Source organism: Ornithorhynchus anatinus, chromosome 17, assembly GCF_004115215.2.
Source record: "Ornithorhynchus anatinus isolate Pmale09 chromosome 17, mOrnAna1.pri.v4, whole genome shotgun sequence".
NCBI lineage: Eukaryota > Metazoa > Chordata > Mammalia > Monotremata > Ornithorhynchidae > Ornithorhynchus > Ornithorhynchus anatinus.
The window spans coordinates 36,286,731-36,357,008 of NC_041744.1; the positions used below are offsets into that span (position 1 = coordinate 36,286,731).

General features: G+C 52.9%; 2 protein-coding genes across 3 annotated transcripts; one reads left to right on the forward strand and one right to left on the reverse strand.

Annotated features, from left to right (window-relative positions):
- Nucleotides 1-18,616: 18,616 nt before the first annotated feature.
- Nucleotides 18,617-33,932, forward strand: HHLA2 (HERV-H LTR-associating 2). The gene is made up of 8 exons (XM_039914440.1): nt 18,617-18,656; nt 19,745-20,068; nt 21,467-21,724; nt 23,127-24,059; nt 25,843-25,941; nt 28,011-28,087; nt 32,166-32,285; nt 33,924-33,932. Exons 1-8 carry the CDS (start codon nt 18,617-18,619, stop codon nt 33,930-33,932), a joined length of 1,860 nt encoding a protein of 619 aa, XP_039770374.1.
- Nucleotides 33,933-39,711: 5,779 nt separating this feature from the next.
- On the reverse strand, nt 39,712-67,466 carry CIP2A (cellular inhibitor of PP2A). 2 transcript variants are annotated; one of them, XR_005660982.1, is made up of 22 exons: nt 67,333-67,466; nt 63,970-64,117; nt 62,817-62,929; nt 61,847-61,941; nt 60,864-60,960; nt 59,322-59,444; nt 58,716-58,861; nt 58,048-58,123; nt 57,142-57,360; nt 56,254-56,416; nt 54,914-55,055; nt 52,974-53,073; nt 50,459-50,577; nt 48,718-48,913; nt 47,430-47,504; nt 47,192-47,302; nt 45,662-45,858; nt 43,520-43,633; nt 42,897-42,979; nt 41,576-41,715; nt 40,002-41,139; nt 39,712-39,793 (listed from the first exon to the last, which is right to left on the reverse strand). XR_005660982.1 is itself a non-coding variant. In XM_029082586.2 (21 exons), exons 1-21 carry the CDS (start codon nt 67,432-67,434, stop codon nt 40,969-40,971), a joined length of 2,730 nt encoding a protein of 909 aa, XP_028938419.1. In that variant the 5' UTR covers nt 67,435-67,466; the 3' UTR covers nt 39,712-40,968. The 2 variants fall into 2 exon arrangements, 1 of the variants encoding a protein (XP_028938419.1); XM_029082586.2 differs by having other exon boundaries at nt 39,712-41,139.
- Between the last annotated feature and the right edge of the window lie 2,812 nt (nt 67,467-70,278).

The window sequence follows — 70,278 nt, forward strand, 5'->3', positions numbered from 1 at the left end:
AGAGTAAGCGCTTAACAAATACCAACATTATTATTATGTGCAGAGCAAAGTACTAAGCGCTTGGGAGAGTACAATGCGTCAGAATCAGCAGACAAGTTCCCTGCACTTAACGACAAATTCAATAATATTAATTATATTAATGAATCCAATTGATTGATTTCCCCCTCAGCACGGTCATTCATTCACCCAGCGGTATTTACCGAGCACCCAATATAGTGTCCTGAGCACTACTGGGGAAGAATCCTGTTTTTGACCGAGTCCCTGACCCGTTTGCTCACAGTCGGAGTGGCGGTGGAAAGCAAATGAGAGTTTGAGAACATAGAGAAAAAAATCACAGGACAATCACCGGGAGGGCTACAAACCGCAGTTATTTCTCCAGGTCAGAGGGGTTGAAGGAGCTGTTATAATAATAATAATGTTGGTATTTGTTAAGCGCTTACTCTGTGCAGAGCACTGTTCTAAGCGCTGGGGTAGATACCGGGGAATCAGGTCGTCCCACGTGAGGCTCACAGTTAATCCCCATTTTACAGATGAGGGAACTGAGGCGCAGAGAAGTGAAGTGACTCGCCCACAGTCACACGGCTGACAAGCGGCAGAGGCGGGCTTCGAACTCATGACCTCTGACTCCCAAGCCCGGGCTCTTTCCACTGAGCCGCGCCGCTTCCCTTATCCGACAGACAATGACCGTCCCCCTGCTTTCCAAGCTTAATCGACGGCACATCCCTTCCCGGAGGCCTTCCCTGACAAAGCCCTCCTTTCCTCTTCTCCCACTCCCTTCGACGTCACCCTGATCTGCTCCCTGTATCCGTCCCCCGTCCCAGCTCCACAGCATTATGTCCAGACCTGTGATCTGTTTACTGATATTCATGTCTGTCTCCCCTCTAGACTGTAAACTCACTGAGGGCAGGGAATTATTGCTATATTGTCCTCTCCCAAACGCTTAGTACCGTGCTTTGCACGTAGTAAGGGCTCGATAAAGACAACTGACTGAGTGACTCCTCTCCCTTCCCAGGAAGCGCTGTCTGGAGTCCAAGAGTCACAGGAAATTCAGACCTCTCCCAAGTGCAAACATTTGTGGAGGAAAAATCCTATTCCCATTCTTCCGTCTCTCCCAGTCCCGTTCTAGACCATAAGTTCATTGCGTGCAGGGAGTGTGGCTACCGACTCTGGCTAATTATCGTCGTATTTGTTAAGCGCTTACTATGCGCCAGGTACTGTTCATTCTTTCGTTCATTCATTCAATTGTAGTTATTGAGTGAGGCCCAGAGAAGCGAAGTGACTCATCCAAGGTCACACAGCAGATAAGGGGCGCAGCTGGAATTAGAACCCAAATCCTCTGACTCCCAGGCCCTTGTTCTTGCCACTAGGCCGTGCCGCCATGCTGTTTTATTGTACTCTGTCGAGGGCTGATTCCCGTGCTCTCGATAGGTACCACTGATCGATCGATCGATCGACTGATAGGCTGCTGGAAAACCTCGGGCATGAGGTGACGGGAGGGGAGTGTGCATCCCTGGCAGTGAGGCACAACCAGGTCTGACGGCACGAGAGGACTGAGGTCACGGTTGGCTTCTGCTGCTTTTTGCCCCCTTCAGCTGGAGAAGCAGTGTGGCCTAGTGGGTAGGTCCCGGGCCCGGAAGTCGGAAGGACCTGGGTCCTAATCCCGGCTCCGCCACGTGTCTGCTGTGTGACCTTAGGCAAGTCGCTTCGCTTCTCTGGGTCTCAGTCCCCTCATCTGGAAAATGGGGATAAAGAGTGGGACAGGAACGGTGTCCGACCTGATTAACTTGTATCTACCCCAGTGTTCAGAACAGTGCTTGGCACATAGTAGGCTCAATTTGGTTAGAGGCCTTCCCTGACTAAGCCCTCCTTTCCTCTTCTCCCACTTCCTTCTGCGTCATCCTGTCTTGCACCCTTTATTCACCGCCTGCCCCAGCCCTCCGGCACCTACGTAGCGTATCTGTAATTTATTTATTCATATTAATGTCTGCCTCCCCCTCTAGACCGTGAGCTCGTTGTGGACAGGGAATGTGTCTGTTTATTGCTATCCTGTAGTCTCCCAAGTGCTTAGTACAGTGCTCTGCACACAGTAAGCACTCAATAAATACGTTTGAATGAATGAATGAGAATGTGTCTACCAATTCTGTGGCATTCTATTCATTCAATAGTATTTACTGAGCGCTTACTATGTGCAGAGCACTGTACTAAGCGCTTGGAATGTACAATTCTACTCTGCTGAGGGTTTACTCCAGTGCTCTGCACGTGGTCGGCACTCCATAAATCCCACCGGTTGATTGGCTGATAGGCCACTGGGAAGCCCTGGCACGAGGCGACGGAAGGGAGGTTTGCAACCCTGGCAGTGAGGCACGGTGGTCCGATGGCATGAGAGGATTGAGGAAGCAGCCTGGCCTCACGGTTAGAGCGTAGGCCTGGGCATCAGAAGGACCTGGGTTCTAATCCCGGGCCCGCCACTTGCCTGCTAGGTGACCTTGGGCAAATCACTTCACTTCTCCGGGCCTCAGTTCCCACCTCTTTAAAATGGGAATTTAGACTTTAAGCGCCATGTGGGACAGGGACTTTGTCCAAGCTGATTAACATGTAGCTACCCCGGCGCTTAGAACGGTGCCGGGGACTTAAGAGCTTAACGAGAACCATTATTATTATTATATTTTTATTATCCAAGGGCCAGAAACGGGAGGGGGAAGGGGAAGGATGCTGGGATTGGCTGGGAGACAACAGAGAGCCGGAGAGAAGAAAATGGAGGTAGGCCAAGTGTCTTCCTGGATGCCGCTGGCCTGCTTTTCGGCTGGGTGGCCTTTTCCGCCCTCTTCACTGTGTCCCGTGCCTCTCTCCTGCTGCTCTCCCACTGTGAAGACCACTACTCTGACAACCCACTGCTGTCCCCATCTTTAAAGCCTTTCTAAAATTCCACCTCCTCCAGGAATCCTTCCCTGACTCCTCTCCCACCTCCCCACCCTCCGGTCCCTCCCTTGTGCATAACCTACGCGTTCGAGTCCTCTCCGACGGTGCTTATGTTTACATCCTTATGCTCTGCTGCTGCCTCTCACCTGTAATTTATTTTATGTCTCTCTCCTATAGAGGCCTGTAAGCTCTTGGAGGGCAGGGATCGTATTTACCGACTCTCTGGCACTATCCCAAGAACTTAGTTCAGCTCTCCCAAGAATGTATTTCAGAATTAAATTGTCTTTGTTGCCGAATTGTACTTTCCAAGAGCTTAGCACAGTGCTCTGCACACAGAAAGCCCTCAGTAACTACGATTGATTGCAAAATAATTGATGCACAGCAGCTGGGAGGGAAAAAAACCAGGTTTCTTGACAGGGCCGTATCCCGTAGAGGTCTCTGCCTTGAAAGGAAGTAGGGGCTATTAGGGTTTCAAGGTGACTCCACTTCCTGGCAGCGAGACTTTATCTTTATGATAGGATGTATCTGGGAGAAGAATTTGTGACTGGCAACCCCTCCCACAACTGGCTCCAGAAAGATTATTTCCTCAGATCCTGTTCCATTTATTAGCCACACTGCCCAGCGCTCTTTTCGTTTCTCCCTCCTAGTGTCACGATATTCCTCAAATCCCCGCTCCAGGGCAGACACCCCATTTCTCATCCCTGCTCACCAGGCTATGTCCGCTTCTACCTTTTTTTAAACAGTATCTGTTAAGCGCTTATTATGTGCTAGGCACTGTACTGAGCACTGGGGTAGATGCAAGTTAATCAGGTCGGACACATTCTACGTCCCACATGGGGCTCACGGACTTAATCCACATCAAGCAGATGAGATAAACGAGGCTTTGGGCAAGGCACTTCCCTTCTCTGGGCCTCGGTTACCTTTTGGACCGCCAGCCCGCTGTTGGGTAGAGATTGTCCCCATTTCTTGCCGAACTGTACTTTCCAAGCGCTTAGTGCTCTGCACACAGTAAGCGCTCAATAAATGCGACTGAATGAATCTGTAAAATGGGGATTAAGACCGTGAGCCACTTATCTTTTATCTATCCCAGTGCTTAGTACAGTGTCTGGCAGATATCAATCAATTTCTTTATTTTGGGAGCATTTACTCTGTGCAGAGCACACTGTAATAAACACTTGGGAGAGGGTGGGATAACAAGTTGGTTGACAGGTTATCCGCCCATGTCGAGCTCACGGTCTAGAGGGGGAGACAGACACTAATAGAAATTAATTACGGATCTATTCGTAAATGCACAGGGCAGAAGGAAGGGTGAAAATCCAAATTCAGGGTGACACAGAAGGGAGTGGAAGAAGAGGAAATGAGGACTTGGGCGGGGAAGGCCTTAATAAACACTTAACAAATATCATAAAGAAATAAAAAAATGATTTTAATGTGTTTCCTGCCTACGGGAAGCTGACAGTCTACTAGGAGAGACAGACCTAAAAATATTTACAAGTGAAATAATCAAAATAAATAATCAGACGGAAAAATGATCCTGATAAACAAAAGTGCCGAGCGCGGGCGTAAGTAAATACGCAGATACTGGAAACAGTCAGTGAGCTTTTAAGGTTTGGGGTGTTGAAGGTTTGGACAGTTTGTTTCCCTTGAGCACAGCGTGCCCCTTTTTTTTTTACGGAACTTGTTAAGCGCTGACTAGATGTCACTGATGTGAGTCTTAATTTAGTTGGATTCTGACTAATTGCCTGTCCTAATGCTGGGAAGCGATTCCTTCTGCCCTCGTGTCTTCTTGGACGAAAGCTTCCAGCGCCCATCTTCCCTAGGATCGTCTGGCGAGGAAGGGAAGGAAAGAGACGGGTTTTAGAGCTGCTGATCGGCCGAACCGGAGATCTCTGACGGTCGAGACGTTCCGGTGGTCGACCGCGGAGTCTCGCGCTTGGCACGGATAGGGGAGGGACCAGATCGTCAACGCTGTCAAAGTCAGTACTTACGGAACACCTCCCAGACTGTGCCGGATATTTAAGGGAGTATAAGAAAGGTCAAAGACACGGTCTTCACCCTCAAGGATCTTGCTCTTCAGGAAAGGAGCGTGCACAGGGCAGGACCCGCGGATGCCCGGGATGTGCGAAAGAAGTCGAAGCAGAACAGAGAGTTTCAGTGGAAAGAACCCGGGACGCAGGGTTAAAGAATCTGGATTCTAGTTCCTGCTTGCCTGCTGTATGGACTTGGGCAAGACACTTGATTCCTTTGTGCCTCAGTTTCCTCATCTGTAAAATGGGGTTTCCCTCCCCTTAGGACTGAGCCCTGTGTGGGATAGGGACTGTGTCTGGCCTGATTAGCTCGTATCTACACCAGTGCTTGGCACACAGTAAGTGCCTACCAAATGCCACAATTATTATTATTATTACTAGTGTCATTAGTAGTAGTAGGCTGCCGACAAAAGAGTCTGAACCCGTGGACAGAGAGCAGGGTTCTGAAAAGCTGCCATTTTCTTTCCCTAAACCCATTCTCAGCCTGCTAGGGGCACAAACCACCCCGCCACAAACCGCCCTGCTGTGTTCTTTCAAACTGTAGGGAAAGAGGCACCGTTGCCGTCTCAGGCGAGCACCTGTGTTTCCGTCGGCTCGTTGACTTACGAGTGGTGGAGGAAGACACAGGACTTTGGAAACTCATAATTAGCTCGTAATCACTTCAGTGGGGAATACAACCCGTCAGAGCTCAACAAATACCAACAGCGAGGAATTCAACCCGAAGCGAGGCGACTCCGCTTGGGCGTACGACGAGAAATCTCGTGATTCGCTATTTTGGTGTCTTTGCGGCCTTTAGGCAGTGTGGCTCAGTGCAAGGAGCACAGGACCCGGGCAGGTCCACTTCTCCGGGCCTCGATTTTCCTCAGCTGTAAAAATGGGGATTCGATCCCCGTTCGCCCTCCCTCTTAGATTGGGAGCCCCATGCCGGATAGGGACCGTGTCTGATCTGATTGTTTCTACCGCAGTGCTTGGCACAGAGTAAGACTTTCAAAAATGCCACGATGATTAATAAGAATATCTTTAGCAATCGGTCACTTGGATGGAATCTTGGTTCCCCGAAGGAGGGGGCTGAACAGGGGCAGAGTCAGAAAAGGTCAATGGTCCCTGGAACCCCACTCCATCCCCCATTGCACCGTTGGAAGCTGCCCTGCTGGCTGGGATTCAGGAGCTTTGCTTGGGAATTCTCCTCTCCCACAGCCCTCCCTGTCTGGAATGAGCAGGAAAAAGTCAGCTAAGCCCCTTCTCCTTCCCTTCCCTCAAATCCCGAGCGGGAGGCTGCGGAGTTGTAACGCTCACCGCTCATTTATCCCGTTCCTTCCTTGACCGGGAACTCGGCTTGGGCCGAGGCTGTAGGGAAGGCTCTGGCCAATTCCACCAATCAATCAGTGGTATCTTTTGAGCGCCTGACTGTGCGCAGAGCACTGTACTAAGTGCTTGGGAGGGTGCAATCCAGTAGACTCGACTCGTGCCCTCAAGGAAGCGGAGTGGAAGTGGACTGAGCCCGGGGCTGAGAGGTAGAATATCTTGGTTCTAATCCTGGCCTTCACAATTGCTTACTTTGTGACCTTGGGCAAGTCACTTCACCGTGCCTCAGTTCCTCAACTGTAAATTGAGGATTAAAAACCTGTTCCCCCTCCTACTTAGACTGTGAGCCCCGAGCCCGGGCTTGGGAGTCAGAGGTCGTGGGTTCGAATCCCAGCTCTGCCCCCTGTCAGCTGTGTGACTGTGGGCAAGTCACTTCACTTCTCTGGGCCTCAGTTCCCTCATCTGTAAAATGGGGATTAAGACTGTGAGCCTCAGGTGGGACACCCTGATTACCCTGTATCTACCCCAGCCCTTAGAACAGTGCTCTGCACGGAGTAAGCGCTTAACAAATACCAACATTGTTAATTCACTTGTACCTACCCCAGTGCTTTAGAACAGTGTTTCGCGTATAACAAGTGCTTAAAAATATCATAAGAAGGGTTACGGTCGAACGGGAGAGACGGACGCTAAAACGAATTACGGATAGAGGAGGCCGCGGAGTATACGGATATAAGCGAATCTAAGTGCTATAAGGCTGAGGACGTGAGTGCTTGAAGGGTATGACCCGAGGTGACACGAAAGAGGACATAAGGGGTTAGTCCGGGAAGGCTTCTTGGAAGAGACTCGATTTCAGAAGGGCTTGGAAAATGGGGAGAGTGGTGAAAATGGGGAGATCTGTCCGATGTGGAGGGAATTCCAGGGAGGGAGGAGGACGGGAGCCACGGAATGACGGCAAGAGAGAGACGAGATCGAGGTCCGGTAAATAGAGGTGCGAGAGGAGTGAGGTGGGCGGGCTGGGTTGTAGTGGGAGAGGAACAAGGTGGGTAGAAGGACTCCATTTCCTCAGGGCTCCCGGGCCAGCCAAGAAGTGTGTTTGGAGTAGCTATTCTGCAGTCAGTCTCTCATTTCCTCCTCCACATATCTCACCCGCTCGATACCTGTTCTCCCTCCAACTTAGACAGTCAGCCCCGTACGGGACAAATTCTGGGGTCCGACCTGATTATCTTGTACCTACCCCAGTGCTTGGCACGGAGTAAGTGTTTAACCAACACCATAAATAAATTAAATGATTTAGAATGAGAGGGGGTTGGATGGGGGCTGGGGGAAAATCGGTTAGGTCAGGAGCAGGTGGATGAGGGAGAGTTCGGGGAGAACCCTGAGGGGTGGAATACCTAAGTCATGGGGGAAGTGGGAAAGAGGAGAAAAGAATGCGGATGGCAGAAGAGAAACTCCCCACGAGGTTCACAGGGTCGGGTGGACTCTGCTGTGTGACCTCGGGCAAGTCGCTTCACTTCTCTGTCCCTGAGTTTTACCTCATCTGGAAAATGGGGACTAAGACTGTGAGCCCCCTGCGGAACAAGGACTGAGTCCAACCTGATCTGCTTTTATTAATAATAACGGTATCTGTTAAGCACTTACTCTGCGCCGGGCACCGTACTAAGCGCTGGGGTGGATACAAGCAAATCGAGTAGGCCACGGTCCCTGTCCCACGTGGGGCTCAGGTTCTCAATCCCCATTTTACGGATGAGGTAACTGGGCCACAGAGAAGGAGACGGGTGGCAGAGCTGGGATTAGAACCCAAGACCTGACTCCCCGGCCCGACTCCGTCCGCTATGCCACGCTGCTCCTTTTATCTACCCCGGCGCCTACTACGGTGCCTGGCACGTACTGAGTGCTTGACAAATCCCCTAAAAAAAAGAGGCTGCCTAGAGGAAAGCATCTCAGTTACAAAATCTTCCCAGTCCCCGAACCGACCCATAGCTCTCTCTTCGATTGTTCCCCCCCAGTGCTGATGGTACTGGTTAAGCGCTTATTATAGTCTCCTGTGTCACATCCAAGAGACGGAAAAGAAGTCCCTGTCGGACAGCTCATCTGCTCCACCGTGGAGCCCGCGAGCGTCTTCGATCACGCTTGAAAATTAATTGGGGTTTATTAGCATAAATTTATTTTGAATTAAAAGCCTTTTATTTGAAAATAATCACGGAACTCGGGGTTTAATTGGTATTTGGCCGCTTTAAATACTGTTTACAAGTCAGCGACGGGTGTTGCTGCGTAGTATCATTCACGCACATTTTGAAAGGGCAGGACAGACGCGAGCTCGCTTTAGAAGAAAAGATTTTGGGCATTCTTTGAGTTCTTTCAGAAAGCACCTCAGCTGTCAGCTGGCTCTCGGTGGCAGTTAAAAGAGAGGATAATGAACGTAAATGGTGGTGGGTATTTTGTGATTTTTAAAAGAGGGCTTCCCCTCCCCCCAACCCCCCCAGCAAGTTTGCCCGTTCCTTGCATTTTATTTCTCTTGAGTTTTAAAATCCTCCGAGTCTACTGAACCAGTTCTAACTTGAAAGTCTGATCTTTCTCTGGTTGGCGCACGTGATTCTTCTGCTTCGAATAAGCTCTTGTGCGTAAGCTCGTTGTGGACAGGGAACGTGTCTGTTTATTGTTGCCCCGTACCCTCCCAAGCGCTTAGTACAGTGCTCTGCACATGGTAAGCGCTATGCAATTGCCTAATGAATGAGGAAAAAGAACCTATCCTGATTGATGTAGATTTTAAGGCTCTCAAGGGAAGGGAAAGGGTCCGCTAATTCTGTTGTAATGTAATAATAATAATAATAATAATAATGTTGGTATTTGTTAAGCCCTTACTATGTGCAGAGCACTGTTCTAAGCGCCGGTGTAGACACAAGGTAATCAGGTTGCCCCACGTGAGGCTCCCACTCTTCATCCCCATTTTACAGGTGAGGTCACTGAGGCACAGAGAAGTCAAGTGACTTGCCCACAGTCACACAGCTGCCAAGTGGCAGAGCCGGGATTATTCATTCATTCATTCAGTAGTATTTATTGAGCGCTTACTATGTGCAGAGCACCGTACTAAGCGCTTGGGATGAACAAGTCGGCAACAGATAGAGACGGTCCCTGCCGTTTGACGGGCTCACGGTCTGATCGGGGGAGACGGACGGACGAGAACGATGGCGATAAATAGAGTCGAGGGGAAGAAATCTCGTAAAAACCGATGGCGACTAAATAGAATCGAGGCGATGTACAATTCATTAACAAAATAAATAGGGTAACGGAAATATATACAGTCGAGCGGACGAGTACGGTGCTGTGGGGATGGGAAGGGAGAGGTGGAGGAGCGGAGGGAAAAGGGGAAAAAGGGGGTTTAGCTGCGGAGAGGTGAAGGGGGGGTGGCAGAGGGAGTAGAGGGGGAAGAGGAGCTCAGTCTGGGCTTAGAACCCATGACCTCCGACCCCCAAGCCCGTGTTCTTTCCGCTGAGCTACGCTACTCTCCCAAGCACCTACTACAGTCCTCTGCATATAATAAGCGCTTAATAAATAACAGTGATTAACTGATATGCTCCCTTTATTCACCCCCGGCCCCACTGCGCGTACGTTCATATCCGTAATTCGTGTATTTCTATTACCGTCTCCCCCTCCGGACCGTAAGCTCGTCGTGGGCCGGGAACGTGACTGTTACCATTGTCCTCTCCCGAGTGCTTAGTACAGTGCTCCGCACACAGTAAAGCGCTCGACAAATACCATGGATTGATGGATTGGATCGAGGGCAGGGGGGTGTCTTTTATTGTATTTATCCCCCCACGTATTTAAAATAGTGCTCTATACCGCAGATGCTCAATACAGCGCACCAGTAGGCGCCCGAATTATCGAATGAATGAAGCGGGTCACCATTTTCTTTCAGGAGCAGGCGAACCTTCGCTTTACATCCTGCCAGAGCTTTGATTTGTTGAACCGGTTTAATAAGAAGCTTTATTATTTATTATTAATTATTATGTATTTATTTATTATAAATACTAAGCTGGGTCACCAGCTCTTCCCAGCGCTGTCTCTGCTTCCCCAGATGGGTCCCTGTGAGATGCTTGGCCTCGGAAGAGAAGCCAAAGATTGCTCTTGCTCCCCACTACTGGTGCTTACTTAGTTGCCGCGGCATCTGTTTTTCTTGTTTTATGGTATTTGATAAGTGCTTACTATGTGCCAGGCACTGTACTAAGTGCTGGGATGGAGTCGAGATAATCAGGTCGGACACAGTGTGTCCCACATGGGGCTCACAGACTTAATCCCCATTTTACAGATGAGGGAACCGAGGCTCTGCCGCTTGTCGGCTGCGTGACTGTGGGCAAGTCGCTTCTCTCTGCCTCGGTTCCCTCAGCTGTAAAATGGGGATTAAGACCGTGAGCCCCACGTGGGACAACCTGATTCCCTTGTGTCTACCCCAGCGCTTAGAACAGCGCTCCGCACGCAGTAAGCATTTAACAAATACCAACATTATTATTATTATTAAACGGGGAGAAGAAATCGTAGGATGGCAGGGACGCGAGGTGTGTTTTGGACGAGACCTAAGATTCGGGATTTTCCTCCTTTAAGGCCTCTAACTCCGGTCTGGGAGCGGTGTGGCCTAGCGGAAAGAGCACGGAACTGGGAGAGCGGTGTTCTCGTACCGGCTACCCTATCTCTGCTGCGTGGCCTCGGGCACGTCGCTTATCCTCTCGGCGTCCCGGTTTCTCAGTCATTCTCCCAAGCGTCCGGTGTTTCGCACACACCGAGCGCTCAGGAGAGATGATTGAACGAATGAGATCCGACCCCTTTTTAAAAAAGCCTCGCTGAGGCAGACTGTCCCGGGAATTTCTGAGAGGAAATCGGGTCTGGCCGGGCTGGGATTCCTCCGGGCGGAGTTTCTCATTCCCCAAGAGGTGGAAATGGGGCCAAGTGGGCAGTCTACCGTACGCCCGTCGATGAGCCCGTCACTGGGGCGGGGATTGTCTCGATCGGTTGGCGAATTGTATATTCCCAGCGCCTAGTCCAGTGCTCTGCACGTAGTAAGCGCTCAGTAAATCCTACTGAATGAACGAACGAGTCTAGGGCTCAACCCCCGCTCGGCGTCTCCCTGGGAGACACTGTGGCATAGTACTCCGGCGCTTAGTACAGTGCCCTTTACCATCTTTTGTCCTTTAAAGCACTCTCCCACCTCGCCCCCACTTACCTCACCCCGCTACGCTTCTACTAAAACCCAACCCACATACCTGGCCCCTCTCACGCCGACCTTATCGCTGTACTTCGATCTCCTCTATCTCACAGCTGAAGCTCTCGTCCGCATCCGGCCTCTGTCCCGGAACGCCCTCCCTCCTCGTATCCGACACTTCCCCTCCTCACCTTGGAAGCCTCCGAGGCTCAGCGGAAAGAGCCCGGCCTGGAGGGGCAGAGGCTGTAGGTTCGAATCCCGCCTCCGCCGCCTGGCAGCCGACTTGGGGGCCACTCGCAGCTTCTCTGCACCTCTGTCCTTGGCTCGGTGGAAAAGAGCCCGGGCTTGGGAGTCAGAGGTCGTGAGTTCGCCTCCCGGCTCTGCCACTTGTCAGCTGTGTGACTGTGGGCGAGTCACTTCGCTTCTCGGGGGCCTCGGTTACCTCGTCTGTAAAATGGGGATTAAGATTTCGAGCCTCACGTGGGACCACCTGATGACCCTGTATCTACCCCAGCGCTTAGAACAGTGCTCTGCACATAGTAAGCGCTTAACAAATACCAGCATCATCATTATCGCAGGCTCACCTCCTCCAAGAGGCCTTCCCTGACTAAGCCCGCCTTTCTTCTTCTCCCACTCCCTTCTGTGCCCCCTTGACTTACTCCCTTTAAGCAGCGTGGCTCAATGGAAAGAGTACGGGCTTGGGAGTCAGAGGTCGTGGGTTCTAACCCCGGCGCCGCCACTTGTCTGCTGTGTGACCTTGGGCGAGTCACTTAACTTCTCTGGGCCTCGGTTACCTCATCCGTAAAAATGGGGATTAAAAAAAATGTGAGCCCCACGTGGGACAATCTGATTACCCTGTATCTACCCCGGCGCTTAGAACACTGCTCTGCACATAGTAAGCGCTTAAATACCATAATTATTATTTATTGCTATTGTTCTCGTCCGTCCGTCTCCCCCGATCAGACCGTCAGCCCGTCAAAGGGCAGGGACCGTCTCTATCTGTTACCCATTTGTCCGTTCCAAGCGCTTAGTACGGTGCTCTGCGCATAGTAAGCGCTCAATAAATACCAGTGAACGAACGAATGAACTCCCCCCTGCCAGCCCCACCGCACTTATATCTCTATCCCTAATTTATTGATTGATCTTACCGTCCGTCTACCCCTCTAGACGCTTAGCTCACTGTGGTCAAATGAGCAGGGACTGTATTTGTTTATTGTTATATTGCTCTCGCCCAAGTGCTCAATACAGTGCTCTGCACACAGTAAGCGCTCGGTAAAAACGATCGACTCACTGACTGAAAGGAAAATGAACCCCCTTCTCACAGACGAGGAAACCGAGGCCCAGAGAAGTGGAGCGACTTGCCCAGGGAGGGAAGCGGCAGAGCACGGGCGTCCGGGTCGGAGGATCTGGGTTCTGATCCTGGCTCCGCTACTCGTTTGCGGTGTGACCTTGGGCAGGTCGCCTCACTTCTCTGGGCCTCGGTCACCTCGCCTGCGAAAAAGGAGTACGAGTGCGAGCCCTACGTGGGATAAGGACCACGTCCAATCTGCTAAACTTGTGTCGATCCCAGCGCTTAGTAGAGTGTCTGGCACATAGTAAGCACTTAATAAATATCATTAAAAAACGCCTGTGGGCCGTCCCTGATTGAAGTGTAGCGGAATGCAATGCGTCTAAGTAGTGGGGGTTGTCACAGGGTTTGTTTATTGAGCACGCACTGTGTGCAGAGCACTGCTCCGAGCACTAAGAAAAAACCTAGGGATGAGAAATAAACGGTCCCGGGGCTTCAAGGGGCTCACAATCTAGGGGAAAAAAAGACTGGTGGATTAACATACTACTCCGCATACTGTAGGAGTCAGAGGTCGTGGGTTCGAATCCCGGCTCCGCCACGTGTCAGCTGTGTGACCGTGGGCGAGTCGCTTCACTTCTCTGGGCCTCAGTCCCCTCATCTGTCAAATGGGGATTAAGACCGTGAGCCTCACGTGGGACACCCTGATTACCCTGTATCTGCCCCAGCGCTTAGAACAGTGCTCGGCACATAGCAAGCGCTTAACCAATACCAACATTATTGTCATGCGCTCCATCAGTCGATCAGTCACTAGCATTTATTGAGCACTTACCGTGTGCGGAGTCCTGTTCTAAGTGCTTGGGAGAGTACAACAGAATCAGCAGAAACTTTCCCTGCCCATTAATGAGCTTAAAGTCCAGAGGGGGAGACAAACATTAGTCGGAATAAATAAGTGGTTTATAACACCTAATTTAAAGATATGTACATAGGTGTCGCGGGGCTGTGGGTGGGGAGAATAGCAAATGTCCAAAGATCACAGATCCAAGTGCAAAGACCGGGGAGAGTGGAGAGAGAAGTGGGGAAATGGGGGAAGGCCTCATGAAGAAGCAGCCTGGCTCAGTGGAAAGAGCCCGGGCTTGGGAGTCAGAGGTCGTGCGTTCGAATCCCGGCTCTGTCACTTGTCAGCTGTGTGACTCCGGGCAGGTCACTCCACTTCTCTGTGCCTCAGTTACCTCATCTGGAAAACGGAGATTCCGACTGGGAGCCCCACGTGGGACAACCTGATCAGCTTGTATCTATCCAGCTCTTAGAACAGTGCTTGGCACATAGTAAGCGCTTAACAGATACCATCATCATCATCATCATGATTATTATTAAGAAGATGGGCCTTAATTATGGTTTGAAGGTGGGGAGAGTGGTGGTCCGGCGTATTCGGAGGGGGAGGGAGTTCCGGCCTGGGGGGAGGAGGTGGGAAAGGGGTCGAGAGAGACGAGATGGCCAATAAATCCGGTGGATCGATGGACTGGCGACAAGCTCATAAGAAAGAGAAAACAGTAAGAACTCGAAGAAATCATAAAAGGCGAGGACAGGGCCCACGGAGAGAGTTCCAGCCTGGGAGTAGAAGGACACGAGTCCTCATCCCGGCTCTGCCACCCGTCTGCCGTGTGACCTCGGACAGGTCGCTTCACTTCTCTGGGCCTCAGTTACTTCCCCTACAAAATGGGGATTCAGACTGTGAGCCCCATGTGGGACAGGGACTGTGTCCAACCCGATCTGCTTGTATCCCCCATCCCCCAGCGCTCAGTACAGTGCCTGGCACACAGTAGGCGCTTAACAAATACCACAGTTAAAATGATTATGAAATGTAAAATGAATCAATCGACCGGTGATCAAGTGCTTACCGTGCACAGAGCACTGTACTAAATGCTTGGGCCAGCAAGGTCACATTCTTTCAACGGTATTCATTGAGCACTTCCCACGAACAAACACCGTACTAAGCACTTGGGAGAGTACAATATAGCAATCGCCGGCCCATTCCCCGCCTACAACAAGATTACGGTCTAGAGCAGGAGGCGGTGCTTGGGCTCATACTAAGCACTTAACAAATACCAGCGTACCGAATATCGTTATTAGTTTTCACTCTCTCACCGGCTCCCCCCGCGAAAGCGTCTCCCCGGAACCGACAGGCAACGGTCACACTGTGAAAATCTCACCGATCAAAGACGAAACGCAACGATCACTTCGCTCGTTGTGTTTGATACCGACGAGAAGCAGTGCGGCCTAGTGGAAAGACCGGTCGGAGGACCCGGCTCCTGATCCTGGCTCTGCCCGCTGCTTGCTGGGAGACCTCGGACAAGTCACTTCACCTCTCTGGGCCTCGGTTTACTCAACTCTACAATGGGGATTAAATCCTACTCTAGTCCGTGAGCCCCACGTAGGAGAAGTAGGGGACCCAACCCATCTTGTATCTACTCCGGCGCTTAGAACAGCGCGTGACACAGAGTAAGTGCTTAATACCATAAAAAAACTCTGTGGTATTGTGCTCTCCCAAGCACTCGGCACAGCGCTCCGCACCTCGATGTTGACGACTGCTCTACCCTGGGTAAGTACTCAACTGTTGATGATGAAGATGATATCTTTAAGGATGGAAAAATCGGATTTCAGAATGGGTGGAGCCCATGCGATCCTAGATGGAAACTTCCCGTGCTTCTTTCTTGAAATAAAAGCGTTTCTAAAAATACGTCGGAGAGCATGGAAATTCGGTGCCAGATTCCGCCTAACTGGCTGAGCCCAGAAATCGTGTTCGCGGGGCTATTTATAAGCCGGGCTCTTAGGCAAAGACGAGTTTTTACATCCTGTTCTTTCGAAGCTCGGACAAGCACGTGACTAAAGTGGGTCGGTTTTTCCGCAGGCATGTGTCAAGTTCGTTCTAAGGTCCCAGTTCCCAACTGAACCTCCGGCTGACGGCCCTCTCCCTCCCCACCTCCGAACCCGGGCCCCGCGGTGGCATGATCTTTGGACAACAGACGCGGTTGCGCTGACTGCGAAGGTCGTGACCCGATGTGTGTGCAGGTATCTACTACTGTCCGCTTTCCAGCCAAGAACAAAACCCCATCGTCGCATGAATTCGAGAACTCGGGGAGCTAAGAGCCCCGGAGGAGCAGCGGGGCCTAGTGGGATGGAGCAGGGCCTGGGAATCAGAAGCACCTGGATTTTAGTTCCGGCTCTGCCGCTCGTCCGCTGTGTGACCTGGGGCAAGCGACTACACTTCTCTGGGCCTCAGTTCCCTCGTCTGTAAAATGGGGATTGACACTGGGAGACCCATATGGGAAAGGGACTGTGTCCGTTAAGATTAGTTTGTATCTATCCCAGCACTTGGTACAATGCCCGGCACATAGAAAGCGCTTAACAGATACCGCGATAAGATAATAAGAGCCCCCCAGGACCCATCTCTCGAAGGCGTGAGCAAATCCCAAGGTGGCTTTCATTATGAATACTGTGATTATTGATTCATTCAGTCGTATTTATTGAGCTCTAATTGTGTGCAGAGCACTGTACTAAGTGCTCCGGGAGAGAACGATACCGTAATGACCGGACGCATTCCGTGCTCACCACGAGCTCGCAGTAAAGAGGAGGGTAGGGGAGACAGACTTTAATATAAAAAAAAAAATTAGAGATATGTACATGAGTGCTGTGGAGATGGGAGGGGGGAAGAGAAAGGGAGCAGGTCAGGGCAACACAGAAGGGAGTGGGAGGAGAGGAAAGGGGGCGTTTAATCAGGGAAGGCCTCCTGGAGGAGATGTGTCTTCATAAGGTTCGAAGCGGGGGAGAGTAATCGTCCGTCAGATATGAGGACGGAGGGCGTTCCACGCCAGAGGCGGGTCGTGGGCGAGGGTCACTGGCGAGATGGGGCTGGGTCGTAGTAGGAGAGTAGCGAGGTGAGGTAGGAGGGGGCAAGGTGATGGACTGCTTTAAAGACAATGGTGAGGAGTTTTTACTCGATGCGGAGGTGGATGGGCATCCGCTGGAGATTTTTGAGGAGTGGGGCGAATGTTTTTGTAGAAATCTGATCCAGGCAGCAGAGCGAAGTAGGGACTGGACTGGGGAGAGGCAGGAAGCTGGGAGGTCAGCAAGGAGGCCGATGCAGTCATCCAGGGAGAGGATGAGCGATTGAATTATCATGGCAGCGGTTGGAATGGAGAGGAAAGGGTGGATTTTAACGATGTCGCGAAGGTGGGACCGACAGGATTGAGTGATGGATTGAAGATGTGGGTTGAATGAGAGAGAGGAGTCAAGGATAACGCCAAGGTTGTGGGCTCGTGAGACAGGAAGGATGGTGCTGCCGTCTACAGTGATGGGAAAGTCAGGAGGAGGACGGGTTTGGATGGGAAGATAAGGAGTTCTCTTTTGGACATGTTAAGCCTGGGGTGATGGGAGGACATCTAAGTAGAGATGTCTTGAAGGCAGAAGGAAATGCAAGACTGCAGAGGGGGAGAGAGATCGAGGTTGGAGATGTAGATTTGGGTATCGTCCACTTAGAGGTGATAGTCGAAGCCATGGGAGGGAATGAATTCTCCAAGGGGGTGAGTGTAGATGGAGAATGGAAGGGGACCAGGGACCCCCACAGTTGGGGGTGGGAGGCAGAGGAGGAACCCGCGAAGGAGACTGAGAATGAACAGTCGGAGAAATAAGAGGAGAACCAGGAGAGGACAGAGTCAAGTGAGGCAAAGATCGGTCAACATTTTCGGGATAAAGGGGGTGGTTCTCAGTGTCGAAGGGAGCCGAGAAGTAGAGGAAGATTAGGACGGAGTAGAGGTCGCTGGATTTGGTTAGAAGGAGATCATCGGTGACCTTTGAGAGGGCGGTTTCTGTGGGGCGAAGGGGATGGAAGCCAGATTGGACGGGGTCGAGGAGAGAATTGGAGGAGAGGAATTTGGGTCAGCGGGTGTAGATGACTCGCTCAAGGAGTTTGGAGAGGAAAGTTAGGAAGGAGATGGGGAGATAAATGGAAGGAGCCGTGGGGCCAAGGGAGGGGTTTTTTTAGGACAGGGGACACATGGGCATGTTTGAGAGCAGTGGGGAAGAAGCCACTGGAGAGTGAACGGTTGAAGATGGTATTAGGGAGAGAAGGGAGGGAGCAAGAGTTTGGATAAGGTGCGACGGAATGGGGTTGGAAACACAGGTAGAAGGGTGGATTTGAGGGGAGGCAGGAGATCGCCTCTGGAGATACTGCTGGGAAAGATGGGAGAGTTGAAGAGGGGGCTGGAAAGGGGTGGGACTGAGGGAGGGTAGGGGCGATTTTAGGGAACTCAAGCCTGATATTGTCAATTTTCTTAATAAAGTAGGTGGCCAGGTCATTGGAGGCAAGGGATGGGGAGGAGGCAGGAGAAGGGGGGGCCTGAGGAGAGAGTTAAATGTCTGGAACATCTGACGAGGGAGATGGACATGAGTGCCAATAAGGGTGGAGAAATCATTTTGGAGGGGGCAGAGTTTAAAAAAATGTTGGTATTTGTTAAGCGCTTACTATGTGCCGAGCACCGTTCTAAGCGCTGGGGTAGACACAAGGGAATCAGGTCGTCCCACGTGGGGCTCACAGTCTTAATCCCCATTTTACAGATGAGGGAACTGAGGCACAGAGAAGTTAAGTGACTTGCCCACAGTCACACAGCTGACACGTGGCAGTTTAAAGCATGCAAGGATAAACTTGAAATGATCAAAGTCAGCCACGATTCCCATTATTATTATTAGCTGCCGCGGGCTCTGTTTCAAGATAGTTTTTAATCTTCATTTTTCTTTACCTTCTCCTTTAGCTGTGTAAAGGAAAGATTCTCTTGCGTCTCCTCATCCTTGCTCTGGCAGTACAACCCGGTAAGGTCAATTTACGATATGGATTTCTCAGACTTTCAGACTCGGACAAGAGAGGGACGTTTTGGAGTCCGGTAATTCAGCCACGAGCTGAGGAGGGCCCAGCGATGGGGAAGCAGCGGGGCCTCGTGGAAAGAGTACGGGGCTGAGAGTCAGAGGACCTGGGTTCTAATTCTAACTTCTCCACTTGCCTGACGGATGACCTTGGGCAAGTCACTTAACTTCCTTGCCCTCCGGTCACACGGTCACTAGACCGTAAGCTCGTTGTGGGCAGAGAATTGCCTGCTTATTGTCATAGCGTACTCTCCTTAGTGCTTAGTGTAGTGCTGTGCGCACAGTAAGCGCTTAATAGATACAGCTGACTGACTGACCTGATTATCTGGTAGTTACCCCAGCACTTAGTACAGTGCTTGGCACGTAGTAAACACTTAGCAAATAAGATTATTAATATTGTCATTGTGATTATTATTAGTAGTAATATTGAGCCTATATTCGTGAGCCTCCCACCAGGGGTAAGGCTGCATTTCTGGCCTCACTCAGTCGATCAGATGATGGTATTCGTTGAGTGCTTACTGTGTGCAGGACACTTACCGTGTACTCTTGAGTACAGTATAATCAATCGATCATATTTATTAAGGCCTTATTGTATACAGAGCACTTCGCTAGTTAAGCGCTTGAAAGAGTATAATAATAATCATGATTATGGAATTGGTCAAGTGCTTACTGTAAGCCCGGCGCCGTAGTAAACGCCGGGAAACAAGGGAATTGGGTGGGACACAGTCCCGGTCCCACGTGGGGCTCACAGTCTCAATCCCCGTTTTACAGATGAGGTGACTGAGGCTCAGCGAAGTGACTTGCCCAAGGGCATCCAGCAGACAAGTGGCAGAGCCAGGATTAAAACCTATGACCTTCAGACCCCCGGGCCTGTGCTCTATCCACTACGCCACGCTGCTTCCCGATACAACAGAGCTCATCGTGGGCTCACAGTCTAGAGGCCTCAAGTGTGTGGGTGAGGGTGGTGATAGAGCGGGGTTGGGGGTGGGAGGGAGCCTGGATACTTCCCAAACCAGCTCCCCCGTCTCTCGGGGTTATTCGCGTTGGGTCGACCTGGCCTCCGGTGATTCTCTCTCTCTACTGTCTCCGCTTCAGGAAATGGAAGAACCTCAGTCCTGGGCGAATTTCAGCAGGATGTGGTTCTCCCTTGCTCTTTCAAGAGCGGAAGCTTCCTGGTCATACACTGGAGAGTGGGAGCGGAGGAGAAGGTGGTGCACAGCTATTACAGGGATCAGGACCAGTTGTCTAGGCAGGACAGCCAGTACAGGAACAGAACGGCTCTTTTTCACAGTGAAATCCATCAGGGGAATGCCTCTCTCAGACTCCATCGTCTGCGCCCAGAGGATGCTGGGATTTACTTTTGCTATGCGGCGTCCATAGACGGAAAGGTGGAGGAGGAAGTGGAACTGATATTTGCAGGTGAGTGAGGGTGTCCAGGTTCGGTGCCCCAGAGCTAGCTAATAATAATGTCGGTATCTGTTAAGCGCTTACTATGTGCAGAGCACTGTTCTAAACGCTGGGGTAGATACAGGGTAATCAGGTTGTCCCACGTGAGGCTCCCGGTCTTCATCCCCACTGTACAGCCGAGGGAACCGAGGCCCAGAGAAGTGAAGTGACCTGCCCACGGTCACACAGCCGACAAGTGGCGGAGCCAGAATTTGAACCCATGACCCCCGACTCCCGAACCCAGGCCCTTTCCACTGAGCCGCGTAGCAGCGGCGCCAGGTGCAGCCGTAATTCGTGTGTTTACATTGATGTCCATCTCACCCGCCCTGGACTATAAGCTCGTCACGGGCTCTGGGCCTCAGTTGCCACATCTGCAGAATGAGGGTTAAGACCGCTTGCCCCGGGTGGGACACGGACTGTGTCCAACCCGATTAGCTTGTATCTTCCCCAGGGCTTAGTACGGTGCCCGGGACGTAGTGGGCGCTCAACAAGTTCCAGTGAAAAAGGGAAAAAAGAAAGGGACGTGTCTACCGGCTCTGCTATATTGACTCCCTCGTGCGTTTACTAGAGTGTTCTGCACACAGTGGGAACTCCATAAATATGATTGATTGGTCTCGTGGAACGAGGAGAGGATCGGCTCCCCACCTGGCCTGTTGCGAGACCTTGAGCGAGTCCCTTTGCTTCTCTTTGTCTCTGTTTCCTCATGGGCTTCAATTCCCGTTCCTCCCTTTAGGCTGTGAGCTCCAAGTAGACTCAAATCCAGCTCTACACCGTTATCATCGACGGTATTTAGAATGATAATAATAATTATGCTACTTGTTGAGTGTTTACTATCTGCCAGGAACTATACTAAGCGCAGGGGTAGATAGGAGTCTATCAGGCCGGACACAGTCCCCGTCTCACACGGGGCTCACGTGTCTTAATCCGTTTCACAGATGAGGTGACTGGGGCCCAGAGAGGTTGAGCCATTTGCCCAAGGACACGCAGAAGACCATGTGACAAGAGCTGGGCTTAGGACCCAGGTCCTTCTGACTTCCAGGCCCACGCTCTTTCCACTAAGCTATCGATCGCTTGCTGTGTGCAGAGCACTGCACTAAACGCTTGGGAGAGTACAGGCTCCCTGCCCACAGTGAGCTAACGGACTAGAGATGAGCCAGTTGGAAAGGAAAAATCACGGCCCCGTCTGAAGGGTTTACACCGTCTGGACACTTGAATTTGAGATAGGCCCTCGGTAGACGGCGGGAGAGGCTGGGGGGGGCGGGGGGGTCCCGAAAAGCGACTTTTTGTTTCAAGAGAGTTCTGGACAATCTCGCTGGTCTCCCCCGCTGATTCAGGGCAGCACTTCGCCTGCTCTTCCTTGTGTTCCCCCAGCTTTCTTCACCCCTGCCATGGAGTACACGAAGCAGGAGAACAGCAGCCTGCTGACCTGTCGGGCATCTGTGATCTACCCCCACGTAGAGTGGACGTGGAGTGGGGCCTCAGAAACTAAGAACCTCAAGGAAGGGAAGTCGGGTGATCTCTATTTCATCGAAAGTCAACAGACTGTCGCAGACTCCAGCTCTCTCACCTGGTGCTCCATCCAGAACTCCCTGCTGCGACGAACGTGGAAAGGAACCTGGACGAGGGCAGGTGGGCCTCCCCGCTTCCCCCCCCCCACCCCGGCCCCCCGGGCCTCTGGGCTGTGAGAAACGTGGCGAGGGAAAGGCTTCAGGGAAATCTCACCTGGTTCGGGGGGACTCAGGTGAAGCCGGGAGAAGTCGGTCGGTGGCTGCGTCCCCTATCCGTGAGCCCGCCCGCAAAAGGCAAAGTAGGGAGCGCTTGGGACCGTAGAATTCGCCGGAGTTGGTGGGAACGTTCACTGCCTTGCGTATGTGTATGCGCATATATAGATAGATATAGGCAAAGATATAATAACTGTGGCATTTGTTACGCGCTCACTTCGCGCCGAACGCCGTATGAAGCCTGGGGTAGATAGAAGATAATCGGGTTGGCCACAGCCCTACATAGGGCTCGCGGTCTTACTTAATCCCCATTTTCCAGATGAAGTAACGGAGGCCCAGAGAAGTGAAATATCCTGTATCTACCCCGGCGCTTAGAACAGTGCTCTGCACGTAGGAAGCGCTTAACAAATGCCATAATTGTTATTATTATTAAAGTGACTTGCCCAGGGTCACATAGGAGACAAATGACCGAGCCGGGATTAAAGCCCAGGTCCTTCTGACTCCCAGGCCGGTGGTCTTTCCACTGGGCCGCACTGCCTGTGTAGATATAATTATCTGTGTATAGATAAGAATATCTGTATCTATCTAAATATATATACATTTACCATTATTCAATCAGTGGTATTTATCGAGCGCTGTGTGCAGAGCACTGAACTGAGCACTTGGGAGAGTACAATACAATAGAGCTGGTTGACACAATCCCTGCCTACAAGGAATTTACAGATTAGCCACGTGACTTCTCCGGGCCTCAGTTTCCCCGACTATAAAGTGAGGATTCAATACCTGTCCTCCCTTCCCCTTAGGCCGCGAAGGACTGTGTCTGATTTGATGATCTCGCATCTCTCCCATGCTTAATACACGGCCGGGCCCATCATAATCGTTCAATATCTCAGTGGTCTCCCTGACTCTGAGCCGATTTGACCCTTCTCTGAGTTTCTAGAACAAAAGCCCCATCCACCGGAAACGGTGCTTTCGCTAATGACCGTAGCTACGTTGAGCTGGTGCAGAAAAGAAGAGTCTCTTTGAAAAGGCAAAGTGCTAATTATTAGGGCGGTTTAAATAGTTCACGGGTTTTCTATGCTGAGCAAAGGCATCGGGTTATCCTCTCCTCTGTCCCTCCAGATACGCTCTCCTAAAAGATCGGTGCTCTAATTAGGCATCCAGGTAACTCTGACACAACCCTATCCAAATTCCCATTAGGAAGATTCTCTTCTTGGAAACCAGCTTAACCTCTCAGGGACCGACGGCACTTTTGGCGGCTTAAAATAATCTCTTTTCATGGTTTCTTTTTCCCGATTCTGTGCTCTTAGAGCCTCTGGTAGGAAATGAAGGCGAAGAGGTTTCATTTCCCTCTCTATGCGCAAAGGAGAAATTATCACCCGACTTACCTTTTATCGTCACTTGGTCCAAAGTCACTCAAGCTTCTTTGGTGGTCCTGGCGTCTTTTGATAACACCTCACGGAAGCTCAACATCCGTGAACCTCGACTCTCCTGGGATCCAAAGGCCGTCATTCAGGGAGTCAGCAATGTGACCTTAAAGAATCTTCTCCAGTCGGATGAGGGAGAGTACCTGTGTAGCATTTCGTCACGATCCTTCACCCAACTCACCGTGAGACAACTCACCGTGCAAAAACCCACCGTGCAAAAAGCCGCTACGCAAAAACTCACCGGGCAAAACCCCTTTATACTAAAACCCGCTGTGCAAAAACCTACCGTGCAAAAACCCACCGTGCAGAAACCCACCGTGCAAAAACCCACCGTGCAGAAACCCGCTACGCAAAAACCCACCGTGCAAAAACCCGCTACGCAAAAACTCACCGGGCAAAACCCCTTTATACTAAAACCCGCTGTGCAAAAACCTACCGTGCAAAACCCCACCGTGGAAAAACCCGCTACGCAAAAACTCACCGGGCAAAACCCCTTTATACTAAAACCCGCTGTGCAAAAACCTACCGTGCAAAAACCCACCGTGCAAAAACCCACCGTGCAAAAACCCACCGTGCAGAAATCCGCTACGCAAAAACCCACCGTGCAAAAACCCGCTACGCAAAAACCCACCGTGCCAAAACCCACCGTGCCAAAACCCACCGTGCCAAAACCCACCGTGCCAAAACCCACCGTGCCAAAACCCACTATGCAAAAACTCACCGTGCAAAAGCCCACTGTGCAAAAACCCATCGTGCAAGCACTCACTGTGGAAAACGCCATCACGCAAACCTTCACCGGGCAACAAGTCAGTGGGGGTAAGTGGCTCCGGGGTAGGGAGAGGACTTTGGCAGGAGAATTTGAATGCGGTAACGATCGATCCATTAATGGTAGATATCGAGCGCTGACCGTGTGCAGGGCACTGTTTTCAGCCCTTAGAAGAGTACGGTACGATTGGTAGATGTGATCCCTGCCCTCAGGGAGCTGCCAATCTAACGGGGGGAGCGACAGAAAGGTGCGCCGCGTGAAGCGGGAAGGCGAAAAGCTAAAGTGGATTAGGGCAAATGTCTTCTCTGGCTCAAAACTCCTTCGGCCGCTAAAGGGTTTCCCTGTACTCGAAACGTCCGTATATACGACAGGATGCAGAATATGCCGTTGCCGATCCTTCCGGAGGTCTGCCGCTCGCGCTGTTTGGGCTGAGGGGAGTATCCTAGGCTGTAAGCTCACTGTGGCCAGGGAATCCGTCTGTTGGTTGCTGTGTCGTACCCTCCCAAGCGTTTAGTACACAGGGTAAGCGTTCAGTAAATACAAGGGAATGAATAGTCTTCTCCGACTAGACTGCAAGCTCCTTGAGGGCGGGGAGGGTCCCCTTGAGGGCTCGCTCCAAAGGATAGGGGGTGGTGGGGTTCAGCCCGGTCCTCCCTCAGACCCCAGAGAGGGCAGGGTAAGGGGTTCCATTGGAGGGTAGCATTCCTTCATTCGATGGTATTTGTCGAGCGCTGCGTGCAGAGCACCGTTCTAAGCGTTTGGGAGAGTACAACTGAACGGTAAACTGACACATTCCTTGCCCACAATGAGTTTACGGCCTAGAGGGGCAGGCAGACGTTAATATCCATAAATAAATGAGGGATCGGTATATGCTGTGGGGCTGGGAGGGGGAATGGATGATAATAATAATGATTACGGCATTCGTTAAGCACTTACTACGTGCCAAGCGCTGTTCGAAGCACTGGAGTCTATACAAGGTAATCGGGTTGTCCCACGTGGGGCTCACCGATTCGATCCCCATTTTACAGAGGAAGTAACTGAGGCACAGAGAAATTAAGTGGCCTGCCCGAGGTCACACTGCAGACAAGTAGCAGGGCTGGGATAATAATAATAATAATGTTGGTATTGGTTAAGCGCTTACTATGTGCAGAGCGCTGTTCTAAGCGCTGGGGGTGATGCAGGGTAATCGGGTCGTCCCACCTGAGGCTCACAGTTAATCCCCATTTTACAGATGAGGTCACTGAAGCACAGAGAAGTGAAGCGACTCGCCCGAGGTCACACAGCTGACAAGTGGCAGAGCCGGGAGTCGAACCCACGTCCTCTGACTCCCAAGCCCGGGCTCTTTCCACTGAGCCAGGCTGCCGGGGCAAGGCAGAAGGGAGAGGGAGAAGAGGAAAGGAGGGGCTTCGTCGGGGAGGCCTCTTGGAGGAGATGGGCCTTCGATAGGGCTTTGAAGCGGCGGAGAGACGACGTCTGTCGGACTTGAGGAGGGAGGGCGATCCAGGCCAGAGGCGGGTTGTGGGCGAGAGGTCGGCGGAGAGATAGACGAGGTGGAGGCAGAGTGAGAAGGTTGGCGTTAGAGGAGCCAAGTGTGATGGCTGGGTTGGGGGAGGAGAGTAGTGAGACGAGGTAGGAAGGGGCAAGGTGATGGAGCGCTTCAAAGCCAACCGTGAGGAGTTTCAGTCGGATGTGGCTGGGCAATCACTGGAGGTTCCTGAGGAGGAGGGAAACGCGGCCCCGAGCCCGTCGGGTTTAGGGAGGGGCGAAGTTCTGGGAATGCCCCACTTCCCCGGAAATTTACCATTCTGTCTCGGGAACTTTTCTGTTTTTCAGAACTCAAAGGAGAGTTGGATGCTTGGTCAGTTGTGCTGCTCGCCCTGGCTTTTATGCTGTTGATGATTCTGCCGGCGACAGGAATCGTCAGGAGGAGGAGTACGTTTCAGCTGGGCCCGTGCTGAAATGACGACAATAATGACGACGGCGACGACAGTAACAATGATAACAGTGGTGGTATTTGTTGAGTGCTTACTGTGTGTCAGGCGCTGTGCTCAAAACTGAGGGCTCCCAGTCTAAGCAAGAGGGAGAGCCGGAATTTTATCCCCATTTTACAGATGAGGGAACTGAGGCCCGGAGAAGCTGATTGACCTGGGTTCCAGTCCCAGCTCTAGCACTGCCCGCTGTGTGACCTTGGGCAGGTCACTTCACTTCTCTGGGCTTCAGTTCCCTCCTCTGTAAAGTGGAGATTAAGTCTGTGAGGCCCACGTGGGACGTGGACTTTGAACAACCTGATTATCCTGTACCTACCCCAGGTCTTAGGGTCTTGACACGTAGAAAGCGCTTAACAAATATTAGTATACGTTAGTGTATACATTTGTAGAGAGAAGCAGCGTGGCTCAGTGGAAAGAGCACGGGCTTTGGAGTCGGAGGTCATGGGTTCGAAGCCCGGCTCTGCCACTTGTCAGTTGTGTGACTGCGGGCAAGTCGCTTCGCTTCTCTGTGCCTCAGTGACCTCCTCTGTAAAATGGGGATTAAGACCGGGAGCCCCACGTGGGACAACCCGATTCCCCTGTGTCTACCCCAGCGCTTAGAACAGTGCTCTGCACGTAGTAAGCGCTTAACAAATACCAACATTATTATTATTAGCATTATCATTATCATTCAAGACCCCACCTCGGCTCCCCGGGATTCGTTGGGGCGTCCGACTCTGGGTTGACTCGTTTTCACAGGGTGGCAGCTAGCCCCGAGGTCGGCGACATGGATCTGTGCCAGCCACGATGACTAAGTTCTGTGGAGGCCGACAGGAGCTCTGGAGGTGGAGCTGGCGGAGAAGTACGCAGGCCACGAGGGAGGTTGGATGGTGAACCCAAGGAAGAGAAAAAGCAAGCGACTGAGATCAGCCCTTCTCAATCCCATTGATCTGAGGCATTAATGATGGTCATATTCGTGCTGCTAAAAGTCGCGGTATTTGCTGGGGATTTTAGGCCAAGTTGCGGCGCAGTGGAAAGAGCCCGGTCCCGGGAGTCAGAAGGACCCTGGTTCTGACCCCGTCTCCGCCCCCTGTCTTGCTGCGTGACCTGGAGCGAGTCACTTCACATCTCCGGGCCTTAATTCTCTCATCTGTAAAACGGACGTTGAGACCGTAAGCCCTTCATGGGACAGGGACTGTTGTCCGACTTGCCCCAGGGCTTAGTACAGTACCTGGCACATAGTAAGCCCTTAACAGATACCACAGTCATTATTACACGATATAATCAAACACAACTCCCGTCCTGCCTGAGGCTCAATCGAAAGGGGAGAGGAGATGATATTTCGTCCCATTTTACAGATGGAGGATACTGAGGAAGGGAGAAGTCGAGTGACTTGACCAAAGTCTCCCAGCGGGCCAGTGGCAGAGTCGGGATTAGAACCCGGTTCCCCTGACTCCCAGGACGGTGCCCTTTCCACTGGGCCGTGCTGCCTCTGTATCCTTCCGCCGTCCTCCATGGTCATTACCTCGTTCGAAGGCCAGAGTGGAGGGTCACCCTACTTCTCATCCAGTGGGGAGCCGAAAGGGTAGAGACAAACCCCAACTTTTGACGGTTCCAGGCAGGGGGAGGCTACAGGCACGGACTTCCTGCTATTTCGGTCACTGTCTTGCTTCTCACATAGGCCCAGATATTCTCCTAACCAGGCCTTGTCAACTCCCTTTCTCCCTCTTCCCTCCGTCTCCGGCTCTCTTCCCGTCCCTCTATCTCTCCCACCCCATCGCTCTGTCTCCCCTTTTATCTCTCCCCCTCCATCTCTCTCCCCCTCCATCTCTCTCCCCCTCCTGTCTTCTCTCTCCCCCCGTCTCTCTCCCTGTCTCTCCACCCATTCCTCTCTCTATCTCTGCCTCCTCTCTCTGTCTCTCTCCTCACCCGGGCTCCGCAGGGAGAGGCAGAGAGCGTCCTTCGCCTCCTCTGCCGTTGTCCGGCGGGGAGCTAACGGCAACCCCTTCACCGAGCGTCTCTTGTCGTCCGTAGGAGGATGCCAGTCGAAGTCGCTGCGGAGAGAGTCGTTGGCACAGGCAGCAGAGTCGTCTGAGGAGGTCTCGTTAAATGTAAGATCTTCTCCTTTAATCTGAGTTCTGAGCTTTGAAGATTGATCGACAGCAAACTCCTTCAACACAGAGAATTGGTAAAAGGTGGCAGCTGGGACCGGACACTAGACCGTGAGCCTTCGGTTGATCGCTTTGCTTGGTTTGGTTTTTAATGCTATCGCCGTGTGCCAGGCACCGCACCGAGCCCCGAGGTGGATTCACGGTAATCCGCACGGACCCAGTCCCCGTCCGGCACGGGGCTCTCAGTTCTACCCCCCGTTTTACGGAAGAGGCAACTGAGGCCCGGGCTCGTTAAACGACTAGCCCGAGTTCACGCGGCGGTCACGTGGCGGAGCGGGGATTAGAACCCGGGTCCCGCGACTCCCGGGCCCCTCCTGGTTTCACTGGGCTACGCGGGTTCTCGGTCCTAGAGTCCACCGACTCTGTTGGATTGCATCCTCAATCGGTCCTATCTATCGAGCACTTCCCGGATGCGGGGCACTGTACTAAGCTCTCGGGAGAGTCCGGCGCATCCTGTCATTGTTGAATTGTTGCTTTCGCTGACCGGCCCCTGACGTTCTTTTCCGGGTCTCCTCTCCCTCCCGTTTTGCCAGTCCCCTGCTGAGCAGGAACTGTGTCCGAGTCAATATCCTCACACTTTGCCCCCAGCGACTTGGACAGCGGATGGTAAGCTCCCCGAGGACGGGGAATAGGTCTACCGACTCTACTGAACTCTCCCAAGTACACACAGCAAGCGCTCAATAAATACCACTGACTGGTGACAGTGGTAGAGAAGCAGCGTGGCTCAGTGGAAAGAGCCCGGGATTGGGAGTCAGAGGTCATGGGTTCGAATCCCAGCTCTGCCGCTCGTCAGCTGTGTGACTGTGGGCGGGTCACTTCTCTGGGCCTCAGTTACCTCATCTGGAAAATGGGGATCAAGTGTGAGCCTCACGTGGGACGGCCTGATTACCCTGTATCTACCCCAGCGCTCAGAACAGTGCTCTGCACAGGGTAAGCGCTTAACAAATACCAACATTAACATTACTTGTTAAGCATGTACCAAGCGCCGTTCCAAGTGCTGGGGCAAATACAAGCCGACCGGCTTGGACACAGACACGCTTTTCATGCCCGTTTTTTACAGAGGATAATAATGTTGGTATTTGTTAAGCGCTTTACTATGTGCCGAGCACTGTTCTAAGCGCTGGGGTAGACACGGGGGAATCAGGATGTCCCATGTGGGGCTCACGGTCTTAATCCCCATTTTCCAGATGAGGTAACTGAGGCCCAGAGAAGTGAAGTGACTTGCCCACAGCCACACGGCTGACAAGTGGCAGAGCAGAATTCAAACTCATGACCCCTGACTCCAAAGCCCGTGCTCTTTCCACTGAGCCACGCTGCTTCTCTAGCCACGCTGCCCGGAGAGGTGAAATGACTTGTCCAAGGTCACACAGCAGACAAGTGGCGGAGCCGGGTATAGAACCCATGACCTCCCGGGCCGGTGTTCTTTCCACTACGCCGTCAAGGCTGGACACTCCTAGGGCAAGCAAGGAAGGGCTGGACCTTCTCCGCGTCGTAACAGTTGTCCTAGGGGATTCTGGTTCATCCTGCTTTCCCCTACCTGGACTTACATTTCAATGTCCGTCTCCCGCCGCTGTGGGCCGTAAACTCCCCGTGGGCCGGGATCGTGTCCATCGACTCTATTGTATTGTCATCTCCCAAGCTCTTCCTACAGTTCTCTGCACCCGGTGAGCGATGATCCCGTGCCGATCCACCAGTCCATCAGTGGTAGTTATTGAGCCCATCTGGAGAAGCAGCATGGCGTAGTGGATAGATCCCGACTCTGCCCCTTGTCAGCTGTGTGACTGTGGGCAGGTCACTTCACTTCTCTGTGCCTCACTTCCCTCACCTGTAAAATGGGGATGAAGACTGTGAGCCTCACGGGGGTCAACCTCATTCCCCTGTATCTACCCCAGCGCTTAGGACAGTGCTCTGTACGGAGTAAGCGTTTAACAAAAACCAACATTATTATTATTATCCCGGGCCTGGGAGTCAGGAGGTCATGGGTTCTAATCCCGGCTCTTCCGCTTGTCTGCTGTGTGACCCTGGGCAAGACATTTTGCTTCTCTGTGCTTCAGTTCTCTCATCTGTAAAATGGGGATTGAGACTGTGAGCCCCAGGTGGGACAGGGACTGTGTCCAACTCGATTTACTTGCCTCCAGCCCAGCGTTTAGTAAAATGCCTGTCACACAGTAAGCGCTTAACAAATATTATTATTATTATTACATCCAGTGTGCAGGGCACTGTAATAAGTGCTTGAAAGAGTACAATGAACAGTCTGGAGATGAATTTACATGGATTGCTTGATTGATTTCAAACATCCAACATACTGACCATGGCCATTCTATCTTAATAGTTCTCGAGCACATCAGATGAAGCATCCGAGCGGCAGACTTCCTACGAAACAGACGGAACAGTAGACGCTGGATGGACAGAGCCCAAACCTCCTGCTCCTGTGCCAGTCCCTGCTCGGCATTAAGACTTTGAATCCATTTGGCATTAAGCTTCGCGGGGTCAAGATGGGGAGGACGGTGGACTGTCGATCGTGAAGCCGGAGGGAGTTCCGGACCAGAGGCGGGAACCTGGGCAAGGGGCCGGCGGCGAGAAACTCAGAATGCATTTATTCATACATTCGTTCAATCAATCCTATTTACTGGGCGCTTACTGTGTGCAGAGCACTTTACCCGGCGCTCGGGAGAGTGCGATACAACGATGAACACGTTCCCTGCCCAGAGCGAGCTTACAATCTAGAGGGGGTGAGACAGATATTAATAGAGATAAATAAATGACAGATATGCATCTAATTGCTGCGGGGCTGGGAGGGGGATTGGAAAAAGGAAGCAAGTCAGGGAGACCCAGACCGTGTCTCGTGCCCCACTGGAGACGCTGCGTTTGATTTCCTCTGACGTCACCGAGCCCTCTGGCTCCCTGAATTTGCTGCGAGACGGAGCGAGGGAGTGTTGGGAGATAACCGGGGGGGAGTTTTCGCTCTTCAAAATTGTCAGGAAAACCTTAGGAAGACTCAAGCGTGGTGAGAATAAATACCACTGAATGAATGAACGTGAGAAGAAAAGTTCCGGCAAATTCCTTCGTTGGGATATATGTACACGCTAAGAAGCATCGATCAAGAACTTAGTACGGGGCACTGCACGCGGTAAGCGCCCAGTAAATACGATGGAGTGAACCAACGAATCAACCATGTTTATTGCACGCTTACCGTGTGCGGAGCACTATACTAAGCACACGGGAGAGTCGGTGACACGTTCCCTGCCGCTCACAACAAGCCAACGGTCCGGAAGAGGATACCGACGTTAATGTAAATAAATTACTGCGATGTACAAAAAGTGCTGTGGGGCTGAAGGGAGGGGTGAATAAGAGGTGCCGACCCAACCGCAAGGGTGACACAAGGAGGGAGCGGGGCAAGAGGAAATGAGGCTCGGCCGGGGCGGCCTCTCAAAGCTGGGCTCCGTACCCGGGAAAACCCCCACACAACGGTTCCCCTTCTGTCTCCCTGCTCCCGACCACGGTCTGTCGTCGACCACCAGGCCACACCGCTTATCCGACGCACCGGTGGACAGAGAAATGACCAGCTGAACCCAGCAGCTCGGCAGGTTCTCTGAGAGTTCGGTAGTCCGAGAGTTAGCCGGGAGACTGTTAGATCTGCCAGTCCGTCAATCGATCGTATTTATTGAGCGCTTACTGTGGGCGGAGCACTGTACTGAGTGCTTGGGAGAGTACAATAGAACGCCCCTGGCTGTTGTTTGAGTTTTGTTTTCACATGGTGGTATTCGACAAGCATTTATTATGTGCGGTACGGGACATAGTAAGCATTTCACAGATATCATGATTAGTTGCTGACCGCTATACTAAGCACTGGGGTAGAAACAAGATAATCAGAGGGCGGTTCAAAGCATCAGGGGAAGGCAGAACAGGTGTTGACTCCCTCTTTTACTCCTCCCCTTCCTCTCACTTCTCCTTCTCTTCCTCCTCTTTTACTCCTCCTCCCACTCTGGCGTCTTGGCTCTCCGTCCCTGGCTTGTAGCCTCCGTTTAATCAGCAGTTTAATCAGGGTCTCTCGCTCCTTGTTCTGACGCAGAAGGCATGGTGCCAGCAGCTGGAAGTTGTTTATCATCAGTGGAGGCTGGGCCTTGGCGGGACAAAGGTAATGTTCAGCCCTTTTTTTTTTTTTTTTCCCTTTTTAGGGCACTCGTTTAGTACTTACCAGGTACCAGGCACTGTACTGAGCACTGGGGGAGATACCAGATCATCAGGTTGGGCACAGTGTCTGTCCAAGATGGGGCTCACAGTCTTAAACCCCATTATGCGGATGAGGTAAATGAGGCCCAGAGATGTGAAGTGACTTGCCCGAGGTCACGTAGACGAGTAGAGGACTACAGGGTTATGTACGAAGTACTGTAAATTATTTATTTAGGTTAATGTCCGTGTCCCACTCTAGACTGTAAGCTCCTTGTGGACAGGGAAGGCATCTGCCAACTCTGTTGTATTATCTTCTCCCAGGCGCTTAGTACGGCGCTCATAACATAATCAGCGTGCAGTAAGTATCGCCGACTCATTGACTGTAAGCTCCTTATGGACAGGGAACGTTGGACACAATCCCCGTCCCACTTGGGGCTCACAGTCTAAGTAGGCGGAGTGGCGGGTAGAGCACGGGCCTGGGAGTCAGAAAGTCATGGGTTCTAATTCCAGCTCCACCACTTGCCTGCTGTGTGAACTTGGGCAAGTCACTTGGCTTCTCTGTGTCTCAGTTTCCTTATCTGTAAACTGGCGTTTGAGACTATAAGCCCCGGATGGAACCCCATTTGCTTGTATCCACCCCAGCGCTTAGTGCCTGGTACGTAATAAGCGCTTAACAAACACTCACTGTGATTATTATTACAGGGAGGGAGAACAACACTGAATCCCCATTTTACAGATGAGGAAACTGAGGGCCGGAGAAGCGAAGCAACTTGCCCGAGGTCTCACGGCAGACAAGCGGTGGGGCCGGGATGGGAACCCAGGTCCTCTGATTGCCAGGCCTGCGCTCTTTCCACGCTTCCCGCCGGGTCCGGAATTCACTAGAATTGGCCTGTGGCTCAGTGTCACTTTATTTCCTCTTTAGCTTTTGTGAGGCAGTCAAGTCCGGAGCCTCGCCGCACAAAGAAATACTTCCTTCCCCCCATTTGGAGCCGATGGCCACTCAACTCTCTGAGTGGTTCATTGTTCCCGGGTCGCGGGTCAGGAGGAAATGGAGGGGCTGATTGTCTTTCACGAGACTGCACCTTTCAGAACCCTGAATCCCTCAATCAAGTCCCTCTCTAATTGATCCGCACTGAAAGCTAAATAAAGCTTCATCTGGGTGAGCAAAATCCTGATTGCTTCAAGTCCTCCCCTGAAGCAGCGTGGTCTAGGGGGTAGAACAGAGGACTGGGAGTGAGAAGGGCCTGGGTTCTAGTCCAGCCCCGCCACTCGTTTGCCGTTGCGACCTGGGGTGAATCGCTTCACTTCTCTGGGCCTCGGTTACCTCATCTGTAAAATGCAGAATAAGATTCTGAGGCCCATGTGGGACACGGATTGAATCCAACCTGATTAGCTGGTTACTACCCCAGCACCCCAGCGCTTAGAACAGTGCCTGGCACATAGTAAGCGCCTAACGAAGGACACTTTTTTTTTTTTTTTTTTTTAAAAAAAAGCATCTTCTGTCGCTGCTGACTCAAATCATTCTCCACTGACAGACCGGGGAGGAGGAGAAGTTAATTTATTTTTGACATAAACGTTGTGGCTCAAATCGCCTCTGTTGCAGCCGGACTAGGGGAAGCTGGAGTTTCATTCATTCAGTCGTATTTATTGAGCACTTACTGTGGGCCGAGCACTTGGGAGAGTACGGTATAACGATAACCAGACACAGTCCCTGCCCACAACGAGTTTCAAAGTGTTGAACGAAAGCTCTGAGTCTCCCCGAGAAAAGGAGAAAATATCTGTCAATCCAATAAATCCTTAATAATAACGATTGTATTTAAGTGCTTATGTGCCAGGCACCGCACCCTAGAGAAAGGACTTCCTAATAACGATCAGTCAGCCAGTCGATCACATTTATTGAGCGCTTACTGTGGGCAGAGCACTGTACTAAGCGCTTCGGAGAGTTCAGGAGAACAATGAACAGAGGCATTCCTTGCCCACCTTGAGTTTACAATCTAGCGGCACGAGTGCTAACTGGGATAACCGTTCAGCGATCACTATGTGCCAAGCGCTGTACTAAGCAATGGGGTAGAGACAAGACAATCAGTTGAGGTGCAGCCTAAGTAGGGGGGAGAAAAGGAATCAGATACCCATTTTACAGAGGAGGGAACTGAGGGACGGAGCAGCGACTTACCTTAGGTCCCACAACGGACAAGAGGCGGAGTCAGGATTAGAACCCAGGCCCTCCGACCTCCAGGCCTGTGCTCTATCCACGAGAGCCCACTCGTTACTCCCCTCCCACACCCCACCGTCTTCGTCCCTCTCTCTGCTTGTCCCTCCCGTCGATCCTCAGTCAATCAATCGATCAGCAAATGGCTTCGATTGAGCACTTACTGGGTGCGGAGCACCGTACTAAGCATTTGGGAGAGTACGATCTGACATGAGGCCCACAGGCAGTTTACGGTCTAGAACGGGAGGCAGACACGAAAACAAGTTCCAGACGAGAGGAAAGACAGAGCGTGAGGCTATATAAACTCGAGTGTCGTGGGGCTGAGGTTGGGGTGAGTAGCAAAGTCGTTAAGGGGTGCAGATCTCCCTGGTGACGCGGAGGGGATCGATCTAGTGATCGGTCGATGAGCGCTTAGCCAGGGAAATCTTTCGGAGGAGATCCGGTTTTAATAAGGCCCTGAAGGCGGGAAGAACGGGGGCCTGTCAGATACCGATCGATCGATCGTATTTATCGAGCACTCTAAGCGCGTGGGAGAGTACGGTATAACAGACACATTCCCTGCCCACAACAAGCTTGGAGTCTGAGAGGGAGTTCCAGGCGGGAGGGACAAAAAGAGAAGAGACGGAGGCCGAGCGGGTAGGTTGGCGTTAGAGGAGTTAAACGCGTGGGCTGGGTTGTAGTAGGAGAGCAGCGAGATGAGGTAGGAGGGAGACAGTTGATCCAGGGTCTTAAATCCAACGGTAAGGAGTTTCTGTCCCAAGTGCAGATGGATGGGCAGATTTTTGAAAAGTGGGGACAAGGGATCGGATGAAGGTAGAGCTGACGGGATTTGGTGTCAGACTAAACACGTGGGTTGAACGAGAGAGATGAGCCGAGGATAACACCGAGGTTCCGGGCCTGGGAGGCAGGAAGGATGGCGGTGCTGTCTGGGGCGGGGGGAAAGGCAGCGGGAGGACGGGGTTCGGGTGGGAAGACGGGGAGTTCTGTTTTGGACACGTTAGGTCTGAGGTGGCGGCGGGACATCCGAGGAGCGATGTCTTGAAAGAGGAGATGCGAGACTGCGGTGGTGGGGGGGAGGTCAAGACTGGAGAGGTGAATTTGGGAATCGTCGCATAGGGCCGGTAGTCGAAGCTGTGGGAGCAAACGAGTTCTCCGAGGGAACGGGTGCAGATGGAGAATAAAAGGAGACTCAGAACGGAGCCCGGAGGCAAGGTGGGAGGAGGAGGGGATTTGGGTTGGAGGGGGTGACCCCCTGTCCCCCAAGATACGGGGCGTGAGTCGGGAAGGTCGGGGCGGCCTCGAGGCAGCCGAAGCGGTTTCCGTGGGTGAGCGGGACAACAGCACGACCTAGTGGAACGAGCACAGGGCTGGGATTCGAGGACCCGAGTCTGAAACCAGGATCGGGCACTTGCTTGCCGGGGTGACCTTGGGCCGGTCACTTCCCTTCTCCTTGCCTCAGTCTCCTCATCTGTAAGATGCGGATTCAGTGCCTGCTCTCCCTCCCCCTTAGACTGTGAGCCCCATGGGGGACAGGGACCGTGCCCAACCTGGTTATCGCGTATCTACCCTAGCGCTTAGCGCAGTACTTGGCATAAAGTGAGCGCTTAACAAATCCCAGAAGCAAAGGAAAAGCTAGCGAGGAGGAGGAAACAGAGGCACTCCATCCTTGCCGGGAACGTTCGGGCCTCTACAGACCCGTTGCTCCCAGGCTCGGGGAGGAGCCGGGAGCTTGCGGAGGGGGAAGTGTATTTTTAGGCTAGGTTGTCATAGAAACTCCCGAGCCGGTGGAGGGAAGGATGCCCTCGGCTAAGAGTATTCCCCCGCCCGCCGCCACTGCCCCTCCGTCAACCCGGTGACAACGGTTAATTAGGAGGCTGCTGGGCTTGGGCACCCCCTGGAGAGATGAGGGACCTGGGTTCGAGCCCCAATTTCCAGAAAGAGGGATGCTCTTTCTAGAGAGGCTAACGGGGTCGGTTCCTGAACAGACGGGCAGACACACACACGCCAAGAAGCAACCTGGCCTAGTGGCTCCAGCCCGGGCCTGGGAGTCGGGACTTGTCTTCTAATTCCGGCTCGGCCACCTGTCGGCTGTGTGACCTAGAGCAAGTAGCTTCGCCTCTCCGGGCCTCTTATCTCATCTGTAGAATGAGAATTAAGACTGTGAGCCCCAGGTGGGACATGGACTGTGTCCCATCTTGCATCTATCTCAGCGTTACAGTGCCTGGCGCGTAGTGAGCGCTTAACGAATACCGTAAAAAAACCAAGCCCTGACACCCACACACCCCTAGCTGACTAAAGGCGGACTAGACTCCCCCCTCAACGCCGGAGTTCCAGGGTCCACGGGGGGCGGTCTGATTATTGGGGGTCTTCTCCCCTCCCACCCCCCACCCATCATCGATCCATCGGCGGGGAGAAAGGACAGGGAGCGGGGAGTGAAATCCCCTCCAACGGCCGTTCGGTCAAGAACGGATGACCCGGGAGCGGGAGGATTCTGAGGACGGGTCGTGGGGCAGCGATAGACACCGCTAGTGCTGTTGCTTCATCTTTGTTCTCGTCGAACGGATCCCATTTCGTCTTTCCAATTCTCCGGGTCCTCCCTTCTCTCTGACCGAGAGTCCGCGTGGCCGGGAACCGGGTCCGATTCGATTTCCGTCCTCCTTTTCCCAGCTTGGCACAAAGTAAGCGCTTAACAGATGGAACTACTGCTTCTCTGCCTCTCCCCCCCCCCGCCTTCCCTTTTATTCTGTGTCTCTCTTTCTTCCTCCCCCAGCCTCTCTCGGCGTCTCTGCCTCCATTTCTCTCCTCCGTTCCCTCTGAGGGTGACACACCCCCCTCGGTCTGACCTGGCGTCCCCCCTCCGGAGTGGACACTCTGCGCCAGGATCTTCTGGACTCCCGGTCGCTCTCCGCTGCATTCTGGTTTGAGTTAGGGGAGGCGTTGAGAGGCTCCCGGCGGTCGGAGCGTCCGAGCGGTGGGCAGGGGTTGGCGCGGGGGCGGGGGGCAAGGGCTGGAAGTACCAGCGACAGCGCAGAGCGGTGGTTTGCGCAGGCCCATCGAGCCATTGCCCAAGACATCCGCTCAGTGACGCTCCGCTGCGAGCATCCGTTAGTCCCGGGTGGACCCGAGCCTGCGAGTCAGAAGGACCTAGGTTCTAATCCTGCCTTCGCCACTTGTCTGCTCTGTGAGCCTGGGCAGGTCACTTCACTTTTCCGTGCCTCGGTCACCTCATCTGTAAAATGAGGATTGAGACTGTGAGCCCCAGGTGGGACAGAGAACGTGTCCGACCTGATTATCTTCTATCTACCCCAGCGCTTAATATTGGGCCGGGCACCTAGTAAAGCCTTAACAAATACCACAGTTATTGTTATTGCCACAGGTGGGCACATCCTTGACCCTGCCATGGCGACACTCGCCCAGTGAAGCGGCGATATTAGCCCTCCTGTCCTCTTCTTTCACTCTCTGTGACTCTGACCCACTCCCTTTATTCATCTCCCGTCCCAGCCCCACACCGCTTATATATATATATGTCATTTATTAATTTATATTAACATCTGTCTCTCCCTCTAGACTGGGAGCTCATTGTGAGCAAAGAATTTGTCTGTTTTATTGTTCTCTCCCAAAGGCTTAGTACAGTGCTCGGCCCACAGTAAGCGCTCAATAAATACGATCGAATGGATGAAGTGCGGGAGCCCCGTGGGCTCAGCCCATCGGGAATGGACAGCCCGTCGTACTATTTTGGGTACGGAGCTTGGTGAAGAGGAAAGGGCCGGTACATTCTCACCCTCACGTGGGAAAAAGACTGAGCCCAACCTGATAATCTTATTCTAAGCATCTCTCAGGCCGCTAACACCCTTTGTTTTCTCCCCTCCTCTAGACTGTGAGCTCACTGTACCTTCCCAAGCGCTTAGTACAGTGCTCTGCACCCAGTAAACGCTTAATATGATCGATCTTGTTTTTACCCCAGTGGTTGGCTCAGTGCTTGGCCCGTACGTGCTTAACAAATACCAGTTATTATGATATCTGTTGTATTATTCTCTCCCAAGCCCTATTCGAGTGCCCTGGCCACAGTAAGCGCTCAGTAAATACCACTGATCGATGGAATACCAAGGGCCCGACCGGGAGGAAGGGTCTGGGAGTGGCAGGCCCGACCCACCGACTCCGATCCGGGCCACGGACCACCCTTAAATTCTAACCTTGATTTGTAATATGTATTTTGACGATTATTCAGCCGTTGCGCATGCAGGGGATTCGGTGAATGGTGTTTTTTGCTTTTTATCGTTTTGGGTTGCAGGAACAAGCCAGACAGGCTACTCGTTGGGCTGAGATCTGCACGGGGATGACCCCTCCCACCCCGGCACTCAGGTCAGACCCTCTGGACTTTAAGCTCGTTGTGGGCAGGGAATATGTCTTTCGTGTCGTTGGACTGGACTCTCCCAGGCGCTTAGTACAGGGCTCTGCACAGAAGTGCTCAATAGATACGGTCGACTGAGAGGCCCACAAGGCTTTCTCCAGCCAGCGGGTGTTAATCGCCGCACAGCAATCAGTCTCAGTCTTCCCAATCTGGAATTCCGCAGAAGCAAAAAGTTCCTCCGGGATCCCACACCCGTACTTCTCTCCTGGTCGCTCTTTATTCTGGCCCTACTGGGCAAAGAGGCCACTTTCCTTATTCTCTGCAAGGGAATTAACCTTTAGGGTCACGGGCTAGTGGCTGTCAAGGACACATCTACAACAAGAGGAAAATCGACCAATTCTGTTACATGTTATTCAAACAAATCGTATTTATTGAGCACGGACTGTATGCAGAACACTCTAAGCGCTTGGGAGAGTACGATACAATAGATTACTCTCCCCAAATTTTAGTATCCTCCATACAATAAGCGCTCAAATATTTATTTATACTAATGTCAGTCTCTCCCTCTAGACGGTACGTTCTTTGTGGCCAGGGAATGTGTTTGTTGCACTGTACTCTCTCCAGCGCTTAGTACAGTGCTTTGCATACAGTGAGCGCTCAATACGTTGAATGGATGAATAAATACCACCGATTGATTCCCGAAAACTAGGTATCCAAAGCTAGGCCTCTGCCACCCAGGCCCGTGTTCTTTCCACTAGGCCACGCTGCTTCTCCGGAGGTCTTCCCTTGAGACTTATTTCTAAGATTTACGGCCAACAGGAACCTGATTTGTTCTCAACTCATAAAACGGGCATTTTATTTAGATGGAAACCTTGTCTTAGTTTCGCCAGGAAGAGCATCGATAGCTGTACATCTGTGGAAAAATGTAGCAATTAAAAAAAGGTTTCCTAAGGCGGTTAATATCGTCTAAAAACTGTCAGCAGTTCTGAGGGGTCCAGAGAACTTGATGCAAATACAGATTTCGGAAAGCCTAACATAGCCGTCGCTTGGCTGAAGTCCGATCAAGCGCAAACGCGCTTGATTTGGTTTACGTTTCAGAGGGCAAGGTTACTTTTACATACCTGCTGCCTTAGCTGCAGTTGAGTTTCTCAGCTGCCATCTTAATGCGCTAACTTGGACAGCGCACAAATAACGCCACATACGCTAGTCGTCGGGATCCCGGGCAGTCCAAAATATCGACGACCGGGCCATTTTTCCAAAGGACCTTCCCCGCCCCAGCTGTCAGGGAGCCGGTACATTCTGACTAGAATTTCCAGTCAAAATGGGACTCGCCTACTAACAGCACGCTGGGGAAATTTTGGATAATGTGTACGTGTCTCGTGAACACCGCGCCTCAAAAGTTTTCCAACACTCAAAAGTCCGGTATCCTCAATTCTTTTTTTTTTTTTTTAAAAAAGTCTAGAACTGTTGCCAAAGTGGCCGAATAGATATGTAAGTCCGCCGTACAGATGGAGAATGATTTATCTTATCGGAAACCACGAACGATTAGCCTAGAGGAAAGGGGCTGGGCCGGCCCTTCAATAGTTTGAAATACCGGGGCTGGAGTGAGCTGAAAAGGTCAGACGGGCACTACGACAACAGTGGAAACGGTCGCAGGGAGTCTTAGGACACAGATTCCTAGCCTGGCTCCGAGTTGCCTTAACATCACCACCCCGATGTCAAATTCACAAGTTTCTGGCCTCTCGGACGAATGCGAAGTCTGCAGCTGGAATAAAGGCAGTTCCGAGTCGCGCCTGACCCGATAGGTTAAAAATGAAGGAATTCATTCCAAGTCCCACGGTTTCTCGTCTGCAAAGTCTGCAGGTGGAATAAAGGCAGTTCCGAGTCGCGCCTGACCTGATAGGTTAAAAATGAAGGAATTCATTCCAAGTCCCACGGTTTCTCGTCTGGGCGGGCCGCTCTCCGGATTCCCCCACGTCTAGCCGGATCTCTTGCTTCTCCTTCCGCGGGTCCTCAGAGATGAGTCCGGTGGGGAATCGGGCGGCGGTCCCGGATTGGGAGCCGAGCGTCCCCCCGCCTCTCTCGGCCCTACAAGGTGAGGTTGACGGTCTCCGGGCTCAGCTTGCCCCCGCTCAAACTGTGGATCATGGCGATCATGTGAGCGTGCTTGTTCAGCTCCTCTTGCTGTCCTTTGACGAGCGTCTCTTTCTCTTCCAGGCGGGCTTCCAGCTGGCCCTTTTGAACTTCCAGGGAGGAGGCCTGGGGAAGGGTCACACAAACATGACATTAATACTATTATAATAATCTGTAACAATAACGGTATTCACTAAACACTATGTGCCAAGTCCGAATTGTACTTTCCAAGCCCAAACTGTACCTTCAAAGCGCTCAATACAGTGCTCTGCACACAGGAAGCGCTCCACAAATACGACTGAATGAATGACTGAATGTGCCAGGCGCTGGGCTAGATCCAAGCTAATCCAGTTGGACACAGTCCCGGTCCCACGTGGGGATCGCTATCTTAATCCCCATTTTCCAGGTGAGGGAACTGAGGCCCAGAGAAGTGAGATGACTTGCCCAGGGTTACACGGCAGCTAAGGGGAGGAGCCGAAATTAGAACCCAGGTCCTTGTGACTCCCGGGCCCGTGCTCTCTCCCCCGGCCCACGGCGCCCGCTCCCCCAACCCTGTCCTCACCTTGATGCTCAGCTCTTTCCTCGCCTGCTCCGTTCGGCTCAGTTCCTTCCTGAGCACATCGATGGCTTCTTCCTGGTCTTCCTTTTCTTTCTGTCGCACTTTCAGGTTGTCCTCCTGGGTCTTCACCTTCTGCTGTAAGCCTGTCGGGAGAGAGGTTCTGAGACAAGTGCGCCCGGATGCTCCTCTCTTCTTCCCTTCTGGAGATCTCCCCCGCAACCCGGTAGACGGGGCTCGGAAACCATCATCGGTTCCCGTCGGGTGAGAGGGGGTCTCTCTGAGCGGCTGCTTAAAAACCGCTCTCGGAAGGGCGGGCGGAGGGCGGGAGGGAAGAGGCGGGACGGGTGGCCGGCCTTAATCCGCGAGGCGCCCCGGGGGCCGCCCCTTTACGATCTCGCGTCGACTCTAGCGATTTAACACGGTGCTCGGCACACACGGCGGTCGCCTAACCGATCCCGCCGTTACCGTTCCTAACGAACCTGAAGAACGAGGTTGCCTTTCGGCCCCGTTGAGGGCCAAGCTTCCAGAGTCTGTTCTAAGAACTGCCTGGCCCCGACCTCGCCATCCACCGTGACAGTCTACGAGTCTCCGTTTACCCCAAAGACCGCCGTCCCCTCCCTTGAATCGCCGCCTTCAGAAAGGACGGCGACAAACCCGGCTGCTCTCGGCCAGAAGTTAAAACTCCTCCCCAGCGGGAAGGTCGGGCTCTGGGCAGAAAGCCGCGGAGTCAAGGCGGCAGAGGAGGGCGGAAAACCGGGAGGCCTCTGATGGACATTGCTGTCATTTTTTGGATTCGTATTGATGTCTGCCTCCCTTACCCTAGACTGTGAGCTCGTGGAGGGCAGGGAAAGTCGATGTTGATGGTTTTATGGTATTGTACTTCCCCAAGTGCTTAGTACAGTGCTCCGCGCATGGTGAGCGCTCAATACATACCATCAACTAAATGACTGTGGGTAGGGATCCTCTCTATCAACTTTGGTAGCGTTAGCTCGTCTCTAGACTGTGAGCTCCTTTCGGAGAGGAACGTGCCGCTCTGTTGTTATCCTGTACGCTCCCAAATGCTTAGTACAGTTCTGTGCACATAGTAAGCGCGCGATAAATACGTCTCAATGAATACTCTCTCAAGGGCTTAGCGCGCTCAATACCACCGATGCCCGAGAACAAAAAGTAAGCTGTTTATTTTTAGCCAAGCACAGTCATCTGTGCCTTTCTACCCCCCAAGTGGATTCTTTGACTATTTCACTTTGATTTCCTAAGATCTGCCCGCTGGATTTTGCGGAGGTGGGGCTGACGGGACGAAAGCCTCAACCAAAGAACGACCTACCTGCTATTTTACACTCTCGGTCCTGGAGCAGTTTCTCGACTTCTTTCTTCTGCTCTTCCGTCTCCAGTAACTGGGCGAGAGTTCTAGAAGCGGAGAGAACGGTCAGGAACCAAACTCAGCCGCCAACCACGACGGTCTTGGCTTTTAAGGCAACTTGGCCTACAGGACAGAACCCGGTCCTGGGAGGCAGAAGGCCCCGAGTTCTCATCCCTGGGTGGCCACGGGTCGGCTGTGTGACCTCTGACAAGTCACTTTCCTTCTCTGGGCCTCAGCTGCCCTATCTGTAAAATGGGGCTCAAGATGGTGCGACCCATGTGGGACAGGGACTGTCCCCGGCCTGATTAGCTTTGTATCTACCCTAGCGCTTAGTACAGGGCCTGGTGCGTAGTAAGTGCTTAGATGTCATTAAAAAGAAATGAAAAAGGAGCTTTGAGGAGGTGAGCGAGGACAGATAAAAGCTGCCCAGCTCCCTCGCCCACTGAAACCCTGGAAATATTGCGTAGAAAGAGACGGGTCGACAGAGAGAGAAACGTCCGCCAACTCGGTGGGTGGAGAGCCAGTTTCCCCACCGGCCAAGCCACGGCCGCACGCCTTAAAAGAGATCAAGAAACCGTTCCATTTACTTGTCGTTCTGCTGTTTGAGCGATTCATTCAGCTTCTTCACGGTCTCGATCTGTTTGCTCAGCGAATTACACACGGTCTGTAGATCCTGACCCTGCCGTTCCAAGGTCTCGCTCCTGAATGAAGAGAAAAAAAAGACCAAAACAAAACACGTCAAAGGATTAAGGTCTTTATAAAGAGGGGGGTAAATGCTTTTCCTGGAATACCATGGGAATTCCTGCCTCTTGCCTTTGGAAATCGGAAAGGCCAGACGTTGACTTTCTCTTTTGGATTTTTTTCCAAGGCCAAATCTTAATGACCGAGATTAAAAGATTAAGCCCCCGCTTCCTCTTCCCCCGCTCCCTTCCGCATCGTCTCTGCACCTGGATTTTCACCCTTTTTTCCACCCTTCCCTCAGCGCCACAGCACTTACGGTACTTACTGAGCACTACCTGCAGAGCACTGTTTTAGGTGCTTGGAAGAGTACAAGAATAATAATAATGATGATGGTATTTAAGTGCTATGTGCCAAGCACTGTTCTAAGCTCTGGGGTAGATAGAAGGTCAGCAGGTTGTCCCATGCAGGGCTCACAGTCTTCATCCGCATTTTACAGATGAGGTCACTGAGGCACTGAAGTTAAGTAGCTTGCCCGAGGTCACACAGCAGACAAGTGGCGGAGCCGGGATCGGAACCCACGTCCTCTGACTCCTGTGCTCTTTCCACTAAGCCACGCGGCTTCTCCGTACAACAGTGTGAGCAGACACGCTCCCTGCCCATACCGAACTGACGGTCTAGAGGGCGAGGTCGATATCAAAGCGAATGAATAGGTCATTTATAATCAATTTAAAGATATGTGCACAGGGCTGAGGGGTTGGGGCGGATATCAACTGTCTAAAGGTCCCAGATCTGAGTGCCTAGAGGAGGCAGAAGGAAGCTGTTCGATTCCATTATTCCATTTACTGCGCTCACACTGTGCTTGGGAGAGTACAAAGAAGCAACAAGTAGATATATTCCTGCCCACGGTGCCAGTCTAGAGGGGGAAAACACACGTTAATATAAATAAAAAAGCAGCGTGAGTAAGCGGGAAGCAGCGTGGCTCCGTGGAAAGAGCCTGGGCTTCGGAGTCAGAGGTCACGAGTTCGACTCCCTGCTCTGCCACTTGTCAGCTGTGCGACTGTGGGCGAGTCACTTCACTTCTCTGCGCCTCAGTTCCCTCATCTGTAAAATGGGGATTAACTGTGAGCCTCATGTGGGACGACCTGATTACCCTGTCTCTCCCCCAGCGCTTAGAACAGTGCTCTGCACAGGGTAAGCGCTTAACAAATACCAGCATTAAATAAGCAATAATTATAATGATTGATAAAGAGAGGTTGGCCCCCTCCATTTCTGGAGGACGTGGGCGTCAGCTGGGTGGCTCTGTGTGACTTTGGGCAAGTCCCTTCACTTCTCTGGGCCCCAGTTCCTCTGTCTGTAAATTGGGGATAAAGACCGTGAGCCCCGTGTGGGGCACGGATTGAGTCCAACCTGATTAGCTCCTATCTACCTCAGCGTTCAGGACGGTGCCTGACGCGTAGTAAGCGCTTAACAAATACCATCGTCAGTATCATCTGCAATCGCCTCCTTCTCTTTCCACCGGGGAGGCCACGGGAAGGACTCCAGGAAAGATAGCTTCCGGTGTCCCTCGCTGGGACCGATTCAAGATGGAACTCTGAGGGAGGACCCGGGAGGAGAAGGGAAGAAATGTCCTTCGAAGCCCGAGGGTCAGGACGTCTCCGCCTGGAGATTCATCTGCCGTTGCTGTCGGACAAACGTTCTCCCTTGGGGGACGCGGACCGTTCCAACCTGATTACCTTCTATCTACCCCGGCGCCGACAACAGCGCCTGACCCGTAGTGAGCGCTTAACCGCGAGAGGCACCGCGGCCCAGAACGGAGAGCACGGGCCCGGGAGTCAGAAGGACGCGGGTTCTAATCCCGGCTCTGCCTCTCGTCCCCTGCGTGACTCAGGGCAAGTCGCTTCGGTTCTCTGGGCCTCCGTTACACATCTGTGAAACGGGGACTGTGTCCAGTCCAATTCGCTTGCATTCCCCCCTCTCAGTGCTTAGCGGAGTCCCTCGATACCACGAGCAGCGCGTCCCTAATAACAAACAAAAACAAAGGGGCTCACTTCTGCGTGAGCTCCGCGTAAGATCTTTTCAGTAGCTCGTGCTCTTCGGCCACGGCCTGCAGCTTCCTGTTATGTTGAAAGAGGTGCTCGATGTCACTCTGGGCGCGCTCCGCCTCAACCTGCTGACACTGCAACGACGCGCTGAGCTCCTCGTTCCTCCTCTCGGCTTCCTTCAACATGGCGGCCAGGGTCCTGGTCTTCGGCAGAGCAAAAACAAGCACGGTCACAAGCCTTTCTGTCGTCTATTTCTCGACATTAACGTCGGCCTCCCCCTCTAGACGGGGAATGTGTCCGCTCTATCGTTCTCCTGGGCTCTCCCGAGCGCTTAGTACAGTAAGTGCTCCATACTGACTGAAATGGCGGGGGTCTCCGATTCCGTCGCTTGCGGCGTGAGGCTGCGTCGTCTTAGGGGAGGAATAAAAAATTACGGGGTGCTCTCAGGCAGCTAGTGAGTTAGCAAGCATTTACCGCCGTTTCGAAACCAAGTTGGAATACGATCGTGCTGGCAATGGAAACCTATCATTGTTTTCTCAATAATGACGACAGTAATAATAATAATGATGATAATTGTGCCACTCTGTTAAGACTTTAGTGCGTGCCAAGCACTCTATCAAGCGCAGGGGTGGATACAAAATCCTCAGGTCCCACACGGGGCTCGCAGTCCGACTAGGCGGGCGAATGGGTGTCGAGTCTCCATTTTGCAAATAAGGGAACCGAGGTACAGAGAGGTGAAGGGACTTGCCCAAGGTCACCCAGCAGACCAGTAGCGGTGCCAGGATTAGAAGCCGGGTCTCCCGACTTCCAGGCCGTGCTCTCTCCCCACTGCTTCTCTGAGGCACTTTCAAAAATCTTAGCATGAAACCAGGCAGATATTATAAATCAGTAATTTCTAAGATGCAATTTCTAGATACGAACAGCTGTGGGGCTGAGGATGGGGAAGGGCGAATGGCAAAATGACCACAGGTCACAGATCTGAATCATATTCACTCAGTCGTATTTATCGAGCACTTACTGTGTGCAGAACACTGTACCAAGCGCCTGGAATGTACAGTCTGGCGACAGAGAGAGACAATCCCTGCCCAGCAACGGGCTCACAGTCTAAAAGGGGGAGACGGACTTTGGTCTCCCCGAATGTCTAATTTCAAGACAGTTTCTTCTTGACTAAGACTCTACTGAAGCAATTTCCAGAGGGATTCTCACCGGGCGGTGCCCCGTTCGTCCGACTGGGGTCGAGGCTGCTTTTTTTTCCCCTCCTTTTTTAAATGGCACGAGTTAAGCCGGGTTCCTATATACCCGACACCGTACCGAGCGCTGGGACAGATTCCCACACGGGGCTCACGACTGTAATCCCCATTTTCCGGAAGAGGGAACTGAGGCCCAGTAAGTGAAGTGACCGGTCCCAGGTCACCCAGCAGCCAAGGGGTTAGAAGCGAGGTCCTTCCGACTCCCGGGCCCACGCTGCTTCCCGGGAAGGCTTCCGTCGGCTTCCTCTCCCCTCCCGCCACGGTCACGCGTCCTCGCCGCGCTCACCTCTGACTCCGCCTGGGCTCTCTGACGCCGGTACTGACCGATCAGCCGGTCCGCCTGGGCGAGGGCTAGGGCTTTGGCCTCCAAAAGGTCCTGCAACCTGTTCTCTTTGGACTACAAGACGCGTTATTAGTGCCGCTCGGAGCCGAAGCGGGACCGCGCCCTCCCCGAGTCTATCCCGCAGCAGGCGAACCTGCCAGACTCATTCAAAAATAAAGACGAATAATCCACCCGGACTCACCGCTAACGTCGACAGCTTCTGCTCGTAGACGGCCATTACGTCAGACAGTCTCACATCGGGTACCCGGTCCGTCATCTAGAAGGGAATAGCCGCAGAGCAGAAAGTGATCCGTTGTCCAATTTCACCCCGGAGGCTTGTCGGGCACCACGTTAAGTACCCGCTACGAGAGCTGGCACAAATTGAGTTCGGACCCGTGATGAGGCTCAACGCCTCGACGGCCCTGTTCACGACCCGTGACGATAACGACGACGACAGTGGAGGTGATTAAGCGCTTACTCTGCACCGGGCGCCGTACTAAGCTCTGGGGTGGATACAAACAAACCGGGTTGGATACGCTTATTCATTCACTCGTATTTACTGAGCGCTTACTGTGTGCAAAGCACTTCACTAAGTGCTCGGGAGAGCACAAGATAACGACAGACACATTCCTGCCCACAACGAGCTTACCGAGCGTTTACTAGGTGCACAGCCCTGTTGTAAGCGCCTAGGAGAGTTCAATACAACAGAATTAGGAGGCATATTCTCTGTCCGTAATAAGGGAGCCGTCTAAAGGGGGAAGTGCTGATTTCACCTGGCTATCGAACGAGAACGCTGCACTGGAAAGGAATGACTAGGAATTCCTCTCCAACGTTGGGCTGCGTCTATCACGTCGATTCACAGCACGCCCACAAATCTGTAAATAAATGAAAAAACCCCCACGCCGGGGTCTGGGGTCTGGATGCCGTGGTTTCCCCTCAGGTTGAAAAGCCGCTAGAGCCCGGGCCTGGGGGTCAGAAGGACCTGGGCTCCGGTCCTCGTTCTGCTACTTGTTGGCTGCGACCTTGGGCGAGTCACTTCCCTTCCCTGGGCCTCAGTTCCCTCATCTGTAAAATGGAGATTAGATCTGGGAGCCCCATGTGGGCCAGGGACTCTGTCCAACTTGGTTTGCTGGGATCTATCTTAGACTTGAGCAAGACACCTCCTGCCCCTAGCCAGCACCAGCTCGAAGCAAACCACCCAGGGCAGAGCCCTCCTCTGTGCCTCAGTTCCCTCATCTGTAAAATGGGGCTCAAGACTGTGAGCACCAGGGGGGACTGGGACTGCGTCCAACCTGCTCTACACACAGTCAGCGTTCAATACATAAAATTGAATGAATGAACCCAATTATCTCGTATCTACCTCCAGCACTTAGAACAGTGCCTGGCCTAAATGCCACCACCACAACATAAAGGTTGGCTTTTTGGCTGATTATTATTATTATTATTATTATTTTTTAACCCCATCGGCCCTCTGGCCCGGAGCACCTCACCTCCATTCCCGAACGGAGCCTCTGGATCAGGTCCTGGATGCTGACGTCAGACGGGCCGTCGCTGGAGGCCCGGGGTGTGAGGTTCTTGGCGGCGGTGGCGAAGGAGGTCAGCGAGGCCCGCGTCTGCATCCTCTGGGACGAGAGCTCCGATTCCTGGCGCCGGTAGGCATTGTTGGCGGCGATGCTTTCCCCGAGTCTACGTGGGGAAGGTCGTGGTGATGACGACGATGACGGCGGTATTTGTCATGCGCTCACCGTGTACCAGACGCTGTACTGGGCGCCGGGTAGATATAAATTAAATCAGGTTGGACAGGCCATGTCCCACATGGGACACGATCTCAATCCCCATTTTACAGAGGAGGTGACTGAAGCACAGAGAAGAAAAACGACTTGCTCCGGGTCACATGGAAGACAGGTGGCGGAACCGGGATCAGAACCCCCAGGCTCGGGCTCTACCCACCAGACCGCCCTGCTCCTCTAGGTCTTGAGGGCTGCCTGGAGGCAACGTACACTCGCTAGCTCTGTACGCCCCTCTGGACTTCAGCTCACCGTGGGCGGGGACTGCGTCTACCCCACCCTGTTGTACTGGGCTCTCCCAAGCGCTTAGTACAGCGCTCTACGCGCGGGAAGCACTCAAAGACGACGGACTGACTCAGGGCGCTCCATGCTGAGAAGCAGCGTGTGTGGCCGAGTGGATAGAGCACGGACCCGGGAGTCAGAAAGACCTGGGTTCTAACCCCGGCTCCACCACTTTTCTGCTGCGTGACCTCGGGCGAGACACCTCACCCCTCCGGGCCTCGGTTCCCTCATCTGTAAAATGAGGACCGAGACCGTGAGCCCCATGCGGGACGGGGACTGTATCCAACCCAATTAGCTTGTATCTACCTCCGTGCTTAGATCAGTGCCTGGCACATAGTAAAGCGCTTAACAAACACCATAAAAAAAGGAAACCAGACACAAACATAACACCCAACTCTCACCCGGCCTACGGCTGCCAAGTGGAAACGATCTAGACCAGATCCAAATTCCTAAATGGTTTCTTCTTCCCAGATCGCTGCATCAAAAACAAACTCCTCACCGTCGGTTTTAAAGCCCGCAATCACCTCACTCCCTCCTACCTCGCCACGCGACTCTCCTACTCCAACCCAGCCCGCGCACTTCGCTCCTCTAATGCCAACCTTCTCACCGCGCCTCCGTCTCGTCCCTCTCTCCGCCGACCCCTCGCCCGCGTCCTCCCTCTTCAAATCCGACAGTGACTCTCCCCCTCTTCAAAGCCTTATTGAGAAGACATCTCCTCCAGGAGGCCTTCCCTGACTAAAGCCCCCTTTTCCTCTTTTCCCACTCCCTTCTGATTTTCCTCCGTTTCCTCCCTGCTCCCAGTCCCACAGCACTTACGTCCATATCTGGAACTTATTTATTTCTATTAACGTCCACGTCCCCGCTGCTCTAGACCGTAAACTCGTCGTGGGCAAGGGACGTGTCTGTTTACTGTCATACCGTACTCCCCCAAGCGCTAGGCACAGTGCTCTGCACACAGTAAGCACTCGATAAATACAACTGACTGGCTTGGGAACACCTGCCTCTTCCAAGACAGTTTGCAAACCCGGAGGGGAATCGTTGGAGACGCCGACACGCCGTAGGACGAACCGATTTGGGCTTCCGCCCCCGGGATTCCAACTAGGGCGGTCTCGGCCCGCCTCCCCCGGGGGGGGGGGGGCGCGACGGACAGCCGATCACTTACACGACGGCGGGGAAGTCCGGGAGCGGGGCCGCCTCGAACAGGATCCGAAGCCCGGACTGCACCTGCTCCCTGCAGTCTGACGTGATGGAGAAAGTCAGCGGGATGACTAAGCGCTGATCCTGAGGAGGGTAGAGCAGGAGTTTATTCATTCGGTCAGATTTATTGAGCGTTTACTGTGGGCAGAGCGCTGTACTGAGCGTTTGGGAGAGTAAGATACAACAATAAACAGACACGATCCCTGCCCACGACGAGCTTCCGGTCGAGAGGACGAGCTTCCCGTCTAGAGGAGTTGGATGGGAAGAGTCACCCGCGGGCATTTAGCGAGCGGGTGCGCTTTATTCATCAATCCACCGTCTTCCCTGAGCAACGTGCTGTGTGCAGAGCACTGCGTTAAGCGGTTGGGAGAGTACAACACATTCGAGTTGATAGACAACGATCCCCGCCCACAAGGAGCTTACAGTCGAGGGGGCCCGAGTGGCCTAGCGGATAGAGCACGGACCTGGGAAGCAGGAGACCTGGGTTCCAATCCTGGCTCTACCAATCGCCCGCTCTTAGTTTCTCTGGGCCTCAGTTTCCTCTTCTCTACCATGGGGATTAAGTACCTGTTCTCCCTGATAATAATAAGGGTAATGACTGTGATATCACAGTACGTTCCAGGCACTGTAATAAACGCTGGGGTAGATACAAGCGAATCGGGTTGGATACAATCCCTGTCCCACGTAGGGCTCACGGTCTCCACCTCCATTTTACAGATGAGGCAAGTCAAGTGACTCGCCTAAGGTCACACGGCAGACAGATGGCGTAGCCTGGACCAGAACCCATGACCTCTGACGCCCAGGCCGTGCTCTAGCCACAGTTGCACGAGGACTGTGTCCGACCAGATTCTCTTGCGTCTACCTCAGCGTTTGTAGAGTGCTCGACACAGTCAAAAATCGTGACGATCAGCATCGTTCTCCCGCCCGGCCTCATCAGCGTGGGCAGAAGGGACGGGAAAACAGAGAAATATTAAATGGAGAGGTGCCTTAAGATCATAAGACTTTCAGAAGACCTAAGGATTCTTTCTAGCTGACGACATCTGCGTTTAGACTTCTGCTCTCCACCTCTGCGACGGAGGAAATGAATGACAACAGTCAAACAAATTCAATCGGTGAAGGCAACAACAGATCTGAGCGGTGTGGAAGAAGTCTAGTTTCCTTTGAATCGTTTAAGCCATCCTTGCGGAAATCTAACCTTAAATTAGCTGGCTGGGTGTATCTCAAATACCAACCACGACATCTGTTCCATGCTTACAAACTTTTTTTTTCCTCCCCAAACGAGGGAAGGAGAAAAACAACCGAGAAGAGTTCCGTTCATTCAGATGGAAAGTGGCCTGGCGGAAGGAGCACGGGCCTGGGAGCCAGAGGGCCTGAGTTCTAATTCCGGCTTGTCTGCCGTGCGTGACCCTGGACAGGTCACTTCACTCCTCTGCGCCTCAGTTACCTCATCTGGAAGTTGGGGGGATGAAGACTGTGAGCCCCACGTGGGACGGGGACTGTATCTAATAGGGTTAGCCAGTGCTCAGCCCGGTCCCTGTTTTACGGCATACGCTTAAATGCCATAAAAAAAAAAAGCGGAGAGGGAGAAATTAAATAAGTAACGACTACAGCAACTAATAACAATGATGAGGGCATTTGCTGAGCGCTTACTATGTGCCAAGCCACTGTACTAAGCACTGGGGTGGAGAGAAGCGAATGGAGTTGAACACAGTTCCTGTCCCAGATGGGGCTCACCGGCTCAATCCCCATTTTACAGATGAGGTAACAGAGGCCCAGAGAAGTGAAGTCACTCGACCAAGGTCACACAGCAGACAAGTGGAGGAGCTGGGATTAGAACCCAGGATCTTCTGACTCCCAGGGCCGCGATTTATCCACTACGCCATGCTGGTTGTCAAAAAAGACCAAAAAAAAAAAGAAAAAAAAGACTTCAAAACCGGGCTACGTTTTCAAGACGCTCCGGCTATTTGTGCCTTCTAGCGTAGCAATACATCTTGATTTAACTGGGACCCAGGCCCACCGTTTAAATGCATTATAACATTCTACCTGTCAGATCTGTCTCTAGACCGTAAGCTCTCATTGTAGGCAGGGAACCTGTCTATCAACTCTGTCGCATTTTACTCTCCCAAGCGTTCAGTACAGCCCCCTGCACCACAGTAAGCGTTCAATAGATATGAAATATCTTCCCAAATACCAGTAACACCGACATCATCCACTGCTTTAAAGCGTTTAAGAAATGTCGGCATTAAATCGAGCGTGCTTTCAAAACCCGAGAGAGAGTTTAAGAAGATTTCGGCTTCCGGGGCAACTGCTTCCTAAAGGGTCTAAACAGCATAATCCATTAAAATTAGGTTTCTAGGAGTACAAGAGTTATAATCCATTACATTTAGGGGTACAAGAGTTTAGGAGTGTTTCAGGATTTTGGGGTTCGAGGATCACCCGTGATTCTCGATACTCTGTCGGCGCCACCGACCGAAACCTACCTGAAGGATTTTGTAGAAGCTGACTTCCATTCCCGGTACCAACTGCTTCAGTCTACTCATCAGATCGAGGGTTTTCAAAATGACGGCAGCGGCCAGTTGGCTTTGAAAACAGGTCGCCGAAAAGTTAAGACGCCGCGAGGCCCGGGATAACCCTCGCCCTCCCCTCCCGCCGGAACTCCGAATCATTTCCCGTTCGATACTTTGAACTTCTCGCAGAAACCGGGGGAGGTTTAAGAGGCGCCAAAATGACAGAGGTCAAATATCCTCTGAAAATACCATACCAACTGGCAGGAGCTGAAAAGCAGCGAGGCCTAGCGGAAAGAGCACAGACCTGGGAGTCAGAGGACTTGGTTTTAAGTCACTTGACTTCTCGGTGCCTCAGTTCCCTCATCTGTAAAATGGGGATGAAGACTGCGCGCCTCACGTGGGACAACCCGATAACCCTGTATCTCCCCCAGCGCTTAGAACGGTGCTCGGCACATAGTAAGCGCTCAGCAAATACCAACATCATCATCATCATCATCATTTTAATCCCGGCTCCACCGCGTGTTTGCCGTTTGACACTGAGCAAATCACTTAACTTCTCTGGGCCTCAGTGTTCTCAGCTGAAAAATGGGAATTAAATCTTCCACCCTCCAACTTAGGCTGGGAGCCCCAGGTGAAACAAGCAGTGTGTCCAACCTGATTATCCTGTATCTACCCCAGTGCTTAGTATTCATTCATTCATTCAATAGTATTTATTGAGCGCTTACTAGGTGCAGAGCACCGTACTAAGCGCTTGGGATGAACAAGTCGGCAACAGATAGAGACGGTCCCTGCCTTCCGACGGGCTCACGGTCTAATCGGGGGAGACGGACGGACGAGGACGATGGCGATAAACAGAGTCGAGGGGAAGGACGTCTCGTAAAAACCGATGGCGACTAAATAGAAGCGAGGCGATGTACATCTCATCAACAGAATAAATAGGGTGATGAAAATATATACAGTCGAGCGGACGAGTACGGTGCCGAGGGGATGGGAAGGGAGAGGGGGAGGAGCAGAGGGAGATGGGGGGAGAAGAGGGTTAAGCCGCGGAGAGGTGAAGGGGGGGGCGGTGGAGGGAGTAGAGGGAGAAGGGGAGCTCGGTCTGGGAAGGCCTCTCGGAGGAGGTGAGTTTTAAGTAGGGTTTTGAAGAGGGGAAGAGAATCAGTTTGGCGGAGGTGAGGAGGGAGGACGCGGCCCGGGGGTCGACGGCGGGACGGGCGAGACCGAGGGACGGCGAGGAGGCGGGCGGCGGAGGAGCGGAGCGTGGTGGGTGGGCGGTGGAGAGAGAGAAGGGAGGAGAGGTAGGAAGGGGCGAGGTGACGGACGGCCTCGAAGCCTAGAGTGAGGAGTTTTCGTTTGGAGCGGGGGTCGACAGGCGACCACTGGAGGTGTTTAAGAAGGGGAGTGACGGGCCCAGAGCGTTTCTGCGGGAAGCTGAGCCGGGCAGCGGAGTGAAGAAGAGACCGGAGCGGGCGAGAGAGGAGGAAGTACCGCGCTTGGCACCCCGCTAGCGCTTAATACTGTGCGAAATTTAAGTACTTCCAAGGCTGCATCGGTCGCTCTGGTGTGGTTATGAAACTGCCCTTCCGGCCAGCGTGGATGGCTCTTATCTGCCCTTCTAGCAGGAGCTGGAACATCCCGATAGGTCTCCGTTCCTCCTTATTCCTCCCCGCCTCACCCCCCCGAAACCGTGCCCCTTCCCCGACGAACCGACAGAGCCTTAGTAGGGTTAGAGCGGAACAATCGGTTCAACTGAGAAGCAATACGGCCTAGTGGACAGAACACAGGCCCGGGGATCGGAAGGACCCGCGTTCTAATCCCGGCTCCGCCACTTGCCTGCCGTATCCGTTAGAGAACTCAGTAGGGCGCCCGGCACATAATAAGCGCTCAATATCACAATTATTATTAACGCTCACCACAGTTCCGAGTCGGTGATTTTGGTTCCAAAGGCAAATTCAATCCCTCGCCAGGTGAACTGCTGCTCGATCAGAGAGGTGCATCGCTGGGGCGACATCACCTTAGCCGTGTGCGTTTTCAGCTCATCGTCGCCGCAGAGGGGTGGGCTCGGTTAAGGGGGGGGCGGAGACGAAAAGCTCGAGGACGGCGGTCGTCTAGGTCACTTAAAGGGAAGCGGCGTGGTGTAGTGGGTAGAGCGCGGGTCCGGGAATCAGAGGGACCTGGGTTCTAACCCCGGTTCCGCCACTCGTCTGCCGTGTGACCTCGGGCGAGTCACTTTTGCTTCTCTGGGCCTCAGTTCCCTCAGCTGGAAAATGGGGACTGAGACCGCGAGCCCCATCTGGGACAGACACGGAGTCCGACCCACTCAGTTTCTATCTACCCCAGTGCTTAGAACGGTGTCTGGCACACGGTAAACTCTTAACAGCACAATTATGATCAGAAGCGGTGTGACCTGACGGCTAGAGCACGGGCCTGGGAATCAGAAGGATTACCATGTATCTACCTCAGCACTTAACACAGTGCCTGGCGCATAGTAAGCGCTTAACGTGAAAACATACAAACACACAGATTTCTAAAATTCAGCAAAATTGAGGGGAGCGGGGGGAAACCACTCCCCAGGCAGATTCAAAGCATTTAATCAACACTTCTATTCCTTCAATAGTTTTAGCTTGAAAGTCAAATCGATGAGCAGTAAAGGAGAAGAAGGAGAAGCTCATTACTTTCAATACAGCGTTTCCTCTTGAGGAGCTTCATTCTAAGCAAATATCATTATTATTACCAATAATAGCAACAGTGGAATCTGTTATATTTATGCCTAATGGACAGAGCACAGGCCCGGGAGTCGGATCAGCTGGCTTCTAATCCCAGCTTCGCCGCCGGTCTGCTGTGTGACCCTGGGCCTCGGTTCCCTCATCCATAAAATGGGACTTCGACTGTGATACCGAATGTGGGCCATCGGATGTGTGCGACCCGCTTAGCTCGTCTCTACCCCAGTGTTTAGTACAGTGCCTGGCGCAGAGTAAGCACTTAAACACCACAATTACACGACAAGCACTGTACTAAGCCCTGGGGTAGAGGTAGGTGAGAGAATCGGATCCCACATGGGACTTGGCAGTCCAAGCAGGAGGGAGAACAGGGGTCGAATTCTCAATCCACAGACGAGGGAAGCGAGGCCCAGGGAAGAGCAGCGACGTGCCCAAGGTCACAGGGCACGGGGAGCACGAGAAGCGACCCAAACGAGGAGCCCGGAACCTACCGGGAACGGGGAATTTTAGAATTGGGACCCGAGAAAGGATATTGAGCAGGACGTCCATGGCCTTGACCATCCTCTGGCATTTCCTCTTGGCCAAGGGCTCCTCCAGGCTGGGCTCGGGGCCCTGGAGCTGGTCGAGGAGGGCCGGCAGCAGCAGGGTCGCCCACCGGTCGGCCGAGGAGCAGCGCGAGGAAGTATCCAGGGCGTCCTGGAGGGGGCGGCCAGCCCCGGGGGGGCAAAACCACCGGGACAAACACAACAAGTCGGTCGGTCAATCATCCATTCATTTGAATTTAGAGTGTTGTGGCGTGCAGAGCACCGTACTAAGCGCCTGGGAGAGTACAACAGAACAATCAACAGACACATTCCCTGCCCATAACGAGCTTACAGTCCACAGAGAAGGGTTTTCCTTTAAACCACCCTCTTCGAGTTGTTCAACCCCAACCCTTTCATCTTCAATCGCCAGGGGAGTCCTGAATCGCACCCGCTCAGCTCTCCTTTGCTTTTATTTCCCTTGGACGTTCTTTTCCCCCTTTCTCCGTCCGCCAAAGTCTCGACCCGTTTGCTGATGACGACCGTGGTATCCGTTAGGTGCCCACTACGCGTCAGGCACCGTACTAAGCGCTGGAGTAGATACAAGATCATCAGGCTGGACCCAGTCGCTGTCCCACATGGGGCTTAAACCCCCATTTTCCAGATGAGGCAACTGAGGCCTCGCAAAGTGAAGCGACTTGCCCAAGGTCACAGAGCAGAGAGGGGGCAGAGCCGGGATCAGAACCCAGGTCCTCCCGCTCCCGTGCTCTTTCCACGAGGCCACGCTGCTTCTCCGACGAGCAAACCGGCCAAACCCCAACCTTGAGCTGAGGTAACCGAGGCCCAGAGAGGCGCTCCGCCGGCGGGGGAGGAAACCCGTTCGGGTCTAGCCGCGGTTACCTCAAATATTTCCTTGAAGAGTTCCAGGGCTAGAACGGAGCAGTTTTCGGGGGCTTCCAGGGGCTGGCCGGACCAGCGCAGCAGAGCGACCAGCGGGTCGGGGGACTTGGGCCGGCCGCCCAGCCGGGAGTTCCCCGAGGCGGAGGCTTCCAGGATCGCTTGGCTGAGAGTGTGGCGGAGGTCGCTCACTGAACAAAAGGCAAGAAGTAATTCTAAAACCTGTGCAACGGAGAACACACACACACACACACACAAATACACACACCACCTCGTTAAAGCGCCACCGTCGTGACTCGCCGGGGACCGAAGCCCCATCACAGTGATAATCGTGGGATCCGGTAAGCGCTTCCGGTGTGCCGGGCACTGTACTGAGCGTCGGGGGGGATACAAGCAAATCCGGTTGGACAGAGTCCCCGACCCACATGGGACTCTCAGTCTTATTTTACAGACGAGGGAAAGGAGGCACGGAGAAGTGAAGTGCCTTGCCCCACGGCCCACAGCAGACAAGTGGCAGAGCCGGGATCGGAACCCAGGTCCCCCTGACCCCCAGGCCCGTGCTCTATCCACTAGGCCATGCTGCACGGCTGATGAATAATTATGCATATTTCTTAAGCGCTTATGTGAAAATAACCATACGAAGAGCCGGGGTGGATACAGTCCCCATCTCAACCCCCATTTCACAGATGAGTTAACTGAGGGAAGTAAAGTGACTCGCCCAACAGACAAGTGGAGGAGCGGGGATTAGAACCCATGACCCTCTGACTCCCAGGCCCGTACTCTAGCCAGGGGATTCGTCAGAACCTGGGACTCTATTCTCGGTTCAAGGGCAGCGACGCCCATCCGCTCGAAACGATCTGCCAGGGCAGTCTGTCGTGTTGAGGGGGCGCAAAGAAAGTTTTCAAATACCTTGCAGGAGGAGTCGGGGTCTTTGCCTTGAAGGAGCCCCAGGACCTGGTTGAGGCACGAAGTGAAGTGCTCGTATCTGAGCGGGAAAGAAATCAAATGGCGCCTATTAGCTTTTCCAACGATCGTACGTATCGAGCGCTTACCGTGTGCAGAGCTCTGAACCAAGTGCAATATAACAGAGTCGGTAGGAACGTTCCCTGCTCGTGACGAGCTTACGGTCCAGAGCGTCTGCCGAAACTCCAGCCCCAACGGGGGTCTCTCAGGGAGGGTTTACGGGGGAGCTAGTAGCAGAGTTTTCTGCCCCTCACTCTTCTACTCAAGCGCTACTTTCAAGGTTTCGGAGGGAGACCTTCTTCATTTCCAACGGATTATCGCTCTTCCCACCTTCGGAGTCTTACTGAAGCCCATCTCCTCCACCAGGCCTTCCCCGCCCGAGCCCCATTTCCTCTTCTCCCATTCCCTTCGGCATCACCCCTCCCTCAGCCCCGCAGCACTTATGCACATATTCACTGATATTAATGTCTGTCTCCCCCTCTAGACTGGAAGCTCCCCGTGGGCAGGGTATGTGCCTTGCCAATCCCGTCACACTGTACTCCTCCAAGCACTGTGTACAGCGCTCCGCACGTGGTTAGCGCCCGACAGATATGACGGATCAACTGAGGCCGTACCTGGTGAGATAATCGGCAATTTTGGGGTTCTTGAGGAGATCCATCAGCAAGTCCACAGAATACTTTCGGGTTAACGTTCCATCACCGTTAACGAGAATATTAAAGATCAACTGAAAGGTCTGATGAATATTTCGGGCATGGAAGAGCTTAAGAACAAAAAACAAACCAAAAAAAAAGGAGGGAGACAAGAGAACAGATGTTATTTCACGGTATTCAGTGCTTTCTATATACCAGATGCCGTACTGAGCATTGGGGTAGATACGAGGTTTGGGTTGGACACAGTCCCTGTCCCACACTGGGCTTAATTCCCATTCGACAGATGAGGAAACTGGGGCAGAGAGAGAGGCGAAGCGATTTGCCCGAGGTTCCGCAGCGAGCCGGGATTAGAATCCAGGTCCTGTGACTCCCAGGTCCGGGCTCTTTCCACTAGGCCACGCTGCTTCTCTAGAAAAGCCACCCCGGCAGAGCACGATTTCCTGCCAGCCAAAGACAAGGAACAGCTCGAATCGCAAAACCCGTGACGTCTGGGTTTTTAGCCCACGGACCCCAAAATGAACGGTCCCTTGAGGAGAACCCCAGAAGCATCCAAACATATCTCCTCCTCACCTTTTCTCCCACCTCCTCATTCAACGTAAGGCTGGCTAAAACCGAGAGGGCGAACACCACGATGGTTAAACTGCTGTGGGCCAAGAAACTTATCAGCGAGCGATACAGAGCCTTTATGGAGCTCTGCAGAGGGAAAAGAAGAGCAAATATAAATCAGGCGGAGGAGAATAAGTCTCACTTTTCTCCCATCCCACTTTCCTCCCACAGAACAAATGCCAGGATCCAGGGCATTTAACAAGGGTCACCACGAGCACCTCTACCCTGAAGATTTACCCTTCGCGATTTCTCACATTCCAGAGCCACCCTCCTGCCAACTCATCCCCCCAGAATACGTCAGCCAGGATCTGATTTCCTGACTAGATTGCAAGCTCGTTGTGGGCAGGGAATGTGTCTGGACTCTCCCAAGCACCTAGTACAGTGCTCTGCACACAGTAAGCGCTCAATAAATATGACTGGACTAGGGTCGGGTGACTGGAGACAGGAGACGGAGTCAGCTAATAAGTCAGAGGGCGACTGAAGTCCAACGAAGTCGATGTTTTGGAGGGAAACCCCGTGAAAACAGCTGGGTAGTATCCCTTCCAACCTACTTCCTATTTCCTACTCCTTCCTACTGTCTGCTGTGTGACCCTGAACAAGTCATTTCTTTGGGCCTCAGTTCTCTCATCTGTAAAACGGAGATGAAGACCGTGAGCCCCGGGTGGGACGGGGACCGTGTCCGATCCGCTCGCATCTACTCCAGCGCAGGGTACGGTGTCCGGAACGTAGTAAGCACTTGAATACCACACATCATTATTATTATGATAATTATTATTATCATTATAAGGGCCAGCTCTCCCAACCCCATTCTGCCTCTTTCGGGAACGTTTTCCGGGTCTCTGTCGACTCCGGTCACGCCCAGGCCCAACCGACAACTGAATATTTAAAAAAATATTTATTTCACAGGAGCGCGCTCCCTTGAGATCCCTCTAAGTTCCTCGTGGGCAGGAATTGTGCTTACCGATTCCACTGCACCGAACTCTCCCTAGTGCTTAGCACGGTGCTCTGCACGCTGATCGATTCACTGAGCCCGCAGTGCGCTCTGTACTATGTGCTTGGGGGAGTACAATATTACGATATAACAGACACATTCCCTGCCTACAAGAAGCCTGCAGTCTAGAGGGGGAGAGAGACAGTGTTGTAAATAAATCGATTACGGATAGATACAAAAGTACCGTGAGGCTAAGTACCGTCGGTCGATCCATCCCGACTAAAAGCAAAAGTTGCCCATCTCCTCCGTCCTCCGGTACCGATCCGAGCTTTAACTTTCGGCCGGAGTTGGGTCCGGGCCGGGGTAGGGGGTGTGAGGTGGGGAGGGGACAAAGTCACTTTAGGCTTCATCTCATCACTCCCCTCTGTCCTGAGGGAGATGGTTGTGGCCCCCCGAGTTCCAGAGAACTCCTCGCTGGCGAGAAACCGGGGAGGACGCTTTCGTCGGGCTCACCCCGCCCTACCGGCACCCCAACCCGAGACCCGTGACGGAGAAGACGACCTCCGAACCCTCACCAGAGATTTGACGTGGGCCTGAACGGAGAGGTTGTGACGACAGAGATTTGCCAGCAGTCCCAGGCAAGGCACCGTCAGCTCGTCTTCCGGAGCTTGGCTGTCGGGAAGAGAAGAGGGCGGCATTCGGTTGAAATCCAATCGGCTCGAACCTACACGCGCTGATTGCCAGACCGAAGTCTGATCGCCTGCAGCTACCGGAACATTTTCGTTCCCCGAGAAACCAAACCTCTCATTAACAAAACGGCACCGGCAAGAGGCTGGCCGGCTCGCTCACTGCGTTCGGGAACGAGGTGGACCCGTTATTATACAAATACAACGTCTCATCCTCCGAGAGACCGAGGGTGAGTGTGCACACGGATATCTCGGTGGAATTTAAATGCTCTGTTCCTGGTTGCCGGAGTCGTTTTCTCAAAGAGATCCCCGGGGCTTCTCTCAGACTCCACTGGCTACTGACAGATTGGCGGGCCGGGAACACATCTGCCAAAAGAAATCCCTAGTGCTTTCCACAGATTGATGGGCCGGGAACATAGCCGCCAACTCTTGTAGTCTCCAAACGCTTAGTACAGAGCTCAGCACATAGTAAGCGCTCAATAAAGAACAACGGTAACTCTGGTATCTGTTACGACTTACCACGTGCCAGGCACCGTACTAAAGCACTAGAGTGGAGAGAAGCAAATTTGAGTTGGACAAAGGCCTTTGTCCCACTCGGGGCTCACGATCTTCGTCCCCATCGGACAGATGAGGGAACTGAGAAGTGAAATGACTTGCCTGAGATCACACAGCAGACAACTGCCATTGATGACTTAGACGCTGTGCTACGTCGCTTCTTTAAGCTCAATATAAAAAAGTGGTACGTTTCATCTTTCCCCACTCAAGTTAAAAAGAAAAATAAAGTCACGTTAACGGAAAGATTTCTTCCAGTTTCTAAAACGGGCTAAGCCATGCTGTACAAGTGCAACCGAAAAACACCCCCCACGACTTACATGTGACATATCAGGTACGTAATCAGTTCATTCATGTTGGACCCGGCATGGAAAACGTTCACATTGTAGGTTAATCTCTGCAGGAACTGGACACTCTGGGGAATAAAAGGATTATCGATATGCATCAAAACAGGTTCTCTTTTGCCCCGGGAATTTACTTTTTGGGTACCATTAGGGAGCGTGGTGTACACCTGTGGGGTACCTAAAGCCGAGAGTCCTCTAGACCGTAAGCTCGTTGTGAGCAGGGAATGTGTCTGCTTATCGTTGTACTGTTCTCTCCCAAGCGCCCTGCACGCGGTAAGCTCTCAAATACGAAGGAAGGAATACCTAGAGAGGTGACCAACTTAGCGGCGATCTGCCCGTCGGGAAGATTCCGTCTGGTTCTCTAGTCGTGCCGATTTGAGAAGAGCGGGTATTTTTCAGACACGAGTCCGCTTTCTTCCCTCCTCCCGAGATGGATTCCTGACCCTGCCTACAACCTGGAGCCTTTGGATTCCCACCCTTTTCCTTTCCCTCAAGCTAGCCGGGTTTCCCTTTGGTTTTTTGATGACATTTGTTAAGCACCCACTACGTGCCAGGCACCGTACTGAACGCCGGGGAGGACGCAGGGTAACCGCGTTGGACACGATCCCTGCCCTACACAGGGTGCTCAGTCTTGATCCCACATTCGCAGACGAGGGAGCCGAGGCCCAGAGAAGCGAAGCGGCTGGCCCGAGGTCACACGGTAGACGAGGGGCGGTGCCGGAATTAGAATCCAGGTCCTTCTGACTTCAAGGCCCGTGTTCGATCCACTACCCCACGCTGCTTCTCTCATCAATAGGTGGGGATGAAGCCCGGGAGCCCCATGTGGGCCGAGGGCTGGGTCCAATCTGAACGGCGCACACGGTAAGCGTTTAAACAAAGAGCATAAAACAACAAAAACTAGGTGAAGCGAGGCAATTTTTTGAAAAAACAACGACCGCCTTCATACCTGTAACAATACGGAGTCACTGTGGGCTGTGCTGCTCCGATAAACCACTCCGGCCAAAACGCTATTCAGATGGAAGGTGTTCTGGAGAGAGCTTCTGATCTCACTGTCGGTAGCTGTGATTAACGACGAGAAACACAACGGGCATCGTATTCGCGTCCGTACACATGGGGCGTCTTCGACGGCCGCTTCGATACACCACTAGATCACAGTTTACCAAGCGTGTGCCGTGCCAGATGCTTGGGAGAGTCGAAATACAGAATTGGAGACACATTTCCTGCCCACGAGGACCTACAAGTCCAGAAGGGGCGACGGGCATTCATAGAAACTCTTTATTTAGAATTACTAGAGGAGCAGCGCGGCTCAGGGGCAAGAGCCCGGGCTTGGGAGTCAGAGGCGGTGGGTCCTAAACCCGGCTCCGCCACTTGTCAGCCGGGTGGCTCCGGGCAAGTCACTTCACTTCTCTGTGCCTCAGTTACCTCATCTGGAAAAATGGGGATGAAGACTGTGAGCCCCACGTGGGACCACCCGATTACCTCGTATCTCCTCCAGCGCTTAGAACAGTGCTTGGCACACAGCAAACACCATCATTATTATTATCATCTCCTTGAGGTCAGGGATCGTGTCCACTATTTCTACTGCACTCTCCCAAGCGCTCAGTACAGTGCTCTGCACAGAGCAAGCGCTCAATAAATACCACCGACTGATCGATGACGGTGGGCTCTGCTCAGACGGTAGTGGAGATGGAGGCCACGGGGGTGGTTTCTAGCTTCGAAAGCTTGTTCCGGGCAAGGAAAGCGTCTGCCAATTCTGCCATAGCGTCCTCTCCGGAGCGCTCAGTAGAGTGCTCGGCACATGGTCAGCGCCCAATCAACACCACTGACTGCTGTCAACGGGATTCGGTCCTTGCCAACAACGTGCAGGGCTCCGGCTACTTTCTGAAACCGGTCTCCCCGATCCCCGGGGAGGAGGCCGACATCCCCGGCGGCTCGAGATTAGCCGGCGGGGAGGGAAGAGGAAAAGAGAGGGTGTGTGTGACGGGGGAGAGTCCTCCAGTCACGCCCAGAGCAGCGACACCCACCACCGGCAAGAGCACGGGCTTGGGAGTCCGAGGACGTGGGTTCTAATCCCGGCCCGGCCACCCGACTGATCTCACCGAGCTGAGAGAGCAAACCGAGGACGCTCAGCGTGAGGGAAGGGCTTAGATTTGGGTCGTCGAGGAGTTCCACGAGACACGTCAGGCATTCGCTGGGCAGTAGCTCGTTGGAAGCGAACAGCCGGGTGAGTTTCTGTCCCGACAGAACCTGAAAAACAGTTGTTTACCGAACATTAGTCAAACCTGGTTCGTTTTCTTGAAATGGCACTTGTTTAGTGGTCACCGTGTGCCAGGCGCTGTACCAAGCGCTGGGGTAGATTCTAGCCGACTGGGTCGGACACAGTCCGTACCCCACGTGGGGCTCCCAGCCTTAATCCCCACGTTACAGATGAGGTAACTGAGGCCCAGAGAGGCGAAGTGAGTCGCCCGAGGTCACACGGCAGACAAGTGGCGGAGCCGGGATCGGGACCCGGGTCCTTCGGACTCCCTGGAGGTCTGGGCTCTTCCTCCCAGGCCACGCTGCTGGTTCAGCGCATCTCCGGATGTCCCACCAAATGCCTCAGCGGCGTCATCCTCCACTCGATCCGCTTTTTCGGCCGGTTTTAGACCTTCCCGACGTCTCCGGAATCCGCCCTTTCCTCTCCATCCCACCTGCCGCCCCCCCGCCCCCGGTCCACGCTCTCCTCCCATCCCGCCCGAATGACCGCATCGGCCTCCCTGCTGACCTACCTGCTTCCCATCCCACCCCTCTCGGGACGCACTTCGCTCCGCAGCCTGGGGTCAGGAGAGAAGCAGCGTGGCCTAACGGTTAGAGCGCGGGCCTACCGGGAGTCGGAAGGACCTGGCTTCTACCACCTGTCTGCCGCGTGACTTTGGGCAAGTCGCTTTACTTCTCGGGTCCCTCATCTGGAAAATGGGGATCAAGACCGGGAGACCCACGTGGGACCGGCCCATCTCCTCCAAGAAGCCTTCCCCGACTTAAGCCCATCTCTCCTCTTCTCCCGCTCCCTTCTGCGCCGCTCTTACTTGTTCCTTCATTCGTCCAGTTCGTATATTTCTGTATACATCTGGTATTTATCTACTTATAGACATTTATCTATTATTATTACTGTATCTATTATATTATTGTATTATATTACTGTATCTCTCATATGTATTTATCTATAGATATTTATCTATTATTATAGTATATTATTGTATCTATTATATGTATTTATTTATAGGTATCTATTTATACGTAAGCCTCCCCCTACAGACTGCGAGCTCGTTACGGGCATCTGCTCCATCCTAATCCTCCTCGACCTCTCAGCTGCTCTTGACACCACCGACCACCCCCTCTTCCTGGAAACGCTATCCAGCCTTGGCTTCTCCGTCCCCTCCGGGTTCTCCTCTTAACTCTCCGGCCGCTCGTTCTCAGTCCCCTTCGTGGACTCCTCCTCCGCCTCCCGTCCCCGACTGTGGGGGTCCCTCAAGGTTCGGTGCTGGGTCCCCGTCTATTCTCCATCTCCCTCGGAGAACTCATCCGCTCCCCCGGCTTCGACTATCACCTCTATGGGGACGATTCCCAAATCTCCATCTCCAGCCCCGATCTCTCTCCCCCACCCCCGCGGCCTCATGTTTCCGCCCGCCTTCAGGACATCCCTCCGTGGACGTATCATCCGTCACCTCAAATTAAATACGTCCCAAACCGAACTCTTCATCTTCCGTAGGGACTGGGTTCGGTCCGATTTCGTTATATCTACCCCGAACTTGCCACATAATAGGTATTTAAAAAACTACGTAATTACTATTATAATTTTATTTACACCGATGTCTGTTTCCCCCTCCAGACCGTAAGCTCCTTGTGGGCAGGGAACGGGGCTACGAGCTGAAAAGCAGCGCGGTGTAGCGGCCAGAGCTCAGACGGGGCCCGGAGAGTCGGAGGTTCTGATCCCCGCTCCGCCAACTGTCTGCTGTGTGACCCCGGGCAAGCCCCTTCACTTCTCCGGGCCTCAGTTCCCTCATCTGTAAAATGGGGATCGAACCTGTGAGCCCCGCACGGGGACAGGGACTGCGTCCAGCGTGATCTGTTTGTATCCATCCCAGCGCTTAGTACGGTGCCTGGCACATAGTAGACGCTTAATACTAAACCTCATCTTGTAAAACGGGGACTGAGATTGTGAGCCCAACATGGGACGGCGACTGTGCCCACCCCGATTTGCCTGTTTCCACCCCACTGCTTAGAACGGTGCCTGGCACATAGTAAGCGCTTAACGGATACCATAACTACTGTTACCACCATTATTCGTTCGGCACTTACTACGCGCCGGGTACCGTACCGGCTCAGTGGAAAGAGCCCAGGATTGGGAGTCAGAGGACACGGGTTCCTAAACCTGCCTCTGCCACTTGTCGGCTGTGTGACCGTGGGTGAGTCGCTTCACGTCTCTGGGCCTCAGTGACCTCACCTGTAAAACGGGGACTGAGAGCGTGAGCCCCACAACCCGATCGCCCCGTATCTCTTATCCCGGCGCTCAGGACGGTGCCGAGCCTATAGCAAGCGCGTAACAGATACCCTCATTGTTATCATCCGAGTGGACGCCAGCAGCAAATCGGGGCGGACGGAGTCCCCGTCCCGCTATGGGGCTCACCGTCTCGATCCCCGTTTTACAGACGGGGGAACTGAGGCCTGGCGAAGTGACTTGCCCAAGGCTCAGGTGGCTTAACGAATACCACCACTATCTGCTGGGTGACCTCGGGCGAGTCGCTTCACTTCCCTGGGCCTCGAACAGACCGTAAGCCCGTCACCGGGCAGGGGCGGTCTCTTATCTGTTGCCGATCCGTCCACTCCAAGCGCTTAGTCCGGTGCTCTGCACATAGTAAGCGCTCAAAAGATGCTACTGGATGAATGGGCCTCAGTGACCTCATCTGTCAAATGGGGATGAAAAGACCGTGAGCCCCACGTGGGCCAACCTGATCACCCTGCATCCTCTCCAGCGCTTAGAACAGCGCTCTGCACATAGTAAGCGCTCAAAAGATGCTACTGGCTGCGTGCAGGGGCCTCAGTGACCTCATCTGTCAAATGGGGATGAAAAGACCGTGAGCCCCACGTGGGCCAACCTGATCACCCTGTATCCTCTCCGGCGCTCAGAACAGTGCTCTGCACATAGTAAGCGCTTAACATAGGCCATTATGATCCCCACTGTTCCCCTGGACTCCCTAAGCGTTTAGCACAGTGCTCCGCTAGCAGCGAGCGCCCGGCAGATCCCACCGACCGGCGATTGACTGGTTGCAGGCAGGGGCGGCATCTTCCCCCGGCTGCCCGGGAGGGGGCGCCCGCGGGCCGCGCAGGACGGCGACGCCTTGCCCCGTTCCGGCCGGGAGGGGGCGCCCGCGGGCCGCGCGGGCCGGCCAGCGGCGTTCCCCCACCCCCCCCCCGCCCCTCACCTCCAGGTGGCGCTGCAGCTGGGCCGCGTTGGCCTCGGTGTTGGCGGCCTTGTAATGCCCGGCGGCGAGGAGCAGGGACTTCATCCAGACGGCGGCGTCCATGGCGGAGCGGGAGGCCGCCGCCGCCGCCGCCCGCGCCCTTTTTTTCGATTTCCTTGGCCCCGCCCTTGTCCCCCGACTTCCGCTTCCGGTCTCGAGCCGGCTCCGCCCGGGGCCGTGGGGCGGGGGGAGAGAGCGCGATGGCCTGCCAGATCTCGCGAGAGCTCCGCGCCTCGGCCTGCCGCCCCGCCCCCCCCGGCCCGCCGCGCTGTCAATCATCCTCGCCCCGCCCCCCCAGCTGAAGCGTCATGCATTGAGCGCTGACTGTGTGCAGAGCGTTTGTTCATGCATTCCTATTTATCGAGCGCCGACCGTGTGCAGAGCATTCATTCCTTCATTCGAGCGTATTCATCAAGCGCTGACTGGGTGCAGACCATTCATTCATGCATTCAGTCACTTACTGAGCGCTGACTATGTACAGAGCATTCATTCATTCAGTCAGTCATTTCTTGGGCGCTGTGTACAGACCATTCATTCATTCATTCATTCGTATGCATTAAAGCGCTTACCGGGTGCAGAGCATTCATTCATTCAAGCATCACTTATTGAGCCCTGGGTGCAGAACATTCATTCATGGAGCGCTGACTGTGCAGAGCATTCATTCATTCATTCAATCGTATTCATCAAGCGCTGACTGGGTGCAGACCATTCATTCATGCATTCAGTCATTTATTGAGCGCTGACTATGTACAGAGCATTCAGTCATTCATTCATTCAGTCATTTCTTGGGCGCTGACTGTGTGCAGACCATTCATTCATCCATCCATCAATTCATTCATTCATACGCATTAAAGCGCTTACGGGGTGCAGAGCATTCATTCATTCAAGCATCATTTATTGAACGCTGACTGTGTGCGGAGCATTCGTTCGTGCATTCAGTCATTCATTGGGCGCTGACTGGGTGCAGACCATTCATTCATGCATTCAGTCATTTATTGAACGCTGTGTGCAGAGCATTCATTCGTGCATTCGTATTTATTAAGCGCTGACTGGGTGCAGACCATTCATTCACGCCTTCAGTCATCTATTGAGCGCTGACTGTGCAGAGCATTCATTCATTCAGTCAGTCATTTATTGAGCGCTGACTGGGGGCAGACCATTCATTCATCCATTCATTCAATCATATTCATCAAGCGCTTACTGGGTGCAGAGCATTCATTCATTCAAGCATCATTTATCAAGCGCTGACTGTCTGCAGAGCATTCATTCCTGCATTCGTACTGATTAAACGCCGACTGGGTGCAGAGCATTCATTCATTCAGCCAGTCATTTATTGGGCGCTGACTGTATGCAGACCATTCATTCATTCGTATTCATTAAGCGCTTATCGGGTGCAGAGCATTCATTCATTCAATCATCACTTATTAAGCGCTGACTGTGTGCAGAGCATTCATTCATTCAGTCAGTCATTTATTGGGCGCTGACTGTATGCAGACCATTCATTCATTCATTCGTATTCATTAAGTGCTTATCGGGTGCAGAGCAATCATTCATTCAATCATCACTTATTAAGCGCTGACTGCGTGCAGAGTATTCATTCATGCATTCGTGTTTATTAAGCGCTGTGTGCAGAACATTCATTCATTCATCCAATCGTATTTATTGAGCACTGTGTGCAGAGCATTCATTCATTCATTCAATGGTCTTTACCGAGCACTGACTGTGTGCAGAGCATTCATTCATTCATCCAATCATATTTATTGAGCGCTTACCGTGTGCAGAGCACTGGTCTAAGCGCTTGGCATGTACAATCAGCAACAGACAGAGACAATCCCTGCCCAACGACGGGCCCACCGTCTAAAAGGGGGAGTCGAACAACAACAACAATAATAATGGCATTTGTTAAGTGCTTACTAGGTGCCAAGCGCTGTTCTAAGCGCTGGGTAGATACAAGGTAATCAGTTTGCCTTAATCCCCATTTTACAGATGAGGTAACTGAGGCACCGAGAAGTCAGGTGAGTTGCCCCGAGTCACCCAGCTGATCAGTGGCGGAGGCGGGACTAGAACCCACGACCTCTGACTCCCAAGCCCGGGCTCTTTCCACTGGGCCACGCTGCTTCTCGAAAGGATACGAGTAGTCAAGCATCGATACCATCAAGATAAATAGACTCGTAGATATAGACACATCATTAATAAAATAAATAGAATAATAAATAATTTGTACAAATATGCACAGATGCCGTGGGGAGGGGAAAGGGGTAGAGCAGAGGGAGGGAGTAAGGGGAATGAGGAGGGGGAGGAGGAGGCCTTCTGTGGCTCAGTGGAAAGAGCCCGGGCTTTGGAGTCAGAGGTCATGGGTTCGAATCCCGGCTCTGCCACTCGTCGGCTGTGTGACTGTGGGCGAGTCACTTCACTTCTCTGGGCCTCAGTTCCCTCGTCTGTAAAATGGGGATTAAGACTGTGAGCCCCACGTGGGACGACCTGATTCCCCTGTGACTACCCCAGCGCTTAGAACAGTGCTCTGCACATAGTAAGCGCTTAACAAATACCAACATTATTATGGACGGGCATGGACGGGCCCGTGCTCCGTCCACGAGCTGTTTCCTTCAGTCCCTCAGGGCCGTAGTCTTCGGAAGCTTGAAGGTAAAACTATATTTTGGAAACTGCACTTTACCTTCAGGTGCCTTGGCCTGTCACAACTCAGCATGGGATCTGTAGAGATAACAGTAATAATAACGACGATGATGATATTTGTTAAGCGCTTACTATGCGCCAGGCACTGTTCTAATCGCTGGGGGAGGAGTGGGGTGGGACAGGAAGCGGGGATACAGTAGGGATAGGGATAGGATAAGTGCTCAGGAAAAGATGATAGCAGTTTGGATAAAGAGGAGAAGGAGGGTTTCAGCG

Coding starts and splice junctions, on each gene's coding strand:
- HHLA2 (XM_039914440.1), top strand. CDS start 18,617: ATGGATTTCTCAGACTTTCAGACTCGGACAAGAGAGGGAC. Junction 21,725..23,126: donor AGGAACCTGGACGAGGGCAG/GTGGGCCTCCCC, acceptor CTGTGCTCTTAG/AGCCTCTGGTAGGAAATGAA. Junction 24,060..25,842: donor CGGGCAACAAGTCAGTGGGG/GTAAGTGGCTCC, acceptor TCTGTTTTTCAG/AACTCAAAGGAGAGTTGGAT.
- CIP2A (XM_029082586.2), bottom strand. CDS start 67,434: ATGGACGCCGCCGTCTGGATGAAGTCCCTGCTCCTCGCCGCCGGGCAT. Junction 47,505..48,717: donor GGCTCCGTTCGGGAATGGAG/GTGAGGTGCTCC, acceptor ATTCCCTTCTAG/ATGACGGACCGGGTACCCGA. Junction 43,634..45,661: donor TACGCGGAGCTCACGCAGAA/GTGAGCCCCTTT, acceptor CTCTTCATTCAG/GAGCGAGACCTTGGAACGGC.